This window comes from Pristiophorus japonicus, chromosome 10 (genome assembly GCF_044704955.1).
Source record: "Pristiophorus japonicus isolate sPriJap1 chromosome 10, sPriJap1.hap1, whole genome shotgun sequence".
NCBI classification, from domain to species: domain Eukaryota; kingdom Metazoa; phylum Chordata; class Chondrichthyes; family Pristiophoridae; genus Pristiophorus; species Pristiophorus japonicus.
Genome location: NC_091986.1, coordinates 149,601,327 through 149,673,415, shown reverse-complemented (window position 1 = coordinate 149,673,415; position 72,089 = coordinate 149,601,327).

Below are 72,089 nucleotides of genomic sequence, written 5' to 3'. Positions count from 1 at the left end.
GTGGAGGATGATGGTCAGACTAGCGCAGATCCGGATACGCAATCCGAGATACCAGAGGAAGAAGTGTATGGATTGTACTCGTTCCTAACTAAGAGCAAACCGATAATGATCAATGTGAACTTTAATGCTGCGCCGGTATTGACGGAACTGGACACGGGGGTGAGTCAATCGATAATGAGCCAGAGGGCATTCGACAAGCTGTGGGATACTAAAGCTGTGAGGCCCAGGCTGAGTCCAGTCAATACCAAGTTGCGCACGTACACCAAAGAACTCATAACGGTGATTGGCAGTGCCACAATTAAAGTGTCGTACGACGGTGCAGTTCACGAGTTACCGCAATGGATTGTCCCAGGCAATGGCCCAATGCAGTTCAGCAGGAACTGACTTGAAAAAAATCAGATGCGATTGGAACGACATCAAGGCGTTGTCGTCGGAGAAAGATACATGTGCCCAAGTACTGAGCAAGTTCCCTCGCTGTTCGAACCAAGCAACGGCAACTTCATGGGAGCTAAGGTGCAGGTCCACATGGACTCAGATGCAAGACCCATCCATCATAAAGCTCGGGCAGTGCAGTATATGATGATGGAGAAGGTCGAAATCGAACTGGACAGACTCCAGTGTGAAGGGATCATATCACTGGTTGAATTTAATGAATGGGCCAGCCCCATTGTTCTTCTGCTGAAAAGTGATGGCACAGTCAGAATCTGTGGAGACTATAAGGCTACAATCAACAGGGTTTCAAAACAGGATCAGCACCCGTTACTGAAGGCTGATGACTTGTTTGCAACGCTAGCCGGGGGGAAGTCGTTCACCAAACTGGAAATGACGTCAGCCTATATGACACAGGAGCTGGTCAAGACGTCAAAGAGACTTATGTGCATAAAGGACTGTTTATTTATCACAGGTGCCCTTTTGAAATTCGCTCGGCTGCAGCAATATTTCAGAAGAACATGGAGAGTCAACTGAAGTCCATCCCTAGAACCGTTGTGTTCCAAGATGACATCCTGATCACAGGTCGTGACTCTGAGGAACATTTGAACAACCTAGAAGAGGTTCTACATTGTCTGGACAAAGTGGGACTCAGACCGAAATGCTCGAAGTGCTTCTTCATGGCATCAGAGGTCGAATTCCTGGGGAGAAAAATTGCTGCTGACGGCATCAGGTCCACGGACGGGAAAACCAAGGCCATCAAGAATGCACCCAAGCTGCAGAGTGTGAAGGAGCTGCGTTTGTTCCTGGGTCTACTCAACTACTTCGGTAACTTCCTACCTAAATTGAGCACCTTATTAGAACCACATGCTGCTAAGCAAAGGCGACAACTGGGTGCGTCTTAAGACAGAGCTTTTGAGAAAGCGACTAATCTGCTTTGCTCTAACAAGCTGCTGGTATATTATGACCCATGTAAACGTTTAGTATTGGCCTGTGATGCTTCGTCATATGGCATTGGTTGCGTACTCCAACAAGCTAAAGAGTCGGGTAAACTTCAACTAGTCGCGTATGCTTCAAAAAGTTTGTCTAAAGCGGAAAGAGCCTACAGCATGGTAGAGAAAGAAGCACTAGCCTGTGTAGCCTGGGTTAAAAAGATGCATCAGTACCTGTTTGGTCTTCGGTTTGAACTGGACACAGATCACAAGAGGCTCATATCACTGTTCTCTGAAAACAAAGGTATCAATACGAATGCTTCATCATGCATCCAGAGGTGGGCGCTGACATTATCCGCTTATGATTATGTCATTCGCCATAGACCTGGCACCGAGAATTGTGTCGAAGCTTTGAGCTGTCTGCCGTTGCTCACACCGGAGATGGAAATGCCACAACCGGCGGATCTATTGTTAGTTATAGATGCTTTTGAGAGTAAAGGAACCCCTGTCACGGCTCAACAAGTTAAGACCTGGCCCAGCCAGGTCCCGATTTTATCGGTGGTGAAGAGTTGCATCTTCAACGGTGATTGCTCTGCCATACCCAAGCAAATGTCCGAGGAGACCAAACCTTACATTCGTTGCAAAGATGAACTGTCTATTCAGTTGGATTGCATACTGTGGGGCAATCGTGTTGTTATGCCCAAGAAAGGGAGAGAGAAATTTGTATGTGAGCTACATAGCACACATCTCGGCATTGTAATGATGAAAGCCATCGCCAGGTCTTATGTATGATGGCCGGGAATTGATTCTGAGCTGGAATCATGTGTGCATCAGTGCAACATGTGCATGCAGCTCAGCAAAGCACCAGCAGAATCACCGCTGAATCTGTGGTCGTGACCATCCAAACCATGGTCCAGGATCCACATACACTTTGCAGGTCCCTTCCTGGGGAAGATGTTTTTAGTTGTGGTGGATGCATATTCGAAGTGGATAGAGTGTATAATCATGTCATCCGGCACATCCATAGCTACCATTGAGAATCTCAATGTCATGTTCGCAACACATAGTCTGCCTGACATCGTTGTTAGCGACAACGGATCGTGCTTCAGCAGTCAGGAGTTTCAAGAGTTCATGAAGCTCAATGGTATCAAACATGTAAGGTCAGCACCGTTCAAACCTGCATCCAATGGGCAAGCAGAACGTACTGTCCAAATCATAAAGCAGAGTATGAAGCGAGTAACCCAAGGGTCACTGCAGACCCGCCTGTCATGCATACTGCTTAGTTACAAGACAAGACCACACCTGCTTCATCTCGCCTGCTGAACTAATGATGAAGAGAGGTCTTAAGACCAAGCTATCTCTTGTACACTGTGACTTGAATAATCATGTTGAATATAGAAGACAAAGTCAGCAAGGGTATCACGATCGCACAGCTGTGTCATGCGATATTTCTGTAAATGATCCTGTATATGTTCTGAATTATAGTCAGAGTCCCAAGTGGATCACTGGTACTATCATGGCCAAGGAGGGCAACAGAGTATTTATTGTCAAGCTAAAAAATGGGCAAACATGCAGGAAACATATGGAAAAGACAAAGCTGCAGCACACAGACGAACCGGAACAGTCGGAGGAAGAGACAATCGATGACCAACGAACCTACCCCCAGTCATCAGAAGACTCAGTGGTCATCAGTGAATCGAGACTTTCAACCACTGACATGTTCATTGAAAATGGACTTTAAATCCCTGACATGGCCTTTGCCACTCCCACCAGGTCAGCCACCCAGCCACCAGCCACAACAGACTCTGAACACTCACCCAAGGCTGGAGTTGAACTGAGACGGTCAACCCGGGAGCATAAAACACCAAACCATCTCAATTTGTAAAAGACTGTGTTAATATCTCAGAGGGGGGTATTGTCATGTATGTACTTTTGGGATCACTAGCCACTAGATGACGTCACTGTTGGAGGCCATTGGGCTGCGCGCATGTGTGTGCAGCCCAAGTATAAAAGGCCAGCCATTTTGTATATTAGTCATTTTGGGCCTTAATAAAGCAGAGCCAAGGTCATACCTCTTGGAGTTAAACAGTACTCAGTCTAACAGTTATTGCATACACAACACCTTCAAATATATTATTGTTTATTATTGTCCATCTGAGCATTCCAACATTGTATTAAAACATTAAAAAATTGATGGGGATTATTTAATAAAGAAAATGTAATGTCCAGTCTTTATTAAAAATCAGTGGTGCTTTCCTATGTACCTGGAGTGTGTTGCACTGTCTTGTGTGGAGGACCTTCAGCCTGGGATAGCAGCGGTTTAAATCGGCTGCGTGGATGATTTTTAGAAGGCTACCCTTGTTGTTTTTGATGAGAAGACTCCTGTTAATCTGGTGATATTGCCTGCCGTGTGAATTTAGAAGGCTTCCCTGGACTTCAGGATTATCTTTGAGAATTTTGGGCCACTTGGAACTTCAATGGAAAAGACGAGTGGTGAAGATTTATGTTTAATTTGCCTGCATACAGTTCTCTGAACGAAGGAGGAGCATTAATGGTAAGTTTTCTTTTATCTGATGTATTTTTAAAGTTCCATAAAGTTGATTTAAAATAGGAGCAGGCCAGTGCAGATTTCTTTAACTGCAGGTAAAGCTTTTTCCTACATGTTGCTTGTGTCTGTGCACGGATTTTTAAAAAGTCGTTACTGAGGAAAGTTGGCCTTATGGCAAGAAAGGGGGCTGAAGCTGCTTTTCAACGTACAGCAGTGCCATAATGTATTGCGGCAAATATTTTGCCGCTGGTAGTTAACGCTGATGCCCCAACATTGTGGAATCTTTAAACTAACCTTCAGTGCCAGAAAAATCACTGGCCGTCGAAAAACGGCACCCAGTGCTGGATAAAATTGGGACCAATCTCCCTACACAGAGCTAAGCAATAGCAAGAAGAAGGTAAAGGGTGAGGGCAAAGTGAAGAACGAGAGAAGCAGGGTGAGAGTAAGAGATGAGCATGGAGAGAGAGAGAGAGAGAGACAGAGAGGACCTGGGAGAAGGAATAAGGAAAGAGATGAACGGGGAAGACAGAGAGAGACAAGAGTAGGAACAACAGGAATGTGGAGGAGAGGAGTGTGGGAGAGAAAGAAAAGTTGCACGGAGAAAAATTAAATCAGTGGGAGAAAGTGGGGACAGAGAAAGGAGAGAAACAAGGGAGTGAGAGATGAAGCAGGAAGAGAAATCGGCGAATGAGAGAAGCAAATTAGAGGAGAAAGAGAAGCAAGAGAGAGAGAAATAAGAGAAAAAAATAAAAAAGGAACCATTGCACGCATAGAAGTTTACAGTACAGAGTGAGGCCATTCAGCCAATTTTTCTATGCTTCCTCTTTGCTAGAGCAATCCAAAACGAATCCCACTGCCTTATTTTTTTCCCAAAACTCTGTATTTTCCTCCGCTTAAAATATTTATCCAATTTTCCCTCAAAAGGTGCAATGATCTCTGCTTCAACCACTCACTGTAGCAAAGCATTCCATGCACAATAAGCTGCTGTGTAAATAAATCCTCGCTCTCTGAGACAATTTTAAATTGATGGACCATTGTTACTGACTCAGCAACCAGAGGAAATAGTCTTTCTGGGTTTGTTCTATCAAAAAACCTTTCATAATTTTAAAAACCTCCATTAAATCTCCTATTGGGATTCTTCGCTCCAGTGGAAATAATCCCAGTATCTCAAGTTTTTTTATTAAAACTATAGTTCCCCATCCCTGGCACCATTCTGGTGAATCGACATTATTTCCTCTCTACAGCTTCAATGACCTTTCTATAATGGAGTACCCACAACTGCACACTGTGGCCGAATCAATGATTTATTATTATATATTTACTCTTGTCGTCAATGCCCCTATTTATAAAACCTAAATACCACTGGGGAATGGTGGGAAACATGTTTGATTGAATGAGCTGATAGGAAGGGAGCCATTATTCCTTGAAATTTCCACCCAAAATGCAGTCTGTAGCAATTGGTGATTCTTTTCCCACTCAAACGTACGATTCACACCACCCACTGCCTCCCACCCAACAGGAAAGAAAAAGATAGAGGGCCAGACTTTCCATGAAGGCGCTCAACGCCTGATTGCCCGCTGAGAAGGACCGCTAACGTTCGGCCACGCTGGCGAGAATTTCCATTTTAAAGGTAAAAGTAAGTAGAACTAATCGCCCGGCGAGCATGTGGGTGTTGTACACTCATTCTTGGCGGTTTTCTCGGCGGGTAAGTGCAAAATTAGACAAATGGGCGGTCGTTACCGGAATGGACAGTAAGTAGTAAAATTTAATCCGAGGCTGCGATTGGGCCTATGGAGGGGGGAAAACTTAAAAAAAATGTAATATAAAAAAAATAAACACGTACAAACACTTTTAACCATAATCGGCGTGATAAAATTAAAAAAAAAATAATTAAAGAACATTTTGTTATGTATTTAACTCTTTGTAACCTGTATTAGACTACCACCAGAGGGCCTACCTGCTGGAGTCCCAAGGGATCCCAGCATCCCTTAGGAACACGGTATATAAGCAGGCCACCCACGAGGTACCTGCACTCTGGAGTCTTATTAAAGGAGCTAAGGTCACACTTGCTCATTGTACACAGCACTCAGTTTCATCCTTTATTATGAGCATAGCAATAGGCGATGAGGTAACGAACAACTGCGTAAAAATGCAAAGAACAGTTGGTATCCTGGAGAAGTTCCCCGATGGGGACGATTGGGAGACCTTCGTGGAGAGACTCGACCAATACTTCGTGGCCAATGAGCTGGAAGGGGACGAGAACTCTACCAAACAAAAGGCGAACCTCCTGTCTGTGGGGCAACAACCTATGGCCTCATGAAGAATCTCCTGGCCCCAGCAAAACCAACAGAGAAATGCTATGAAGAACAGTGTAGGCTGGTCCGGGAGCACCTAAATCCTAAGGAAAGCGTTTTGATGGCGAGATATCGGTTCTACACATGTCAACGGTCGGAGGGCCAGGAAGTGCTGAGCTATGTCACCGAACTAAGGCGCTTGGCAGGACATTGTGAGTTTGAGGGATTCCTAGAACAAATGCTTAGAGACTTTTTTGTACTGGGCATTGGCCATGAGACAATTCTTCACAAACTTTTGACTATAGAAACTCCAAATCTAAGTAAAGCCATAACGATAGCCCAGGCATTTATGTCCACCAGTGACAACACCAAACAGATTTTGCAGAGTAAAAGAGTTTCGGCCAGTACTGTGCATAAAGTAACGTTGGTTTCGAGCAGAAATATACATGGCAGAACGTACACGCCGGCTGCTGCTGCCCGATCTCAGATGATCCAGAGACCGCCATCAATCATTAATGCGAGGCAGTTAACATCTTGTTGGTGTTGTGGAGGTGATCCTTGGTCCCATCAATGCTGCTTCAAGCACTATGCGTGCAACGGTTACAGAACAATGGGACACCTCCAGCGAATGTGCAGGTGAGCTGCAAACCCTGCAAACCACCACGTTGCAGAGAAAGATCGATCCACTGTGGATCAGGCTGAATTGGAGACTCATACTGAGGAGGCAGAAATGTACGGGGTACACACATTCACTATGAAATATCCACCAATAATGTTGAAAGTTGAACTGAACAGTATTCCAGTATCCATGGAACTGGACACGGGTGCAAGTCAGTCCATAATGAGTAAAAAGGCCTTCGACAGGCTTTGGGGCAAAAAGGCACACAGGCCCAAGCTCAGCCCCATTCACACCAAACTAAGGACTTACACCAAGGAACTAATCCCTGTAATTGGCAGTGCAGAAGTCAAAGTCTCCTATGACGGAGCAGTACACGAACTCCCGCTGTGGATTGTGCCGGGGTGGCCCCATGTTGTTTGGCAGAAGCTGGCTGGGAAAAATCCGCTGGAACTGGGACGACATCCGAGCGCTTTCGTCCGTCGACGATGTCTCATGTGTCCAGGTTCTGAGCAGGTTTCCATTGTTGTTTGAGCCAGACATTGGAAGCTTCTCGGGGGTGAAAGTGCAGATTCATTTGGTTCCCGGTATGCGACCCATCCACCACAAGACATGGGCAGTACCATACATGATGTGTGAGAAAGTGGAAATTGAGCTGGACAGGCTGCAGTGAGAAGGCATCATCGTGACGGTGGAATTCAATGAGTGGGCCAGTCCGATTGTCCCGGTACTTAAAGAGGACGGCACGGTTAGAATTTGTGGGGACTATAAAGTAACGATTAACCATTTTTCGCTACAGGGCCAGTACCTGCTACCCAAGGCAGACGACCTATTCGTAACCCTGGCTGGTGGGAAGACGTTAACCAAGCTGGACCTGACCTCGGCCTACATAACGCAGGAGCTGGAGGAGTCTTTGAAAGGCCTCACCTGCATCAACACGCACAAAGGTCTTCATCTATAACCGGTGCCCGTTCGGGATTCGGTCAGCCGCGGCAATTTTCCAACGGAACATGGAGAGCCTGCTAATGTCGGTTCCTCGCACCGTGGTTTACCAGGACAACATACTGGTTACAGGTCGGGACGCCATTGAGCACTTGAAGAATCTGGAAGAGGTTCTTAGTTGGCTAGATTGCTTGAGGCTCAGGTTGAAACGCTCAAAGTGTGTTTTCCTGGCGCAGGAGGTCGAGTTCTTGGGAAGAAGAATCGTGGCAAACAGCATCAGACCCACCGACGCCAAGACGGAGACCATCAAGAACGCGCCGAGACCACAGAACGTGACAGAGCTCGTGAGACTCATTAACTATTTCGGTAATTTCCTATCTGGGTTAAGCACCCTGCTTGAACCCCTACATGCGCTACTGTGCAAGGGAGACGACTGGGTATGGGGGAATTCACAAGAGGTTGCCTTTAAGAAAGCCAGAAATCTGTTGAGTTCAAACAAACCGCTTGTCCTATATAACCCTTGTAAATGATAAGTGCTAGCTTGCGATGCGTCGTCATACGGGGTTGGGGTGTGTGTTACAACAGGCTAACGAATCGGGGATCTTGCAACCAGTCGCTTATGCGTCCAGGAGTTTGTCCAAGGCCAAAAGGGCCTACAGCATGATTGAAAAAGAGGCTCTGGCATGCGTTTACAGGGTAAAAGAAATGCACCAGTACTTATTTGGCCTCAAGTTTGAGCATGAAACTGACCACAAGCCGCTCATATCGCTGTTCTCCGAGAGTAAAGGGGTTAACACCAAAGCCTCTGCCCACATCTAAAGATGGGCGCTCACGCTGTCGACATACAACTATGTAATCCGCCATAGACCGGGCGCAGGGAACTGCACAAATGCTCTCAGTCGGCTGCCTTTGCCCACCACCAGGGTGGAAATGGCACAGAGAGCAGACTTGCTCATGGTCATGGAGGTATTCGAGAACGAAAGGTCCCCCGTTATGGCCTGCCAGATCAGGACCTGGACCAGCCAGGATCCTTTACTGTCCCTGGTAAAAAACTGTGTCCTCCATGGGAGCTGGTCCAGTGTCCCAGCGGAGATGCAGGAGGCGATTAAGCCATTCCACAAGCGCAAAGACGAAATGTCCCTGCAGGCGGACTGTCTGTTGTGGGGTAATCGCGTGGTCTTGCCCAAGAAAGGCAGAGATACTTTCATATGTGAACTGCACAGCACCCACCCAGGCATTGTAATGATGAAAGCCATAGCTAGATCCCATGTCTGATGGCCAGGCATCGTCTCAGATTTAGAGTCATGCGTGCGCCAGTGCAACACTTGCTCTCAGCTGAGCAATGCACCCAGAGAGGCACCGCTAAGTTTGTGGTCGTGGCCCTCCAAACCGTGGTCGAGGATCCACGTGGACCATGCGGGCCCATTACTAGGCAAAATGTTTTTGGTTGTCGTGGATGCTTACTCAAAATGGACTGAATGTGCGATAATGTCCGTAAGCACGTCCACGGCCACTATTGAAAGCCTACGAGTCATGTTTGCCATGCACGGCTTGCCTGATGTCCTAGTCAGCGACAATGGGCCGCTCTTCACCAGTGCTGAACTCAAGGAATTCATGACCCACAATGGGATCAAACATGTCACATCTGCCCCGTTCAAGCCCACATCCAACGGCCAGGCAGAACGGGCAGTTCAGACCATCAAGCAAAGCTTGAAACACGTGTCGGAAGGCTCCCTGCAGACCCGACTGTCCCGAGTGCTGCTCAGCTACCGCACCAGACCCCACTCACTCGCCGGGTTCCCCCAGCCGAGCTGCTCATGAAAAGGGCACTAAAAACAAGGCTCTCTCTGGTCCACCCTGATCTCCATGATCACGTGGAGGGCAGCGGCATCAACAATTTGTCACGCGATATTGAGATCAATGATCTTGTGTTTGTGCTCAATTATGGACATGGTCCAAAATGGCTCGCTGTCGCGGTCACAGCCAAAAAGGGGAGTAGGATGCTTCAGGTCAAATTGGTCAATGGACAAACACACAGAAAACATTTGGACCAAATCAAATTGCGGTTCACCAACAGCTACGCACAACCTGAAGAGGACATCACCAACTTTGACCTTCTAACACACACACAAGTGGCAACTGACATCATGGTTGACCACGAAGCCGAACTCACCATTTTCAGCAGCCCAGCAAGGCTGGCTGCCCAACAGCCCAGTGAAGAACTAACCAACTCACCCACACCCACAATTGTACCGAGACGATCGAGAAGGGAGTGAAAAGCCCCAGATCGTCTTACCTTGTAAATAAGTGTACTGTTGACTTCACGGAGGAGTGATGTTATGTATTTAACCCCTTGTAACCTGTATTACACTACCACCAGAGGGCCTACTTGTTGGAGCCCCAAGGAATCTCAGCATCCCTTGGGAGCAAGGTATATAAGCAGGCCACCCACGAGGTACCTGCACTCTGGAGTCTTATTAAAGGAGCGAAGGTCACACTTGCTCATTGTATACAGCACTCAGTTTCATCCTTTATTATGAGAATAGCACATCTAACTCACCTTTCTTTGCAGGGTCCCCCCTTACCGCCCTGTAAAAGCAGCTTTTACAGGGAGGCTCTCTTGGCGATCTGGACATTGGCGGTTGAGGCCAAAGTTACGCCCTGGCGGTTGTTCTCGGCGTTGCACATGGGCGGTTTGGTCCCAGCGGCGACTTCAGGTGTGGGCGATAACATTCAAAAATTTACGTGGAAATTTTCGCTGGCTGAAAAACCAGCTGTAATGCTGAGAAAATCGCCGACAATGAAGCTGAAAGTCTGGCCCAGAGAAGCTAAAGAGGACAGAGAAAGAAAAAGCAGAAAAGGGAAAAAGGAAGTCAGAAGCAGAAGAGGAGCGATAAAGAGAATCATGAACATACAGACTATCAAGACAGGCAAGAGAGTGACCATTTTACTCGATTTACCATGATAGGGGTACATAAGAACATAAGAAATAAGAGCAGGATTAGGCCATTTGGTCCCTCGAGCCTGCTCCGCCATTTAATAAGATCATGACTGATCTGATCATGGGCTCAGCTCCATTTCCCTGTCCGCTCCCCATAACCCTTTATTCCCTTATAGCTCAAAAAGCTGTCTATCTCCGCCTTAAATATATTCAAAGACCCAGCCTCCACTGCTCTCTGGGGCAGAGAATTCCATAGATTTACAACCCTCAGAGAGAAGAAATTCCACCTCATCTCTGTTTTAAATGGGCAACCCCATATTCCCCTTAGTTCTACATTCCCCCATCTACATCTCTGCATCTACCTTGTCGAGTCCCCTCATTATCTTATATGTTTCAATAAAATCACCGCTTATTCTTCTGAAAGCCAATGAGTACAGGCCCAACCTGCTCAACCTTTCTTCCTAAGTTAACCCCTTCATCTCAGGAATCAACCTAGTGAACCTTCTCTGAACTATCTCCAATGCAAGTATATCCCTCCTTAAAGTAAGGAGACCAAAACGGTACGCAGTACTCTAGATGTGGCCTCACCAATACCCTGTGCAATTGTAGCAGGACTTCTCCATCCCCCTTGCAATAAAGGCCAACATTCCATTTGCATTCCTGATTACTTGCTGTACCTGCATACTAACTTTTTGTGTTTCATGCACAGGGACCCCCAGGTCCCTCTGTACTACAGCATTTTGAAATTTTTCTCCATTTAAATAATAATTTGCTTTTTTATTTTTTCTGCCTAAGTGGATAACCTCACACTTTCCCACATTATACTCCATCTGCCAAATTTTTGCCCATTCACTTAACCTGTCTATATTCCTTTGCAGATTTTTTGTGTCCTCCTCACAACTTGCATTCCCACCCATCTTTGTATCATCAGCAAACTTGGCTACATTACACTTGGTCCCTTCATCCAAGGCATTAATATAGATTGTAAATAGTTGAGGACCCAGCATCGATCCCTGTGGCACCCCACTAGTTACTGTTTGCCAACCAGAAAATGACCCATTTATCCCGACTCTCTATTTTCTATTAGTTAGCCAATCATCTATCCATGCTAATATATTACCCCGAACCCCTTGAACTTTTATCTTGTGCAGTAACCTTTTATGTGGCACCTTATCGAATGACTTCTGGAAATCCAAATACACTACATCCACTGGTTCCCCCTTATCCACCCTGCTCGTTACATCCTCAAAGAACTCCAGCAAATTTGTCAAACATGATTTCCCTTTCATGCTGACTCTGCTTGATTGAATTTTGCTTTTCCAAATGTTCTGCTGCTGCTTCCTTAATAATGGACTCCAGCATTTTCCCAACGACAGATGTTAGGCTAACTGGTCTATAGTTTCCTGCTTTCTGTCTGCCTCCTTTTTAAAATAGGGGTGTTACATTTGTGGTTTTCCAATCTGCTGGAACCGCCCCAGAATCCAGGGAATTTTGGTAAATTACAACCAATGCATCCACAATCTCTGCAGCCACTTCCTTTAAGACCCTAAGCTATAAGCCATCAGGTCCAGGGAACTTGTCTGCCGTTAGTCCCATTATTTTACCGAGTACTACTTCATTCGTGATAATGATTGTATAAAGTTCCTCCCTCCCTATAGCCCCTTGATTATCCAATGTTGGTATGTTTTTACCCGGTCTGTGGTAAAAACATCCCAGACTCACAGCAATGTGGTTGATTCTTAATTGCCCTCTGAAATGGCCTAGCAAGCCACTCCATTGTAACAAACTGCTATGAAAAATGATAATAAAACTGGACAGGCCACCCAGCATCAAGCTAGGCACCAGATTCAGACACGAGAAAGGCACACCCAGCCCAGCCGACCCTGGTAAGTCCTCTTCACTAACATCTGGGGACATGTGCCAAAGTTAGGCGAGCTGTTCCAGACAAGTCAAGCAATAGCCTGACAAAGTCATACTCACAGAATTATACCTTACCCGGACTCCTCCATCACCATCCCTGGGTAGGTCTTGTTTCACCAGGACAGAATCACAAGAGGTGGTGACACAGTGGTATACAGTTGGGAGGGAGTGGCCGTGGGAGTCCTCAACATTGACTCCAGATCGCATAAAGTCTCATAGATTCAGATCAACATGGGCAAGGAAACCTCTTGCCGATTACCACCTAATGCACACACTCAGCTGATGAATCAGTACTCCACCATGTTGAACACCACTTGGAAGAAGCACTGAGGGTAGCAAAGACACAGAATATATATTGGGTGGGTGACCTCGGTGTCCATCACCAAGAGTGGCTCAGTAGCACCAATACTGATCGAGCTGGCCGAGTCCTAAAGGTCAAAGCTGCAGCAGGTAATGAAAGAACCAACCCGAAGGAAAAAACTACTTGACCTTGTCCTCACCAATCTACCTGTCACAGATGCACCTGTCCATGACAGTATTGGTAGAAGTGACCGCCGCACAGTCCTTGTGGAGACGGAGTCTCATCTTCACACTGAGAACATCCTCCATGGTGCTGTGTGGCTGTACAACCATGCTAAATGGGATAGATTCAGAACAGATCCAGCAGCTTAAAACTGGGCATCCATGAGGTGCTGTGTGCCATCAGCAGCAGCAGAATCAAAATACACCACAATCTGTAACCCTATGACTCGGCATATCCCTTACTCTACCATTGCCATCAAGCAAGGGGACTGAACCTGGTTCAATAAGGAGTGTGGAAAAGCATGCAAGGAGTAGCACCAGATGTACCTAAAAAAATGAGGTGCCAACCTGGTGAAGCTACAACACAGGACTTCATGCATGCTAAAAAGCAAAAGCAGCATGTTATAGACAAAGCTAAGTGATCCCACAACCAATGGTATAGATCAAAGCTCTGCAGTCCTGCCACATCCAGCCATGAATGGTGGTGGACAATTAAATGACTAACAGGAGGAGGAGGAGGCTCCATGAATAACCCCATCCTCAATGATGGTGGAGCCCAACACATGAGTACAAAAGACAAGGCTGAAGTGTTTTCAACCATCTTCAAGCCAGAAGTGCCAAGTGGATGATTCATCTTGGACTCCTCCTGAGGTTCCCACCATTGCAGAAGCAAGTCTTCAGCAAATTCGATTCAATCCACATGATATCAAGAAACGGCCGAGTGCATTGGATACAGCAAAGCTTATAAGCCCCGACAACATCTGGGCTGTAGTGCTGAAGACTTGTGTTCCAGAACTAGCAGCGCCTCTAGCCAAGCTATTTCAGTAAAGCTTAGAACACTGGCATCTATCCGACAAAGTGTAAAATTGCCCAGGTATGTCCTGTCCGCAAAAAGCCTGAAAATGAAAAAAAAAACATACATTTATATAGTGCCTTTCATGACCTCAGGACATACCAAAATGCTTTGCAGCCAATTAATTACTTTTGAAGTGATGTCACTGTTGCACTGTAGGGAATGCAGCAGTCAATTTGCGATCCGCCAGCTCCCACAAACAGCAGTGTGATAATGACCAGATAATATGTTTTGTTATGTTAATTGAGGGATAAATATTGGCCAGGACACCCTGCTCTTCTTTGAAATACATTCACCTGTGAGAGCAAACAGGGTCTCGGCTTAACGTCCCAATCAAGCTTCTCCTTGGGCTTCTGACACCTGGCCTTGCTCAGAGGATTGGTATTATAGAGGCACTGGGAGTGTGGAATAGGAGAGAATAAACTGCATCAAACCCTCCCCACCACCTTTGATGCCCTAGTTGCTGTTAAAACAATTACTCTCTCTCACCCTGGCTGTTCCCGCTGCTACAGCCCTGATCTTCGATCCCTTAAGTCCAAGGGACGTAGACTTGAATGGATATGGCGGACAACTGGTTTAACTATTCACTGCCAGACCTGGCTGGACCACATAAGCACTAGCGGGTGCTGCTCGCGTCTGCCAAAATCACTCACTATTCCAAATCATTCTGGAATGTAAAGATAAACCCCAGCTTCTATTCTCCAATACTAACCATCTTTTTAAACCCCTCTCCCCAGTCTCCATCCTCACCTCCGACAATAAGTTTTAGGAGCTCATGGACTTGTTTGTCTCTTAAGATTGAGACCATCCATTTGGTCGCCTCTGCCTCTTCCCTTCCTTCCCATTGCCCACTGGGCCAAACTTCCTTTAAGGGAGCCCCCTGCCTTAGCCGTGACCTCATATTTTTCTCCAGTTTCTCTCCGATGTCCCCTCATGTCCTTTCCGAGCTCATCCTGTCCATGAGACCCACTTCCTGCTCCCTTGACCCTATACCCACCAAACTGCTGACCACCCAACTTCCTTTTCTGGCTCCCATGTTAGCTGACATGGTTAACAGTTCGCTCTCCTCAGGTACTGTCCCTCTGTCCTTCAAATCTGCCGTCATTACCCCTTTGGTCTCCTAACTTGAGGAAGGACATTCTTGCTATTGAGGGAGTGCAGCGAAGGTTCACCAGACTGATTCCCAGGATGGTGGGACTGACCTATCAAGAAAGACTGGATCAACTGGGCTTATATTCACTGGAGTTCAGAAGAATGAGAGGGGACCTCATAGAAACGTTTAAAATTCTGACGGGTTTAGACAGGTTCGATGCAGGAAGAATGTTCCGAATGTTGGGGAAGTCCAGAACCAGGGGTCACAGTCTAAGGATAAGGGGTAAGCCATTTAGGACCGAGATGAGGAGAAACTTCTTCACCCAGAGAGTGGTGAACCTGTGGAATTCTCTACCACAGAAAGTAGTTGAGGCCAATTCACTAAATATATTCAAAAAGGAGTTAGGTGAAGTCTTTACTACTCAGGGGATCAAGGGGTATGGCGAGAAAGCAGGAAGGGGGTACTGAAGTGCATGTTCAGCCATGAACTCATTGAATGGCGGTGCAGGCTAGAAGGGCTGAATGGCCTACTCCTGCACCTATTTTCTATGTTTCTATGTTTCTATGTTCCTCAAAAAAACAACCCTCGATCCCTCCGTCCTTGAAAACTACTGCCTCATCTCCAACCTCCCCTTCCTCTCCAAAGTCCTTGAACGTGTTGTCACCTCCCAAATCCATGCCCATCTTTCCCGCAATTCCATGTTCGAATCCTTCCAATCCGGTTTCCGTGCCTGCCACAGTACCGAAACGGCTCTCATCAAAGTCACAAATGACATCCTTTGTGACTGTGACAAAGGCAAACTATCCCTCCTCATCCTTCTTGACTTGTCTGCAGCCTTTGACACGGTTGACCACTCTATCCTCCTCCAACACTTTCCACCATCGTCCAGCTGGGTGGGACTGCACTCGCCTGGATCCATTTTTATCTATCTAATCATAGCCTGAGAATCACCTGCAATGGCTTCTCATCCTGCCCCCACATCGTTACCTCTGGTGTCCTCCAAAGATCTATCCTTGGCCTCCTCCAATTTCCCACCTACATGTTGCCCCTTGGCGACATTACCCGGAAACATAACGTCAGTTTCCACATGTACGCTGATGACACCCAGCTCTACCTCATCACCACTTCTCTCGATCCCTCCACGGTCTCTAAATTGTCAGACTGTCCGACTTCCAGTTGTAGATGAGCAGAAATTTTCTGCAATTGAATATTGGGAAGACCAAAGCCATTGTTTTCGGTCCCTGCCACAAACTCCATTCCCTAGCCACTGACTCCATCCCACTCCCCAACTTCTGTCTGAGGCTGAACCAGACTGTTCACAACCTTGGTGTCATATTTGACCCTGAAATGAGCTTTCGACCACATATCCGCAGCATAACTAAGACTGCCTATTTCTACCTTCGTAACATCACCCGGCTCCACCCTTGCCTCAACTCATCCGCTGCTGAAGCCCTCATCCATGCCTTTGTTACCTCTAGATTTGACTACTCCAACACACTCCTGGCTGGCCTCCCACATTCGACCCTACAGAAACTAGAGGTGATCCAAAATTCGGCTGCCCGAGTCCTAACTCGCACCAATTACTGTTCACCCATCACCCCTGTGCTTGCTGACCTACATTGGCTCCCGGTCAAACAACGCCTCGATTCCAAAATTCCTCATCATTATTTTCAAATCCCTCCATGGCCTCGCCTCTCCCAATCTCTGTAATCTCCTCCAGCCCCACTACACCCCGAGATGTCTGCGCTCCTCTAATTCTGCCCTCCCGAGCATCCCAGATTATAATCGCTCAACTATTGGTGGCCGTGCCTTCTGTTACCTTGGCCCCAAACTCTGGAACACCCTGCTAAACCTCTCCACCTCTCTACCTCTCTTTCCTCCTTCAAGACGCTCCTTAAAACATACCTCTTTGACCAAGCTTTTGGTCACCTGTGCTAATTTCTACTTATGCGGCTCAGTGTCAAATTTTTATCTCATAATACTCCTGTAAAGCACCTTGGGACATTTCACTATGTTAAAGGCGCTATATAAATACAAGTTGTTATTGTTGTTGTTAGGCATATATAGGTGTGTGACATGTATGTACCACAATGTAACACCACTGTATTACTGTATACACTCAACCTAGATGCACACCTTGACCACAAGGGGTGAACTTGTGGGAGACACTCCTTACCTAATCACACAGGTATAAAAAGGGAGATCCCATGCAGGGTCATCACTTGGAGTTCTGTGAATAAAGAGTTAAGGTCACAGAGTGACCTTGTTCCCAGAATGTGCCTCGTGTGGTTTCATGCTGCAGAGTAAGGACTTTACATTGGCGACGAGAAACGGGAATTCATGACCCACAAGAATGGCCACTGGTAGCACAGAGGAACGGTACTGTGTTGGGGAAGACTGGGACGATTTTGTCGAGAGGCTTCAGCAAAGTTTCGTTACGCAAGAATGGTTGGGGGATGCAGCGGCCGACAAGCGAAGGGCTCATCTTTTGACCAGCTGCGGACCAAAGACTTACGCGCTCATGAAAGACTTACTGGCACTCGAAAAGCCGGTGGGCAAAACCTTTGAAGAACTTAGCAAATTGATCAGGGAGCACCTCAAACCGGCGAGTAGCATACATATGGCTCGACACAGATTCTACATCCACCGACGTCAGGAAGGACAGAGCATACCGGACTTCGTAGCGCACCTCCGGCGTTTGGCCAGCCTCTGTAAGTTCACAGACGCCTGCAGGCGGGAGATGCTAAGGGACTTCTTTATCGAGGGCATCGGTCATGCGGGGATTTTCCGCAAGTTAATTGAAACCAAGGATTTGACCTTGGAAGCGGCGGCGTTGCTAGCTCAAACTTTCATGGCGGGGGAGGAAGAGACGAAAATAATATACGCGCACAATTCTGCCTCTAACGCGGCAAGGGATCAGGGAGTCAACATCATTAATGCGACCCAGAGCCCCACAGGCAGGCAGGGGCAGTTCGACACCCCCCAGGCAGCAATAGACCCCAGAGTAGGACTTCAACAGAGACAATGGCAGGCTGAACGGACATTCACGCCATCACAGTGGACAATGCGGCCTGGGATGGGGCCATTGACACCCACTAATAGGGTACTTAAGAGCAGTCCAAGGGACAGTCAGCGCGGAATGGCTAGTCATGTCCCTTTGTTCCCAACAATGGAAGCTTTAACTCATGCTGGAAGTGTGGGGGACAACACCCAGCCAGATCTTGCAGATTTCAGGAACTTGTCTGCAGGAACTGAAATCTCAGTGGCCATTTAGCTCGAATGTGCAGGAAGCCTGCAACCAGACTAATATATGAGGCGGATGGACCAGAAGAGGGTCCTCTGAGGCAGGATGACTTTTGGGGCGAATCGATGGACGCCGAGGTTCAGCGGGTCCATGTGGCGAATATTCACAGTTCATACACCAAAACGCCACCCATGATGATGAAGGTTTTGTTAAATGGTATCCCTGTAAGCATGGAGCTGGACACTGGGGCCAGCCAGTCACTCATGGGCGTTCAGCAATTTGAGAAGCTATGACCATTTAAAGCCAGTAGACCAAAATTAGCACGCGTTGAGACACAATTACGGACTTACACTAAAGAAATCATTCTGGTGCTAGGCAGTGCAATGTTGGCTGTCACTCACAACAGGTTAGTGAATCGGCTGCCGCTCTGGATTGTCCCGGGCAATGGTCCCGCACTGTTGGGGAGGAGCTGGTTAGCCGAGATGAACTGGAAATGGGGGGATGTTCACGCAATGTTATCTGTGGAGCGAAGTTCGTGCTCACAAGTTCTGCAACAATTCGATTCACTATTGTAACCTGGTGTCGGGACTTTCAAAGGCACTAAAGTAGTGATACACATCACCCCGGACGCCAGACCAGTGCACCACAAAGCCAGAGCGGTGCCGTATGTAATGCGGAAAAAAATCGAGAGCGAATTGGACCGGCTGTTGAGTGAGGGCATCATCTCGCCTGTTGAATTCAGCGACTGGGCAAGCCCCATCGTTCCTGTCTTAAAAGCGGATGGCTCTGTCAGGATCTGTGGCGACTACAAGGCCACCATCCATCGGGTGTCCCTACAAGATCAATACCCGCTCCTGAGAGCGGAGGACCTTTTTGCCACGCTGGCAGCGGCAAGCTGTTCACCAAGTTGGACCTCACTTCAGCCTATATGACCCAGGAACTGGCCGATGAATCCAAACTACTGACCACCATCACCACGCGCAAGGGACTGTTCGTTTATAACAGGTGCCCGTTTGGCATTTGATCAGTGGCCACGATTTTTCAACGAAACATGGAAAGCCTGCTTAAATCCATTCCTGGAACGATCGTATTCCAGGACAACATCCTCATGGGTCGAGACATCGAGGAACATCTCCAAAACCTGAAGGAGGTGCTACGCCGACTGGACCGGGTAGGCCTGTGACTCAAGAAGTCTAAATGTGTGTTTTTCGCCCCTGAGGTTGAGTTTCTGGGCAGGAGGGTTGCTGCAGATGGGATTCGACCCACCGAATCCAAAACAGAGGCAATTCGACAAGCACCCAGGCCGTTCATTCCTGGGACTGTTGAACTATTTCGGGAACTTTCTGCCGAACTTGAGCACGTTGTTGGAGCCACTACACGTGCTCCTGCTTAAGGGTTGCGATTGGTTTTGGGGGGACTGTCAAGAACGGGCTTTTAATCGGGTGCGAAACCTACTTTATTCAAACAAGTTATTGACCCTGTATGACCCCTGTAAAAAATTGGTTCTTACATGTGATGCATCGTCCTATGGGGTTGGGTGCGTGTTGCAGCAGGGCAATGCTGAGGGTCAACTACAACCTGTGGCTTATGCCTCCAGGTCGCTCTCTCAAGCAGAACGGGGATATGGGATGGTCGAGAAGGAAGCGCTTGCATGTGTCTATGGTGTAAAAAAAATGCATCAGTACCTCTTTGGTAGGAAGTTTGAGTTAGAGACGGACCACAAGCCATTAACATCCCTGTTGTCAGACAGCAAGGCTATCAATGCCAACGCATCAGCTCGCATACAGCGATGGGCTTCACGCTGGCTGCTTATGACTACTCCATCCGGCACTGGCCCGGCACTGAAAATTGTGCTGACGCGCTCAGCAGGCTTCCACTGGCCATCAGTGAGGGGGCAGCGGAGCAAAGCACTGAGATGGTCATGGCTGTCGATGCCTTTGACAGCACAGACTCCCCCATCACAGCCCGCCAGATCAAAATCTGGGCAAATAGAGATCCCCTCCTATCCCTGATTAAGAAATGTATCCTGACTGGGGATTGGGCGCCCGCACACGGAGCATGCCCTGAGGAGGTCAGACCGTTCCACATACGGATGGATGAGCTCTCCATCCAAGCCAATTGCCTACTATGGGGCAGCCGGGTAGTTATGCCCCAGAAGGGCAGGGAGGCATTCATCTGGGAACTCCACAGCGAGCACCCAGGCATTGTGCTGATGAAGGCCATTGCCCGGTCACACGTTTGGTGGCCTGGAATTGATTCAGACCTGGAACACTGTTCGCAGGTGCACGATGTGTGCCCAGCTGAGTAATGCCCCCAGGGAGTCCCCGCTCAGCCCGTGGCCCTGGCCCACCAGGCCATGGTCACGCATTCATGTTGACTACGTGGGCCCGTTCATGGGTAAGATGTTCCTGATTGTGGTAGATGTGTACTCGAAATGGATCGAGTGCATCATTCTGAACTCATGCACGTCAAAGCCTCCGTGCGATCTTTGCAACCCATGGCTTGCTGGACATCCTGATTATTGATAATGGCCCATGTTTCACAAGCCATGAATTCCGAGAATTTATGTCGGGCAATGGCATCAACCACGTCAGGACTGCGCCGTTCAAGCCGGCCTCCAATGGCCAAGCGGAACGTGCGGTCCAAATCATTAAGCAAGGTATGCTCAGATTCAAGGACCCTCCCTGAAATGCTGCCTATCGCGTCTCCTGCTGGCCTATAGATCCCGACCGCACTCTCTCACGGGGGTCCTGCCCGCAGAGCTACTAATGAAACGGACACTCAAAACTCGGTTGTCCCTCATTCACCCAATCCTGACCGACATAGTTGAGGGCAAGTGCAAGTCACAAAACGAGTACCATGACCGCAATGCGAGGGGGAGATGTATAGAAATAAATGATCCTGTATTCGTCCTCAATCACGCCATGGGGCCCAAATGGCTTGAAGGTACTGTAATTGACAAAGAGGTGAATAGGGTCATCGTGGTAAAACTCAACAATGGTCAGATATGCCGTAAGCATCTGGACCAAGTGAAAAAAAGGTTCAGCATCGACACGGAGGAACCTGAAGAAGACCATGAGATGGAGCTCACAACACCGCCAGTGAACGAGCAACAAGAGCAATCAGAAGAATGCACAGTCCCTGCGGTCAGCCCGGACAGGCCGGAATCACCACAGGTGACAGACACTCACGTCAGTGTCCAACAACCAGAGCCCCAACTGCGGCGCTCCACGAGGGAGCGTAGACCACCTGAAAGACTAAACCTATGATCCCAATAAGACTTTTAGGATGAAGGTGATGTCATGTATGTAACCACAATGTAACACCACTGTATTACTGTATACACTCAACCTAGATGCACACCTTGACCACAAGGGGTGAACTTGTGGGAGACACTCCTTACCTGATCACACAGATATAAAAAGGGAGGTCCCACGCAGGTTCATCACTTGGAGTTCTGTGAATAAAGAGTTAAGGTCACGGAGTGATCTTGTTCCCAGAATGTGCCTCGTGTGGTTTCATGCTGTAGAGTAAGGACTTTACAGTGTGGAATACAAGGGAATAGATTTGGATGTGGAAAGGGCAGACAGCCTGAGACAATCTGAAAGAGTATGTATTGTTCCACCTACAGAAAACATGTGGCAACGTGTAATACATTCTGTTCAGCCAGAAAACAGTGTCAAGGATTCTTGGTTTTCCCTGGATCATGTTACAAAGGAAATGTATAGGATAAAAGTCATAACTGTGCAATTTTGCACTTTGTCATGCTTTATGGTGCAGGATCTGAATTTATACAGGATCACTTGACAGGACCTATAGGAACATTCACTGTCTTGTAGATTTTACCACTTTTATAAATAATGAATATTTAGGAGCCCCATTTGTATGTTCCAGTCAGGAGTGAATTTCTGGAGGTGAACCCCCCACGGACATTCATCACAATAATGTTTTTTGACGTTTAATCGAGGAGCATAAATCAACTGTAAACATAAAATCTAGGATTCATATGAATGACTTGTAGTTTATGTGTTTTAAATACAGGCTTCTTTCTCATTTTTTTATGTGGTGGAAATTGCAAGATTATGACATCAGTTAAATGAGATGCAGTACAAAGCAGGGAATCATTTATCCCTCTATCCCTTACACCCACACAAAGGCAGGGACTTCAATAAGGAGCTAGAAAATTGCTGCAAAGTCACCTCTCTGCCACTGAGCAGAAACTGTTTCATAACAATTTGGGCAGTTCAAAGTAATTATCACAATTGTGCTACTTCCTTCTACAAAATAATGCAATTAAATGATATTGTAGACTGATTAAAGCTCTGTTTAAATACTATCACTTTATTTTGGAGTGGAATCAATTACTTCATTCTGTACACATTATGGGGAAAAATAGTTTGATAAACTTGCTTTTAATAGATCCTGTTTTACAATTTTGTAACAAATAAGGGTTCAGACGCAAATTCACAACCAGGACATTAAGTTTTGCAAAAAGTATGATTGAGCCATTCGAGGCTAACCAAATTCTGCTACTTTGAATTGGAAATGTATAGGATAAAATCAAAAATGCAATAAGGATGAACTGGGTTTATGGTGTAGGACCTGAGGTTACACTGGATCCCAAATTTCATAAGAACATAAGAACATAAGAAATAGGAGCAGGAGTTGGCCACCTGGTCCCTCGAGCCTGCTCCGCCATTTAATAAGATCATGGCTGATCCGATCATGGACTCAGCTCCACTTCCCTGCCCACTCCCCATAACCCTTTATTCCCTTATCGCTCAAAAATGTGTAATGATTTTTTTCCGGAAACTCAGGACCATGGTATTGCTAGCACAGTTATGGACATTTTAGAAGATCTGTATCCTGTGGAATTATTTTATTTAAGTCCTTCAGATGAGATGTTAGAAACATAGGAATAGGAGAAGGCTATTTAGCCACTCAAGCCTGTTCTACCATTCAATGAGATCATGGTTGATCTTTGACCTAACTCCATGTGTTAGAATTTCGTCACGCTAACGTGCATTTTTTTCACGTTAAAACTAAGTTTTTGTCCAAAAAATAAACTGCTTAAAATTCCACAAACCTTAAGGATGGCGTTATCAAAACATCGCCATTTTCAGTAATGGTATCCGTCTAAGTTAGGCCGTTTGGCACTGCCGTACTCGCTTCGCAAAACACCGTTTTGAAAAACCTTGCGATGCAGCTTCAAGAAGGCAAGTAAGTAAGAAGACCTACAAAAAAGGTAAGTTGAATTTAAAAAAAAAAATTTTCAGCAATTCTGTTGTTAATGCTTTTGGGAATGTTTTCTCAATTTTTATTTTTTGATCTTTGAAAAAAATTGGTTTGCAGTAAGATTGGAGAGGACGACGTTTTCTCACACGATTCCTCCAGCAACGCCGTTTTTTAACGACAGGGGTATTTTTTGGCCAAACTTACCCCATTAAAAAAATCGCAAAGTTTTTCTTACTATTTTTTTCACAAAAATGCCGTTATTTGTCAAATAACGACAGTGTGGCGAAATTCTAGCCCTGAATCTCTTAATACCTTTGGTTAACAAAAAGCTATCAATCTCAGATTTAAAATTCACAATTGATCTAGCATCAATTGCCATTTACGGAAGAGAGTTTCAAACTTTTACCACCCTTTGTGTAGAAGTGTTTCCTAATTTCACTCCTGAAAAGTCTGGCTCTAGTTTTCTGGCTATGCCCTCCTTGTCCTAGTCCTAGAATCCCTAACCAGCAGAAATAGTTTCTCTCCCCTATCTGTTCTCCTTAATATCTTGAAAACTTCAATCAAATCATCCCTTAACCTTCTAAATTCCAGGGAATACAATCCTAGTTTGTGTAATTTTGCCTCGTAATTTAACCCTTGGAGTCCAGGTATCATTCTGTTAACCTATGCTGCAATCTCTCCAAGGCCAGTATATCTTTCCTAAGGTGTGGTCTAACTAGAGATTTGTATAGCTAAAGCATGACTTCTACCCCTTTGTATTCTAGTCCTCGAGATTTAGAGGCCAGCATTCCTTTTTGATTACTTTCTGTACCACCCTACTCCCTTCTGCATCCACCCCTGGAAAAAACTCTCTCCTGACTCTCTTACAACTGCACTTATCAATTCCAAACTGTCCAGCCTTTGGCCCTCCATTCACCATGACATTTCTGCAGCCACCGATCTGCTCAACCACACCTTCACCTGTCCCTTTGATGTCCTAGTCCCCATTAAAACCATTACTCTCTCTCACCCTGGCCGTTCCCCCTGGTACGGCCCTCACCTTCACTCCCTCAAGTCGAAGGGGTGCAGACTTGAATAGATGTGGTGGAAAACTGATTTAGCCATTCACCGCCAGGGCTGGCTGGACCACATAAAGCATTATCAGGTCCTACTCATGTCTACCAAAACTGCTCACTATTCAAGGATCATAATAGAATGCAAAGATAACCCCCAGCTACTATTCTCCATGGCTAATCATCTTCTTAATCCCGCTCCCCTGTCTCCACCACACTCACCTCCAACAATGTGCGAGGAGCTCATGGACTCCTTTGTCTCTGTTATGTATTAATGCTTGGGGTCACTAGGCACCAGGGGGCGTCACTGTCAGGGGTCATCGGGCTGTACGTGCGTGTGCGAGGGCCCTGGTATATAAGAGCGAGTGTCATGTGTGCACTTTGAGCGCGAACAAAGTTGAACCAGGTTTGCACCTGAGTGAGTTTACAGTAACAAGTCTTTCGAGTCATTATATACATTACATTGGTGATGAGGTAACTTAAGAAGTTACTTCGTCGCCAAATGTAATGTATATAATGACTCGAAAGACTTGCACAATGGGCGCCATTGGAATTCTGAAGAGATTCGTAGATGGCGAGGATTGGGCGGCTTTTATCGACCGCCTGGATCAGTATTTCGTGGCCAACAAAATGGAGGAAGCTGGTGACACAGTTAGGTGCAGGGCGGTTTTCCTCACCGTTTGTGGTCCAAAAATTTATGGCCTCATAAAGAATCTTCTCTCGCCTGCACGTCCAATAGACAAAGAGTACGGGGATTTGTGCGCTCTGGTGCGTGAACATCTCAAGCCAAAAGAAGGGATCATCATCTCACGCTATCGCTACTACACACATGTTCGTGCTGAGGGCCAGGATATGTCGGGATTCGGCGCCGACCTAAGATGTCTGGCTGAGCCGTGTAAGTTCGGAAACGCGTTGGAAAACATGCTGAGAGATTTCTTTGTGATAGACATCAAGCATGATGTGATCCTTCGGAAATTATTAGCTACAAAAATGTTGGATTTGAGCAAGGCCATTGCAACTGCCCAGGCGTGCATGGCGACTGATGAAAATTTAAGGCAGATATCATCGAAGAGTCGGAGCTCCACGGCAAGTACTGTAAAGAAGATTGTGTTGTCCTATGGCAGAGCTGCTTATGGCAGGGTCTACTCGATTGCTTATGTGAAACCTGTAGCTGCTCATTGTTCTCCAACTGGTACAAATCTGATTTCACCGTGTTGGCGTTGTGGGGGCAATCATCGGCCTCATCAGTGTCGGTTTAAACAGTACATCTGTAAAGGCTGTTCAAAAGTGGGACACCTTCAGAGAATGCATCCACAACCGAGCAGGCGTGCTGCCGCTCATCACATTGCTGATGATGACCAGTCCAGTGCTGGCCCGGATGCACAACCCAAGAAGGAAGTGTATGGTCTGTATTTGTTCTTGGGAAAGAGCCAGCCAATAATCGTTAATGTTAACCTAAATGGCGTGTCTGTAGCAACGGAGCTGGACACGGGTGCGAGTCAGTCGATAATGAGCCAAAGGACATCCGACAAGCTGTGGGACACTGAGGCTGTGAAGCCTAAGTTGAGTCCAGTCAATGTCAAGTTGCGTACTTAGACTAAGGAACGCATACCGGTGATTGGCAATGCAGTAGTCAAAGTGTCATATGATGATGTGGTTCACGACTTACCATTTATGGATTGTCCCAGGAAATGGTCCAACGCTGTTCGGCAGGAATTGGCTCGAGAAAGTCAAGTGGAACTGGAATGATATCAAAGCCTTGGTGGATGACACTTCGTGTGCTCAAGTGCTGAAGAAGTTTCCCTCTTTGTTTGAACCGGGCATTGGCAATTTTACTGGAGCCAAGGTGCAGATTCACATGGATTCTGATGCAAACCTATCTATCATAAAGCTCGGTCTGTTCCATACATGATGAGGGAGAAGGTCGAAACTGAGCTTGACAGACTCCAACGTGAAGGGGTCATATCACCGGTTGAATTTAACGAATGGGCCAGTCCTATCGCTCCTGTGTTAAAGAGCGATGGCACTGTCAGGATCTGTGGAGACTACAAGGTTACGATTTTCGAAACAGGATCAGTATCCGCTACTGAAGGCTGATGACCTGTTTGGCATGCTAGCTGGTGGAAAGTCGTTCACTAAACTGGATCTGATGTCGGCCTATATGACACAGAAGCTTGTTGATACTTTGAAGAAACTCACCTGCATCAACTCCCATAAAGGACTGTTTGTCCACAACAGGTGACCTTTTGGAATCCGTTCGGCTGCAGCTATATTTCAGAGGAACATGGAGAGTCTACTGAAGTCCGTTCCTAGAACCGTCATGTTTCAAGATGACATTCTTTTCACAGGTCGTGACACTGCTGAGCATCTGAACAATCTTGAAGAAGTCCAACATTGTCTGGACAAAGTGGGACTCAGGCTGAAACATTCGAAGTGTGTCTTCATGGCACCTGAAGTTGAATTCCTGGGGAGGAAGATTGCTGCTGATGACATCAGACCTACTGATTCGAAAACCAACGGCATCAAAAATGCACCCAGACCTCAGAATGTGACAGAGCTGCGTTCATTCCTTGGTCTACTCAACTACTTCGGTAATTTCTTACCCAGATTGAGCACTTTATTAGAGCCACTGCACATGCTGCTCAGAAAAGGCGACAACTGTGACTGGGGTATATCTCAAGATAGAGCTTTTGAGAAAGCCAAGAATCTGCTCTGTTTGAACAAGCTGCTTGTTCACTATGATTCATGTAAGCATGTGATGCTTCATCATATGGAGTTCGCTGTGTATTACAACAAGCAAATGAGTCGGGCAAGCTACAACTTGTTGTGTATGCTTTGAAAAGTTTGTCAAAGGCGGAAAGAGCTTACAGCATTGTAGAAAAAGAAGCTTTGGCCTGTGTGTATGGGGTCAAAAAGATGCATCAGTAACTGTTTGGTCTTCGTTTTGAACTCAAAACGGATCACAAGCCACTCATTTCATTGTTTTCGGAAAACAAAGGTATTAATACCAATGCATCGTCCCGTATCCAGAGGTGGGCGTTGACATTGTCTGCATATGATTACGTTATTCATCATAGACCTGGCACTGAGAATTGTACCGATGCACTGAGTCGTCTGCCGTTGCCCACACCTGAGGTGGAGGCGCCTCAACCTGCAGATCTACTGTTGGTAATGGATGCTTTTGAGAGTGAAGGAACTCCTGTCACTGCTCAACAAGTGAGGTGCTGGACCAGCCATGATCCTATTTTATCGGTTGTGAACCATTGTGTCCTCAGTGGTGATTGGTCTGCAATACCTATGGAAATGTGTGATGAGGCCAAACCTACAACCGTCGCAAAGATGAACTATCCATTCAGTCAGATTGTCTACTATGGGGCAATCGTGTTGTTATGCCTAAGAAAGGCAGAGAAAAATTTGTATGTGAACTACATAGCACTCATCGTGGTAACGTCATGATGAAAGCCATTGCCAGGGCTCATGTTTGGTGGCCTGGAATTAACTCTGATCTGGAATCATGTATGCATCAGTGCAATATGTGCATGCAGCTAAGTAAAGACACAAATAACCTTCTGGAAATACTAGATGACCGAGGGTCTAGTGAGAAGGAGGAACTGAAGGATATCCTTATAAAGCGGGAAATTGTGTTAGGGAAATTGAAGCGATTGAAGGCCGATAAATCCCTGGGGCCTGATAGTCTGCATCCCAGAGTACTTAAGGAAGTGGCCATAGAAATGGTGGATGTATTGGTGATCATTTTCCAACAGCCTATCGACTCTGAATCAGTTCCTATGGACTGGAGGGTAGCTAATGTAATACCACTGTTTGAAAAGGAGGGAGAGAGAAAGCGGGTAATTTTAGACTGGTTAGCCTGACATCAGTAGTGGGGAAAATGTTGGAATCAATTATTAAAGATGAAATAGCAGCGCATTTGGAAAGCAGTGACAGGATCGGTCCAAGTCAGCATGGATTTATGAAAGGGAAATCATGCTTGACAAATCTTCTTGAATTTTTTGAGGATGTAACTAATAGAGTGGACAAGGGAGAACCAGTGGATGTGGTATATTTGGACTTTCAAAAAGCTTTTGACAAGGTCCCACAAAAGAGATTAGTGTGCAAAATCAAAGCACATGGTATTGGGGGTAATGTATTGACGTGGATAGAGAACTGGTTGGCAGACAGGAAGCAGAGAGTCGGGATAAACGGATCCTTTTCAGAATGGCAGGCAGTGACGAGTGGAGTGCCGCAGGGCTCAGGGCTGGGACCCCAGCTCTTTACAATATACATTAATGATTTAGACGAAGGAATTGAATGTAATATCTCCAAGTTTGCAGATGACACTAAACTGGGTGGCGGTGTGAGCTGTGAGGAGGACGCTAAAAGGCTGCAGGGTGACTTGGACAGGTTAGGTGAGTGGGCAAATGCATGGCAGATGCAGTATAATGTGGATAAATGTGAGATTATCCACTTTGGAGGCAAAAACACGAAGGCAGAATATTATGTGAATGGCGGCAGATTAGGAAAGGGGGAGGTGCAATGAGACCTGGGTGTCATGGTTCATCAGTCATTGAAAGTTGGCATGCAGGTACAGCAGACGGTGAAGAAGGCAAGTGGTATGTTGGCCTTCATAGCGAGGGGATTTGAATATAGGAGCAGGGAGGTCTTACTGCAGTTGTACAGGGCCTCGGTGAGGCCACACCTGGAATATTGTGTTCAGTGTTGGTCTCCTAATCTGAGGAAGGACGTTCTTGCTATTGAGGGAGTGCAGCGAAGGTTCACCAGACTGATTCCCGCGGGGGATGGCGGGACTGATATATGAGGAGAGACTGGATCAACTGGGCCTTTATACACTGGAGTTTAGAAAGATGAGAGGGGATCTCATAGAAACTTATAAGATTCTGACGGGACTGGACAGGTTAGATGCAGGAAGAATGTTCCCGATGATGGGGAAGTCCAGAACCAGGGGACACAGTCTTAGGATAAGGGGTAGGCCATTTAGGACTGAGATGAGGAGAAACTTCTTCACTCAGAGAGTTGTTAACCTATGGAATTCCCTGCTGCAGAGAGTGGTTGATGCCAGTTCATTGGATATATTCAAGAGGGAGTTAGATATGGCCCTTACGGCAAGAGGGATCAAGGGATATGGAGAGAAAGCAGGAAAGGGGTCCTGAGGGAATGATCAGCCATGATCTTATTGAATGGTGGTGCAGGCGCGAAGTGCCAAATGGCCTACTCTTGCACCTATTTTCTATGTTTCTATGTTTCTATGTTTCTAAAGTACCAGCGGAATCTCCACAGAGACTTTGGTCATGGCCATGCAAACGATGGTCAAGGATACACATCGATTTTGCGGGCCCTTTCCTGGGAAAGATGTTTTTTGTTGTGGTGGATGCATATTCGAAATGGATAGAGTGTATTATTATGTCGTCCAGTACGTCCACAGCTACTATTGAGAGCCTTCGTGTCATGTTTGCTACTCATGGTTTGCCTGACATTGTTGTGAGCGATAACTGACCTTGCTTCACAAGTCTTGAGTTTCAGGAGTTCATGAAACTTAATGGTATCAGACATGTAGGGCCCAAGTTTCCACATGATTTGCGCCTGATTTTTAGGAGCAACTGGTGGAGAACGGACTATCTTAGAAATCGCAATTCTCCACATTTTTTTTTCTGCAGTTCTAGTCAGGTAGAACAGTTCTACTTTGGAACAGAATTATTTCTTCAAAAGGGGGCGTGTCCGGCCACTGACGCCTGATTTGAAAGTTTCCACAGTGAAAACGTACTCCAAACTAACTTAGAATGGAGCAAGTGAAGATTTTTGTAGAACTGAAAAAACCTGTTCTACACATTAAAAAATCAGGCGCAGGTTAAAAATTAGGTGTCCAGAACGAGGTGGGGGGGGGGGGGGAAGGGAAGTCATTAAATTCTATAATAAATCCTTATTTATACTTATACAAATATTATACAAATAAATCCAACCTGAATAAACATTTATAAGCAAAGAAAAGATTAAATAAACCATCTTCCTACCTGTGTGAAAGTGCTTCAGGCAGGTCTTTCGGGACCGAAGGCTGAACGGCCCGTCCCCAGCAACAGATTTGCAGGTAGGTGGCGTTGGGTCGGGTCGGGGAGGTTCGGTTCGGGTCGGGGGGGGGGGCGGAGAGAGGGAGAGGGAGGGAGGTCAGGTCGGATCCAGTCCGGGAGCGCGAGTCGGGTCGGGTCAGGTCGGGGGGGGAGAGAGGGAGAGAGAGTGGGGGGAAAGAGGGAGAGAGAGGGGGAGGAGAGAGGGAGAGAGAGGGGGGCGGTCAGGTCGGATCCAGTCCGGGAGAGGGGGGGGGAGCGCGGGTCGGGTCGGGTCCAGTCGGGGAGGCGGGGAGCAGGAACAGGAGCGCGGGTCGGGTCGGGTCCAGTCGGGGGGGAGGGCGGAGCGGGAACAGGAGCGCGGCGGGGGGAGCGGGTGTCGGGTCTGGTCCGGAGGCAGGGGGGCAGGGAGCGGGTGTCGGGTCTGGTCCGGAGGCAGGAGGGGCGGGGAGCGGGTATCGGGTCTGGTCGGGGGGCAGGGGGGAGAAGCAGGAGCTGGCCGTGGGAGGAGCCTTATTCACGCAGCCCCAGTGAGGCCATTCGGCCAGGGCTAGGGGCTGCGTGCTTCGGGCCCCTCCCACACAGTTTCGGGCGCCTGGAGCTACTGCACTTGCGTGCCCACTGTAGCACGCATGTGCAGAGGTCCCGGCACTGTTTTCAGCGCAGGGACCTGGCTCCGCCCCCCACAGCTCGTGCTGGCTGCGCCTAGGGCCGGAGGACCTACAGGGAGGTGGAGAATACCGAGATTTTTTTTAGGCGCACTTTGTGGCGTGAAAAACGGGCGTCCAGGTCGGGACTGCGCCGTTCTAGGCGCGTGTGGAAACTTGGGCCCGTAAAGTCTGCTCCATTCAAACCTGCATCTATTGGTCAAGTAGAGCGTGTGATTCAAACGATCAAGCAAAGCATGAAACGTGTGACTCAGGGTTCACTGCAGACTCGTTTGTCACGTATATTGCTTAGTTACAGGACAAGACCTCACACGCTTACTGGGATCTCCCTGCTGAACTACTGATGAAGAGAAGTGTCAAGACCAAGCTCTCTCTTGTCCATCCTGATTTGAATTATCATGTTGAAAACAGACATCAAAATCAGCAATGGTATCATGATCGTGCTGCTGTGTCACGTGACATCTCTGTCAACGATCCAGTTTATGTGCTGAATTATGGTCAAGGTCCAAAGTGGATCGCTGGTACTGTTATGGCCAAGGAGGGTAACAGTGTTTATTGTCGTGCTCAAGAATGGGCAAACATGCAGGAAACATGTTGATCAGATAAAACTGCAGCACACGGATAAACCGGAACCGGTTCAGGAAAATGCAGTCAGTGACCAACCAACCAATGTTCATTCATCAAAAGACTCTGCTGTCATTACTGAATCTGGACTTTCAGTCTCTGATAGGGTCATTACAAACTCCCATCAGATCGGTTACACAGTCTCCAGTCATAACTGACTCAGAACGCTCGCCCAGAACTGGAGTTGAACTGAGATGATCAACTCGTGAGCGAAAAGCCCCACCATCTTAATTTGTAAAGAGACTGATGCTAAGATCTTGAAGGGGGATGTTGTTATGTATTGATGCTTGGTGTCACTAGACATTAGTGGGAGCCACTGTCGGAGGTCATTGGGCTATAATCACGTGTGAGCGGGCCCTGGTATATAAGAGCGAGTACCATGTCGTGTACGCACTTTGGGCGAGAATAAAGTTGAACCAGGTTTGCACCTGAGTGAGTTTACAGTAACAAGTCTTTCGAGTCATTACATACATTACAGTCTCAAAGATGTAAGAGAAGGGCAAAATTTGTGGGAACCCCCCCCCCCCCTCAGTGTTTGGACTCATTGGAAAGGACATTTAATTTGAAACTATCTACCAGAAAGTTTGAAGTCCTAAAATGCTCATGGAAGAAACTATGAACTTTAATCGAATTTACAAAGCAGATTAAACCTGTGTGGGCAGGGCTAAGGAACTATCCCTCAAAGAAGCCAGTTTGATTATTGAAACTGCCTGGGGCATTGAGACTAAAGTAAATTGTCTGGAAAATGGATACTTGAAAACCTTTCTCCACAAGAGACATTAACATTGCAACAATTAACTCAGAGATGGCCAGCCATCAACCTGAACCTGGAAAGCCATTTTCAGCCTATGCATAAAAACAAAAGGCCCACTCTAGCCTGCATGCAAAAACCAAGCACAAAGGAACATTGCGATTACCAAGCTAATATTTCCATCAAGAAACAGATTTAGAAGATCAGCCCACCCGAGACATATTAACTTTTAACGAACCTGCCAAAATATGACAAACAATTCTCGGGCCCGTCAAAATTAAACAAAGAATTCTGGACTGATTTGGCGCGAAGATTAGGACAGCTCAAAATGTATAACTGGGCCCTGCTTTAACAAAGGGTATGCTGCTTATGCTGTGCTTTGCTGCTTATGCTACTGCCTCGAAACACACTGCTTGTGCTAGTGCGAGTGCCATACTACTCCTATGCCATCCAGAAGGGAGAGAAACCAATGCAACAGTTGTAAACTAACTTCTCCAGCCTCGATGTCCTGAAATCGAAAAGGAAGGAAGAACATCACCATCGCGGCAGCAACCGACCACAGCCAACGTGGTACCACTAAAACCACCGTGATCGATCCACCTCAAAACAAAACTTCACAAGGAAGAAACCGAAGAATCGAAAGTTTCCAATCTACAATCTAGGCCTGACTACCAACAGGTGAAAACGTTACCTAAAAGGACTTTGAAACCTATTTCTAATGAAAGAAAACGGGTACTTACCCCACAAATCCAAAACGTGCCCTACCGCATCAGCGGTCTCAACCCAACTGAAGATTGCGCAGTAAGAAGTCCTCTCCGACGTTCGGGGTACGGCAAGTAGAACCTACAGAATCCAACAAACCCCAAAACCGCGAACTACCACTAACTGACCAGAAAGGATTGGTAAGCATAGTCCCTGTCTGCCCTGGAGTCTAACTTAGCCAGTATTAGGTATTTGGGAGGTGAGAGGTGTAATTTTCACTGCAACCCTTCTGAATGTGATTAGTGTGATTATAAGTGTGATCCTTAATAAAATCCTTAATAAAATCAAAGTTCTTTTGCACCTAACCAGTGGTCTTTTGCACTTTATCACATCCCCCAAATAAATCCAGAGTCTAGAACTCAAGGGAGTGGGAGCGATTCGAACTACTCAAGTAGATCAGACGTGAACTTGACCCCCGGGACCACCCCAAACAAAGATTGAGGCCATCCGATTAGCTGCCTCTGCCACTTCCCTTCCTTCCCTTAGCCCACCGGGCCAAACTTACTCTGAGGTTCCCCCTACCCTAGCCCTGAACTCGCATCTTTCACCAGTTTCTCTCTGATCTCCCCACTTGACCTCTCCACGCTCATCTTGTCCATGCGACCCACTTCCTGCTCTCTTGACCCTATTTCCACTAAATTGCTAACGATCCAACTTCTGTTTCTGGCTCCCATGTTAGCTGACATTATTAACAGTTCTCTCTCCTCAGGTCCTGTCCCCCTCTCTTTCAAATCTGCCGTAATCACCCCTCTTCTCAAAACACCAACCTTTGACCCTACTGTGCTTGCTAGCTATTGCCCCATCCCCAACCTCCCCTTCCTCTCCAAAGTCATTGAACATGTGTTGCATCCCAAATCTGTGCCCACCTTTCCCGGAATTCCATGTTTGAATCCCTTCAATCTGGATTCCGCACTGCCACAGTACCGATACGGCTCTCATCAAAGTCACAAATGATATCTTTTGTGACTGTGACAAGGGTAAACTATTCTTCCTCATCCCTCTCAACCTGTCTGCAGCCTTTGACACTGTTGACCACTCCATTCTTCTCCTATTTAAAAAAGGAGGCAGACAAAAAGCAGGAAACTATAGACCAGTTAAGCTAACATCTGTGGTTGGGAAAATGTTGGAGTCCATTATTAAAGAAGCAGTAGCAGGACATTTGGAAAAGCAAAATTCGGTCAGGCAGAGTCAGCATGGGTTTATGAAGGGGAAGTCATGTTTGACAAATTTGCTGGAATTCTTTGAGGATGTAACGAACAGGGTGGATAAAGGGGAACCAGTGGATGTGGTGTATTTGGACTTCCAGAAGGCATTTGACAAGATGCCACACAAGATAAATGTTCACGGGGTTGTGGGTAATGTATTAGCATCGATAGATAATTGGCTAACTAACAGAGAACAGAGAGTCGGGATAAATGGTTCATTCTCGGGTTGGTAATCAGTAACTAGTGGGGTGCCGCAGGGATCAGTGCTGGGACCCCAACTATTTACAATCTATATTAATGACTTGGAAGAAGGGACTGAGTGTAACGTAGCCAAGTTTGCTGACGATACAAAGATGGGTGGAAAAGCAATGTGTGAGGAGGACACAAAAAATCTGCAAAAGGACATAGACAGGGTAAGTGAGTGGGCAAAAATTTGGCAGATGGAGTATAATGTCGGAATGTGTGAGGTCATGCACTTTGGCAGAAAAAATCGAGGAGCAAGTTATTATTTAAATGGAGAAAGATTGCAAAGTGCCGCAGTACAGCTGGACCTGGGGGCACTTGTGCATGAAACACAAAGGATAGTATGCAGGTACAGCAAGTGATCAGGAAGGCCAATGGTATCTTGGCCTTTATTGCAAAGGGGATGGAGTATAAAAGCAGGGAAGTTTTGCTGCAGCTATATAAGATATTGGTGAGGCCACACCTGGAATACTGCGTGCAGTTTTGGATTCCATATTTACGAAAGGATATACTTGCTTTGGAGGCAGTTCAGAGAAGGTTCACTAGGCTGATTCTGGGAATGAGAGGGTTGACTTATGAGGAAAGGTCGAGTAGGTTGGGCCTCTACTCATTGGAATTCAGAAGAATGAGAGGTGATCTTATCGAAATGTACAAGATTATGAGGGGCCTTGTCAAGGTGAATGCAGAGAGGATGTTTCCATTGATGGGGGAGACTAGAACTAGAGGGCATGATCTTAGAATAAGGGGCCACCCATTTAAAACAGAGATGAGGAGAAATTTCTTCTCTCAGAGGGTTGTAAATCTGTAGAATTCGCTGCCTCAGAAAGCTGTGGAAGCTGGGACATTGAATGAATTTAAGTCAGAAATAGACAGTTTCTGAAACAATAAGGGGATAAGTGGTTATGGAGAGCGGGCGGGGAAGTGGAGCTGAGTCCATGATCAGATCAGCCATGATCTTATTGAATGGCGGAGCAGGCTCGAGGGGCCGTATGGCCTACTCCTGTTCCTATTTCTTATGATCTTATGTTTATGTTATAACGTCTCTCCACCATCATCCAGCTGGGTGGGATTGCACTCATTTGGTTCCATTCTTATCTATCTAATTGTAGCCAGAAAATCATCTGCAATGGCTTTTCGTCCCTCTCCCATGTCGTTACCTTTGGTGTCCCCCAAGGATCTATTCTTGGCCCACTCTATTTCTCATCTATACGCTGCCCCTTGGTGACATCATCCGAAAACAATGCATCAGTTTCCACATGTACGCTGATGACACCCAGCTCTACCTCACTACCACTTCTCTCAATCCCCTCCACGGTCTCTAAATTGTCAAACTGCTTATCCGATATCCAATACTGGATGAGTAGAAATTTTCTCCAATTAAATATTGGGATGACTGAAGCCATTGTCTTTGGTCCCTGCCACAAATTGCATTCCTTAGCCACAGACTCCATTCCTCTCCCTAGCATCTGTCTGTGGCTGAACCAGACTGTTCGCAACTTAGGTGTCATATTTGACCCAGAAATGAGCTTCCGGTCACATATCCGCGGCATAACTAAAACAGCCTGTTTCCACCTCCGTAACATTACCCGTTTCTGTCCCTGCCTCAGTTCATCTGTTGCGGATACCCTCATCTATGCCTTTGTTACCTCTAGACTTGACTACTCCAACACACTCCTGTCTGGTGACAATTTTAGCAGGGGACGTTCGGGTCAAAAAAGAAAGAGACCTGCAATTTTTTAACTTCAGTAATTGAAGTAAACTGTGAATAAGAACTAAAAAGTTAGTCTTATGTTAGTCTTCTACATTCTACCTTACATAAACTTGAGGTCAGCCAAAACTTGGCAGCCTAAGTCCTAGCTCACACCAAATCCCATTCACCCATCACCCCTGTGCTCATTGACCTACATTGGCTCCTGGTTTAGCCACGCCTCGATTTCAAAATTCTCATCCTTGTTTACAAATCCCTTCATGGCCTCACCCCTCCCTATCTCTGTAATCTCCTTTAGCCTCACAACATCCCGAGATGTCTGCGCTCCTCAAATTCTGCCCTCTTGAGTATCCCTGATTATAACTGCTCAACCATCGGTGGCTGTGCCTTCAGCTACCTGGTCCCTAAACTCTGGAACTCCCTCTCTAAACCTATCCGCCTCTCTACCTGTCTTTCCTCCTTTAAGAGACTCCTTAAAACCTACCTCTTTGACTAAGCTTATGGTCTTATGTGGCTCGGTGTCAAATTTATTTTTTGTCTTATAACACTCCTGTGAAGCACCTTGGGATGTTAAAGTACATTAAAGATGCTATATAAATACAAGTTGTTGTTGTTGTATCTGTTCATGAAATTTTAATGATCAATGTACCTGGACCACCAAGTTTTTTTGGACCTCCTCTGTTTTTAGCTTTTCACCATTTAGAAAGTATCATGTTCTATCGACTTTTAGTTCAAAGTGGATCATGTCATATTTGTGTACATTGACATTCATTTTGAGATCCATTGAAAGCCACAGGTTTGCCCATTCGCTTAATCAATATCTCTTTGTAATATTATGCTTCCATCTACACTGCTTACAATTCCATCTAACTTTGTGTCATTGTCAAATTTGGATATGTGGCTTTCTATCCCATTTTCTAACTTGTTAATAAATACGGTGAATAGTTGAGACCCCCAACACAGATCCCTGCGGGACATCACTAGTCATATTCTGCCAATTAGAGTACCTGCCCATTATCCCTACTCTCTGTCTCCTGCCGCTCAGCCAATTTCCTAACCAGGTCAATAATTTGCCTTCTATTCCATGGGCTTCAACTTTAGTTAACAGTCTATTATGAGGGACGTTATCAAATGCCTTCTGGAAGTCCATATAAATAACATCCATAGACATTCTCCTGTACACAACTTTAGTCACATTTTCAAAAAATTCAATCCGGTTCATCAGGCATAACCAACACTTCACAGATCCATGCTGGCTCTCTCTGATCAGTTGAAAATCTTCTCGGTGTTCAGTCACCCTATCCTTAATCATAGACTCTAGTAATTTCCAAACAACAAATGTTAGGCTAACTGGTCTATCATTCCCTGGTTTCTCTCTCTCACCATTTTTAAATAGTGGAGTGCCATGCGCAAATTTCCAATCTAAAGGAACAGTTCCTGAATCGAGAGAAGGTTGGAAGATTATAGTTAAGGCATCTGCAATGTTTTCACCCACTTCCTTTAAAACTCTGGGTTGGAAACCATCTGACCCTGGGGATTTGTCACTCTTTATTTTGATAAAGAGTCCCACATGGCAGACTGGTCACAAAAGTAAAAGCCCATAGGATCCAGGGCAAAGTGGCAAGTTGGATCCAAAATTGGCACAGAGGCAGGAAGCAAAGAGTAATGGTTGCTGGGTGCTTTTGTGACTGGAAGGATGTTTCCAGTGGGGTTCCGCAGGGCTCAGTACTAGGTCTCTTGCTTTTTGTGATTTACATCAGTGATCAAGATTTGAATATAGGGGGTATGATTAAGAAGTTTGCAGATGATACTAAAATCGGCTGTGTGGTTAATAATGATGAAGAAAGCTGCAGACTGCAGGAAGGTATCAACTGGTCAGGTGGGCAGAACAGTGGCAAATGGAATTTAATCCAGAGAAGTGCGAGGTAATGCATTTGGGGAGGGCTAACAAGGAAAGGGAATACACATTAAATGGTAGGACACTGAGATGTGTAGAGGAACAAAGGGACCTTGGAGTGCATGTCCACAGATCACTGAAAGTAGCAGGCCAGGTAGATAAAGTGGTTAAGAAGGCAGACGGAATGCTCGCCTTTATTAGCTGAGGCATAGAATACAAGAGCAGGGGGGTTATGCTTGAATTGTATAAAACACTGGTTAGGCCAAAGCTGGAATATTGCGTGCAGTTCTGGTCACCGCATTACAGGAAGGACATGATTGCACTGGAGAGAGTACAGAGGAAATTTACGAGGATGTTGCCGGGAGTGGAGAATCTAAGCTATGAGGACAGATTAGATAAGCTGGATTTGTTTTCATTAGAACAGAGGAGGCTGAGGGGAGTCACATTGAGGTGTATAAAATTATGAGGTGCCTTGATATAGTGGATGGAAAGGATCTATTTCCCTTAGCAGAGGGGTCAACTACCAGGGGGCAAAAATTTAAAATAATTGGTAGAAGGTTTAGAGGGTGATTTGAGGGGAAATGTTTTCATGCAGAGGGTTATGGGGGTCTGGAACTCACTGCCTGAAAGGGTGGTAGAGGCAGAAACCCTCACCACATTTTAAAAGTACTTGGATGTGCACCTAAAGTGCCGTAAGCTGCAGGGCTACGGACCTAGAGCTGGAAAGTGGAGTTAGGCTGGATAGCCTCTTGTTGGCCAGCATGGACTCAATGGGCCGAAATGACCTCCTTCCGTGCTGTAAACTTCTACGATTCTATGATTCTTTGATTTAGTGCCATTATTTTCTTCATTAGTTATTTTGCTTACGTTAATTTTGGTGAGTCCCTAAGCCCGATTCAATATTAGTTTCCTTGAGATTTCCAGTTTGCTGACCTTTTCTTCTGCTGTAAATACTGACGTAAAGTTATTATTCAACATGTCCACTCTTATTTTTATTGACAATATCACCGTTATCACTTTTCAAGGGGGCAACATTGCTCCTGACCTTCCTATTTTTCCTAATATAATTGTAAAATATTTTTGTGTTGATTTTAATATTCCTTGCGGGTTTCTTTTCATAGTCCCTTTCTGTAGCCCTTACTCTCTGGTATGTCACCCGTTGCTGTCCTGAGTCTCAATGCGAGGAGCATTCGTAATAAGGTGGATGAATTAATTGCGCAGATAGCTATGAACGAATATGATGTAATTGGGATTACTGAGACATGGCTCCAGGGTAACCAAGGCTGGGAACTCAACATCCAGGGGTATTCAATATTCAGGAAGGATAGACAGAAAGGAAAAGGAGGTGGGGTAGTGTTACTGGTTAAAGAAAGTAACGCAATAGTAAGGAAGGACATTAGCGTGGATGATGTCGCATCTATATGGGTAGAGCTGTGAAACACCAAAGGGCAGAAAACATTAGTGGGAGTTGTGTACAGACCACCAAACAGTAGTAATGAGGTTGGGGATGGCACCAAATAGGAAATTAGGGATACGTGCAATAAAGGTACAGCAGTTATCATGGGTGACTTTAATCTGCATATAGATTGGGCTAACCAAACTGGTAGCAATACTGTGGAGGAGGATTTCCTGGAGTGTATAAGGGATGGTTTTCTAGACCAATATGAGAGGAACCAACCAGAGAGCAGGCCATCCTAGACTGGGTCTTATGTAATGAGAGAAGATTAATTAACAATCTTGTCGTGCGAGGCCCCTTGGGGAAGAGTGACCATAAATGGTAGAATTCTTCATTAAGATGGAGAGTGACACAGCTAATTCAGAGACTAAGGTCCTGAACTTAAAGAAAGGTAACTTCGATGGTATGAGACGTGAATTGGCGAGGATAGACTGGTGAATGATACTTAAAGGATTGACGGTAGATAAGCAATGGCAGACATTTAAAGATTACATGGATGAACTACAACAATTGTACATCCCTGTCTGGCGTAAAAATAAAACGGGGAAGGTGGCTCAACCGTGGCGAACAAGCAAAATTAGGGATGGTGTTAAATCCAAGGAAGAGGCATATAAATTGGCCAGAAAAACAGCATCTGGGAGGACTGGGAGAAATTTAGAATTCAGCAGAAGAGGACTAAGGGTTTAATTAGGAGGGGGGAAATAGATTATGGGAGTAAGCTTGCAGGGAACCTAAAAATGGCAAAAGCTTCTGTAGATATGTGAAGAGAAAAAGATTAGTGAAGCCAAATGTAGGTCCCTTGCAGTCAGAATCAGGTGAATTCATAATGGGGAGCAAGGAAATGGCAGACCAATTGAACAAATACTTTGATTCTGGTTCACTAAGGAAGACATGAATTGATACATCCTTACTATACAGTATAAATGCACACGAGGCCCATGCTTGAGAGAAGGTCAGTCTGTGACCTGTCCTTTATTCCATAGCACTCAAGTGATAAAGGTGGGTGGAGCTTCTCCTTTTATACCTGAAGGTCCAGGTTAGGAGTGTCTCCCAAAAGTTCACCACCTAATGGTCATTGTTCTCACAGTGTACAACTTGTCAGTTTATACATGGGTTACAATGCTGGTTGAATACATGACATCACCTCCCCCCTCAAAGTCTTATCGGGATCACAGGTTGAGTCTCTCTGGTGGTTTACGCTCTCTTGTAGAGCACCTGAGTTGGGGATCCGGTTGTTGGGCGCTGGCCTGAATGTCTGCTGTTTGCAGTGCCTCAGGCCTGTCCGGACTGCCCACAGTGACTGGGCTCTCCTCCCTTTGGTTCTGGTATTCGGTCACCTGTGGTGGAGTGAACTCTATATCGTGTTCTTCCTCTGCTTCTTCTATGGGGTTGCTGAACCTCCTTTTTGTTTGATCCACGTGTTTGCGGCAGATTTGTCCATTGGTAAGTTTAACTACCAGAATCCTATTCCCCTCTTTTGCAATCACGGTGCCTGCGAGCCATTTGGGCCCTGCAGCATAGTTGAGGATAAAGACAGGGTCATTTACATCAATACATCGCGCCCTCGCATTCCTGTCATGGTAGTCACATTATGACTGGCGCCTGCTCTCGACAATTTCTTTCATGGTGGGGTGTATAAGGGATAACCTGGTTTTGAGCGTCCTTTTCATTAGCAGCTCTGCGGGTGGACCCCTATCAGCGAGTGTGGTCGGGATCTGTAGGCCAACAGGAAGCGTGATAAGCGGCATTGTAGGGAACCCCCTTTGATTCTGAGCATCCCCTGTTTGATTATCTGCACTGCTCGTTCTGCCTGGCCGTTTGAGGCCGGCTTGAACGGTGCCGTTCTGACATGGTTAATTCCATTGCCTGCTATGAAGTCCTGGAATTCAGTGCTTGTGAAGCACGGGCCATTGTCGCTGACCAAGATATCCGGTAGACCGTGGGCGGCGAACATTGCCCGTAGGCTTTCTACCGTGGCAGAGGATGTGCTTGAATTTAAAATGTCACACTCGATCCATTTGGAGTAGGCATCTACTACAACCAAAAACATTTTTCCCATGAAAGGACCTGCGTAGTCCACATGGATGCGTGACCATGGCTTGGTGGGCCATGGCCAGGGGCTAAGGGGGGCTTCCCTGGGTGCATTGCCCAGCTGGGCACACGTGTTGCACCTGCGAACACAAAGTTCCAGATCTGCGTCTATCCCTAGCCACCAAACGTGTGACCTGGCAATTGCCTTCATCATGATAATGCCCGGGTGCTCATTGTGGAGTTCTCTGATGAACACCTCTCTGCCCATCTTGGGCATGACTACGCAGTTTTCCCACAGTAGGCAATTGGCCTGAATCGAGAGTTCATCCCTGCGCCTGTGAAATGGTTTAAATTCCTCAGGGCATGCCCTGTACGTGGCTGCCTAGTCCCCATTCAGGACACATTTCTTGACGAGAGACAATAGCGGGCCTCTATTTGTTCAGACTTTAATCTGATGGGCTGTCACAGGTGGCTGTCACTTACAAAAGCTTCAACAGCCATGACCATCTCAGCAGCATGCTCGATAGCCCCCTCAGTGGTGGCTAGTGGGAGCCTGCTGAGTGCATCAGCGTAGTTTTCGGTGCCCGGTCTGTGCCGAATTGTATAGTCATAGGCGGCTAACGTGAGTGCCCACCTCTGTATGCGGCCGATGCGTTTGCATTAATGGTCTTGTTGTCGGCCAAAAGGGACGTTAAGGGTTTGTGATCTGTCTCCAGCTCAAATTTCCTGCCAAACAGGTACTAGTGCATTTTCTTTACTGCATATGCACATGCAAGCGCTTCCTTTTCTACCATCCCGTAGCCCCTTTCTGCCTGGGACAGACTTCTGGAGGCATAAGCTACCGGCTGTAACTGACCCTTGGCATTGACATGCTGCAACACACACCCGACACCATAGGACGACACATCGCACATTAACACAAGTTTCTTACATGGGTCATATAGCGTTAACAGATTGTTGGAACATAACAATTTGCGTGCTCTATTAATAGCCCTTTCCTGGCTGTCCCCCCAGACCCATTCGTGACCTTTGCGTAGGAGCACGTGTAGCGGCTCTAGCAGCGTGCTCAATTTGGGAAGAAAGTTACCAAAATAGTTCAGGCGCTCCAGGAACGAACGCAGCTCCGCCGTGTTACGGGGTCTGGGTGCTCTCTGGATCACTTCTGTCTTGGACGCAGTAGGTCTGATCCCATCTGCTGCTACCCTCATCCCCAGTAATTCTACCTCTGGTGCTAGGAAGATGTACTTCGCCTTTTTCAGTCGCAGCCCTACCCGGTCCAGTCTGCGTAGCACCTCCTCCAGGTTGTGGAGGTGTTCTTCAGTATCGCAACCCGTGATGAAGATGTCGTCTTGAAAAACCACCGTCCCTGGAATCGATTTGAGGAGGCTTTCCATATTTCGTTGGAAGGCCGAGCGAATCCCGAACAGACATCTGTTGTACTCAAAAAAACCCTTGTGTGTCATGATGGTGGTCAGCTTCTTCGACTCACTCGCCAGCTCCTGGGTCATGTAAGCTGAGGTCATGTTCAATTTTAAATAAAGTTTGAACATAAGAACATAAGAACATAAGAATTAGGAACAGGAGTAGGCCATCTAGCCCCTCAAGCCTGCTCCGCCATTCAACAAGTTCATGGCTGATCTGGCCGTGGACTCAGCTCCACTTACCCGCCCGCTCCCCGTAACCCTTAATTCCCTTATTGGTTAAAAATCTATCTATCTGTGATTTGAATACATTCAATGAGCTAGCCTCAACTGCTTCCTTGGGCAGAGAATTCCACAGATTCACAACCCTCTGGGAGAAGAAATTCTTTCTCAACTCGGTTTTAAATTGGCTCCCCCGTATTTTGAGGCTGTGCCCCCTAGTTCTCGTCTCCCTGACCAGTGGAAACAACCTCTCTGCCTCTATCTTGTCTATCCCTTTCATTATTTTAAATGTTTCTATAAGATCACCCCTCATCCTTCTGAACTCCAACGAGTAAAGACCCAGTCTACTCAATCTATCATCATAAGGTAACCCCCTCATCTCCAGAATCAGCCTAGTGAATCATCTCTGTACCCCCTCCAAAGCTAGTATATCCTTCCTTAAGTAAGGTGACCAAAACTGCACGCCACTGGATAGCGTCGCAAAGAGGTCCTCCGCTCTCGGTAGTGGGTACTGGTCTTGGAGTGACACCCGATTGATGGTGGTCTTGTAATCACCACATATCCTGACCGACCCATCCACCTTGAGCACCGGCACAATCGGGCTCGCCCAGTCACTGAATTCGACTGGCGAGATGATACCTTCCCTCAGCAGGCGGTCCAATTCGCCTTCTATCTTTTCCCGCATCACGTACGGCACCGCCCTGGCCTTGTGGTGTACTGGCCTGCCGTCCGGGTTTATGTGAATCACTACTTTGGCCCCCATGAAAGTGCCAATGCCGGGTTGAAATAATGAGTCAAATTTGTCCAGGATCTGTGAGCATGATACTCACTCCACAGAGGAAATTGCGTTGACATCGCCCCATTTCCAGTTCATGACAGCAAGCCAACTCCTCCCCAGTAGTGCGGGACCGTGCCCTGGGACAATCCAGAGTGGCAACCTGTTCTCCGAATCTTTGTGGGTCACGACTACCGTGGCGCTGCCTAGCACCGGAATGATCTCCTTTGTGTAAGTCTGTAGCTGTGCGTCAATCGGCACTAATTTTGGCCTCCTGGACTTGGACGCCCACGACTTTTCGAACTGTTTGATACTCATCAGGGACTGGCTGGCACCCGTGTCTAACTCCATTGATACTGGGATGCCATTGAGGAACACTTTCATCATTATCGGTGGCGTCCTGGTATATGAACTGTATATGTGCTCCACATGAACTCGCTGAACTTCAGCTTCCAGCGATTTCCCCCAGCGTTCATTTCTGCAATTTCTGCAGGTATTTTGCTCAACTCTGCAAACTCCGGCTGAGTGTGTGCCTCCACACCTCCAACATGAGCTGTTGTTGGAAACAAAAGGCCCCTTGCCAGTCGATCGTCTCTGACTGCCTCTGTGACTGTCCTTAAGTGCGCCATTAACTGGTGTTGATGGCACCATTACTGGCCGCATTGTCCCTTGCAATGGCGTGAATCGCCGTTTGGCTAGCCATTGTCTCTTTCGAACTCCCCCTCTGGGCTCGACTACATGTTGGGGCATGCCCAATTGCCCTTGTCTACCTGGAGAACTGCGTGCTGCTTTAACAATGTTGATTCTCTGTCCCAACCATTCCTTAACACAGTACCTCTTGTCTGTTCTGCTAATGGCCATGCTCACGTGGTTTAAATCCCAGTTTCTCGTCGCCATTGATACATCCTTACTATACAGTATAAATGCACACGAGGCCCACGCTTGAGAGAAGGTCAGTCTGTGACCTGTCCTTTATTCCATAGCACTCAAGTGATGAAGGTGGGTGGAGCTTCCCCTTTTATACCTGAAGGTCCAGGTTAGGAGTGTCTCCCAAAGGTTCACTACCTAGTGGTCATTGTTCTCACAGTGTACAACTTGTCAGTTTATACATGTGTTACAATGTTGGTTGAATACATGACATGAATAACCTTCCAGAAAATACTAGGAGACCGAGGGTCTAGCAAGAAGGAGGAACTGAGGGATCTGAGGGAAATCCTTATTAGTCAGGAAATAGTGTTAGGGAAATTGATGGGATTGAAGGCCAATAAATCCCCACAGTCTGATAGTCTGCATTCCAGAGTACTTAAGGAAGTGGCCCTAGAAATACGAGATGCATTTGTGGTCATTTTCCAACAATCCATGGACTCTGGATCAGTTCCTATGGATTGGAGGGTAGCTAATGTAACCCCACTTTTTAAAAAAGGAGGGAGAGAGAAAACTGGGAATTATAGACCAGTTAGCCTGACATCGGTAGTGGGAAAAATGCTGGAATCAATTATTAAAAATATAATAGCAGCGCATTTGGAAAACAGTGACAGGATCGGTCCAAGTCAGCATGGATTTATGAAAGGGAAATCATGCATGACAAATCTTCTAGAATTTTTTGAGGATGTAACTAGTAGTGGATAAGGGAGAACCAGTGGATGTGGTGTATTTGGACCTTCAAAAGGCTCTTGACAAGGTCCCACACAAGAGATTAGTGTGCAAAATTATGGCACATGGGATTGGGGGTAATGTATTGACGTGGATAGAGAACTGGTTGGCAGACAGGAAGCAAAGAGTGGGAATAAACAGGTCCTTTTCAGAATGGCAGGCAGTGACTAGTGGGGTACCGCAAGGTTCAGTGCTGGGACCCCAGCTATTTACAATATATATTAATGATTTAGACGAAGGAATTGAATATAATATCTCCAAGTTTGCAGATGACACTAAGCTGGGTGGCAGTGTGAGCTGTGAGGAGGATGCTAAGAGGCTGCAGGGTGACTTGGACAGGTTAGGTGAGTGGGCAAATGCATGGCAGATGCAGTATAATGTGGATAAGTGTAAGGTTATCTACTTTGGTGGCAAAAACACGAAGGCAGAATATTATCTGAATGGCAGCAGATTAGGAAAAGGGGAGGTGCAACGAGACCTGGGTGTCATGGTTCATCAGTCATTGAAAGTAGGCATGCAGGTACAGCAGGTAGTTAAGAAAGCAAATGGCATATTGGCCTTCATAGCGAGAGGATTTGAGTATAGGAGCAGGGAGGCTTTACTGCAGTTGTACAGGGCCTTGGTGAGACCACACCTTGAGTATTGTGTGCAGTTTTGGTCTCCTAATCTGAAGAAGGACATTCTTGCTATTGAGGGAGTGCAGCGAAGGTTCACCAGACTGATTCCTGGGATGGCAGGACTGACATATGAAGAAAGACTGGATCGACTAGGTTTATATTCACTGGAATTTGGAAGAATGGATCTCATAGAAGCATACAAAATCCTGACGGGTTTAGACAGGTTAGATGCAGGAAGAATGTTCCCGTTGTTGGGGAAGTCCAGAACCAGGGGTCACAGTCTAAGGATAAGGGATAAGCCATTTAGGACCGAGAAGAGGAGAAACTTCTTCACCCAGAGAGTGGTGAACCTGTGGAATTCTCTACAATAGAAAGTTGTTGAGTCCAGTTCGTTGGATAAATTCAAAAGGGAGTTAGATGTGGCCCTCACGGCTAAAGGGATCAGTGGGTATGGGGAGAAGGCAGGAGTGGGGTACTGAAGTTGCATGATCAGCCATGATCATATTGAATGGTGGTGCAGGTTCGAAGGGTCAAATAGCTTGCTGCTGCACCTATTTTCTATGTTTCAATGTTTGTATCTTTCCCATTTGCCAGGATCCTGTCTATTTTTTGCATTTTTGTATGCTTTTTCTTTTTGTTTTATGTTGTCTCTTACCTCTTTATTCGTTCATGGCTGTTTTTTGGCAAGGAGAACTCTTGCCCCTTAGAGGTATAAAGTGGTTCTGTATCACATTAAATTATGTTTTGAGCACCTCCCACTAATCTTCTCTCATTTTACTCATTAACAGATTTGCACAATTTACCGTGGACAGTCTCTGCCTCATCGCACTGAAGTCATCGCTTTAAACCGAAGCTTCATCTGCCTGTTCAGATGGGTGTAGAATATGCCATTACATCATTCAAAGTAAGGCAAGGGAGTTCTCCCAGTGCCCTCACCAATATTTAACCCTCAATCCAACACCACAAAAACAGATTAACTAGTTTGTTGTCTCATTGGTATTTTGTAGGATCATACTGTGTTAAAATTGGCCTGTATGGCAACAGTGACTACACTGCAAAAATAATTCATTGGCAGTAGACTTGGGATGTCCTGATGATGTGAAAGCTGGTATATCAATGCAAGTTCTTTCTTCTTTCTAACTGAACATAGTATAAAAAGAATGATACATTATAGGGGCCGAAATTCAGGGTCCCAATAGGACCTGTTACGGCGGGTTTGCAGCGGTCACGCGGTGGAATCGAGTGGCTGCCGCCTTCCAGTCGACTCGGCCCCGCCACCCATATTCAATAAAAAATACCCAGCTTTTATCCTGACAGCGCTCTAGTTCGGGAACACCTTAAACCCATGGAAAGAATCCTCAGATCCAGATATCGCTTCTGTACACACGTTCGTCCAGAAGGCCAGGACGTAGCGGCATTTGTTGCCGACCTGAGACATCTTGCAGGGCCTTGTAAATTTGGGCCTGTGTTGAAAGACATGCTGCGTGACTTTTTCGTGATCGGGGTCAACCACGAGGCGATCTTAAATAAGCTGCTGGCTGCGGAGACGCGGACCTCAGCAAGTCATCACCATCGCCCAGGCTTGCATGTCCACGCAGAAAAGCACGAAGCAGATATCGCGACAAAACAGGAACTCCACGGCAAGTACTGTATACAAAATTGTATCGACGGCCGGCAGAGCTGCACATGGCAGGGCTTACTCGACTGCATCTACAAGGCCGGGAGCTGCTCAAAGTTCACCAGCGAGGGCCTTCTCGACTGCGTATGCGAGAATGGGGGCCGCTCAAAGCCCACCATCGGGCGCAAATCCGAGCTCAACGTGTTGGCGTTGCGGGGGGCAATTACCGACCCCATCAATGCCGCTTCAGGCAGTATGTATGCAGAGGGTGTGCGAAGATGGGGCATCTTCAGCAGACGTGTCCACAGCAGAGCAAGCGAGCTGCGACACACCACGTGGATGATGATCAATCCAGCGTGGATCTGGCGATGCAACCCAAGGCATTTGAGAGCTCCGAGGAGGAAGTGTATAGCGTACGTGCGTTCCTAACAAAGCGCCAACCGGTAATGATGGAGGTAAAATCACTAACAAAGAGCCAACCGATAATAATGGAGGTAAAATTAAACAGCGTGCCAGTATCCATGGAATTAGACACGGGAGCGAGTCAATTGATAATGAGCAAGAGGACATTCGAAAAGCTGTGGGAGACCAAGGCAGAGAGACCCAAGCTGAGTCCAATAGGTGAAGGAATTGAATGTAATATCTCCAAGTTTGCAGATGACACTAAACTGGGTGGTGGTGTGAGCTGTGAGGAGGACAGGGTGAGAGGCTGCAGGGTGACTTGGACAGGTTAGGAGAGTGGGCAAATGCATGGCAGATGCAGTATAATGTGGATAATTGTGAGGTTATCCACTTTGGGGGCAAAAACACGAAAGTAGAATATTATCTGAATGGCGGCAGATTAGGAAAACGGGAGTTGCAATGAGACCTGGGTGTCATGGTTCATCAGTCACTGAAAGTTGGCATGCAGGTACAGCAGGCAGCGAAGAAGGCAAATGGTATGTTGGCCTTCATAGCTAGGGGATTTGAGTATAGGAGCAGGGAGGACTTACTGCAGATGTACAGGGCCTTGGTGAGGCCTCACCTGGGATATTGTGTTCAGTTTTGGTCTAATCTGAGGAAGGACATCCTTGCTATTGAGGGAGTGCAGCGAAGGATCACCAGACTAATTCGCGGGATGGCTGGACTGACATATGATGAGAAGCTGGATCAACTGGGCCTTTATACACTGGAATTTAGAACGATGAGAGGGGATCTCATAGAAACATACAAGATTCTGATGGGACTGGACAAGTTAGATACGGGAAGAATGTTCCCGATGTTGGGGAAGTCCAGAATCAGGGGACACAGTCTTAGGATAAGGGGTAGCCATTTAGAACTGAGATGAGGAGAAACTTCTTCACTCAGAGAGTTGTTAACCTGTGGAATTCCCGGCCGCAGAGAGTTGTTGAGGCCAGTTCATTGAATATATTCAAGAGGGAGTTAGATATGGCCCTTACCGCTCAGGGGATCAAGGCATATGCAGAGAAAGCAAGAAAGGGGTACTGAGGGAATGATCAGCCATGATCTTATTGAATGGTGGTGCAGGATCGAAGGGCCGAATGGCCTACTCCTGCACCTATTTTCTATGTTTCTATGATAAATGCGAAGTTGCGTACCTACACCAAAGAGCTCATACCAGTGATCGGTAGTGCAGCAGTAAGAGTGTCATACGAGGGAGCGGTTCATGATCTACCGTTATGGATTATCCCAGGCAATGGCCCATTGTTATTCGGCAGGAGTTGGCTCGAGAAAATAAAATGGAAATGGTACAATATCAAAGCTTTGTCATCAGCAGATGATGATTTGTGTGTTCAAGTGCTGAGCAAATTTCCCTCACTGTTTGAACCGGGAATTGGCAGCTTCAAGGGAGCCAAGGTGCAGATTCACCTAGGCCCAGACGCATGGCCCATCCATCACAAAGCCAGGGCGATCCCGCACATGCTGAGAGAAAAGGTCGAGCTCGAATTGGACAGGCTGCAATGCGAGGGGGTCATCTCACCGGTTGAATTTAATGAATGGGCCAGCCCCATTGTTCCGATGTTAAAGATCGACGGCACGGTCAGGATTTGTGGAGACTACAAGGTCACGGTCAACCGAGTTTCGAAACAAGATCAGTACCCACTCCCGAAAGCTGAGGACCTGTTTGCAACGCTAGCCGGGGGAAAATCATTCACCAAATTGGATCTAACATCAGCCTACATGACACAGGAACTGGTTGAATCATCAAAGAAACTTACGTGCATCAACATGCACAAAGGACTGTTTATTTACAACAGGTTCCCTTTTGGCATTCGTTTGGTGGCAGCCATATTTCAGAGAAACATGGAGAACCTATTGAAATCCATCCCCAGGACCGTGGTATTCCAAGACGAGATCCTAGTCACAGGTCGTGGTACTGCCGAGCACCTGTACAATCTGGAAGAGATTCTACTTCATCTGGACAAAGTGGGACTCAGGCTAAAACGTTCAAAATGCGTTTTCATGGCACCAGAAGTCGAATTCCTTGGACGAAAATTGCTGCAGACAGAATCAGGCCTACAGACGCGAAAACAGAGGCCATCAAAAATGCACACAGGTCCCAGAATGTGACGGAGCTGCGTTCGTTCCTGGATCTTCTCAACTACTTCGGTAACTTCATACCCAAATTGAGCACAGTATTAGAGTCTTTGCACAAGCTGCTCAGTTAAAGAGATGACTGGGTGTGGGGTGAATTTCAAGACAGAGCCTTTAAGAAGGCTAGAAATCTGTTGTGTTCCCACAAGCTACTGGTACTGTATGACCCATGCAAGCGTCTAGTTTTGACCTGTGATCATCGTCCTATGGGGTCTGCTGCGTACTCCAGCAAGTCAATGAGTCAGGCAAACTACAACCAGTTGCATACGTGTCTCTAAACCTGTCTAAGGAGGAAAGAGCTTACGGCATAGTGGAGAAAGAGGCTTTAGCATGTATTTATGGGGTAAAAAAAATGCACCAGTACCTGTTTGGGCTTCGCTTTGAGCTGGAAACCGATCACAAGCCGCTTATATCGTTGTTCTCGGAACATAAAGGTATCAATACCAACGCGTCGTCCCGCATCCAGAGGTGGGCACTGACATTATCTGCCTATGATTATGTCATTCGCCATAGACCAGGCACTGACAACTGCGCTGATGCATTAGGTCGGTTACCGTTGCCCACACCAGAGGTGGAAATGCCAATGCCCGCAGAGCTACTCATGGTCATGGATGCCTTTGAGAGTGAAGGGTCGCCTGTCAATGCTCAACAAGTTAAGATCAGGACCAGCCAGGATCCGACCCTATCGGTTGTAAAATGTTGTGTTCTTAACAGGGACTGGTCGACCATCCCCAAGGAAATGGGTGATGAAACCAAACCAAATCGCAAAGATGAGCTTTCCATCCAATCCGACTGTTTACTGTGGGGTAATCGTGTTGCAATGTCCAAGAAAAGCAGGGCGAGATTTGTACGGGAGTTACATAGTTCGCATCCTGGTATTGTCATGATGAAGGCCATCGCCAGGTCCCATGTTTGGTGGCCTGGCATTGACTCGGACTTAGAGTCATGCATGCATCAGTGCAGCACTTGCATGCAGTTAAGCAATGCCCCAAAGGAAGCTCCGCTCAGTCTGTGGTCATGGCCATCCAAACCATGGTCTAGAATCCACATCGACTTTGTGGGCCCCTTCCTCGGTAAAATGTTTTTTGTGGTGGTGGATGCATATGCCAAATGGATAGAATGTGTGATCATGTCATCTAGCACTTCCACTGCCACCATTGAGAACCTGAGAGCCATGTTTGCCACACATGGTCTGCCAGACATCGTTGTCAGCGACAACGGACCGTGTTTCAAGAGCCTGGAGTTTCAAGAGTTCATGAAATGCAATGGCATAAAACATGTGAGGTCAGCCCCGTTCAAACCCACGTCCAATGGCCCAATGGAGCGGGCAGTTCAAACCATCAAGCAGAGCCTGAAACACGTAACTCACGGTTCCTTGCAGACACGCCTGTCACACATACTGCTCAGTTACAGGTCAAGGCCACACACGTTCACCGGGGTCCCGCCTGCGGAACTATTGATGGAGAGGCCTCAAAACCAGGCTCTCTAGTCCATCCTAACCTTAACGATCATGTCGAAACCCGACGTCAATGCCAGCAGTGGTATCACAACCGCACCACAGTGTCACGTGACATATCTGTAAATAACCCAGTGTATGTACTTAACCATGGTTAAGGGCCCAAGTGGCTCCCGGGCAATGTTACGGATAAGGAGGGTAACCGGGTGTAAATGGTTCAGCTCAAGAATGGGCAGATGTGCAGGAAACACATTGATCAAATCAAGCTAAGATACACTGACGAACCGGAACAGTTGGAAGAAGACACTGCGAGCTTAGACGACCAACCAACTCCCGTCCAGCCATCTAAAGAACCCACTGTGGTCAATGCCCAGCCTCAAGTCGTGAGAGACTCGGAAAGTACTGGGATTGTACTGAGACGGTCAACCAGTGAGCAAAGGGCTCCGGACTGTCTGAACTTGTAATATGGACTTGTGCCAAGAACTGGGCGGGGAGGAAATGATGTATATAAGGTCTTCCCACCACCAGGGGGGCACTACCATCGGAGGTCCAAGGGTCATAGGTACACTCGTGCTGGACCCGGTATATAACCTGAACTTCACCTTTGTATCTTCACTTCTGGAAGCCATTAAAGACTGACCAGGTTACACCTAGTCACTGGCTCACAGCACGGAGTTCATTGTATCATTTCATACACCACAGTTACTCCGCTCCAATCAAACCACCCACACTGCTGAAACTCCCGATTCCTGTCGGTCATTACCGCCAGAACCCATTTTTTTAAAAACGCTGAAAATCGATCAACTGGCTGCTGCAAAAATAGTGGCGGTAATAGCGCAAAAAAGACGGTCGTTGCGTCAGGTTTGTGGCGGCCCTGAAAAAGTGGAAAGAAATGAGCCAGGTTAAGCCACTCGAAAGCAGGAACAGAAATGAGTATAAAAATAAATATTGCCATGAGGAAAATGATACAAACAGAGGCCGATAGAGCACAACCATTTACAAGTTAGACACTAATAAAAAAGAAAAATACTGCCGATGCTCTGAAATAAAAACAGAACTTGCTGGAAATACTCAGCAGGTCAGACAGCATCTGTGGAGAGAGAAACAGTTTCAGGTCGATGACCTTTTGTCAGAAATGCATAGTAGACACATTTGCCCCAGTCCCATTGGTGAAACTCTCTTGACTAGAACAAACTAATGTATCTGATGCTAAAAACTGAGAAATTTCTACAAATGTCTTATTTTTTACTTGTCAATAGAGTGTGAATGGAGTGGTGGATAAACCCTACAAAATACTTCAACTGAACATTCTCATTCAATGTGAGTGAATTCTGTAGTAGAACAGGAGGAAAAGGTGGGTTAACATCAAACAAAAGATACAAAAAACTTCAATGGTGACAGCAGAACTGGTGCAGGAGGGAACCATTCATTCTTGGGGCATTGAACAAGTTGTGGAACAAGGGAAGACTATACCAAAGCGACGGCCTTCACTTGAACTGAAGCAGCTCCAGTGTCTTAGCAGAGAGCATGAATAAACTGTGAGGGAGGATTTAAACTGGCAGGAGGGGGAGGCAAGTCTGGGTTTGAGACTGGAAAAGGAGAGCAGATTTACGAAAGCTATTGGAAGAGAGACAGAAGGCTTAGCTAAAATAAAGAGGAACAAGGGAAAGAAAGAAATTATGAGGCAGCAAGAAATAAAAACACTCCTGTAGTCGGGGCAAGGGATATAAAAAATTGAAATGAGAAAACCAGGAAAAAGAATAAGGGTCAATGTTCCAAAAAAATGGAGTCAGGATTGAGTGGTATGTATATGAATGTACAAATCATTCAAAACAAAACAACAGTGGAGAATTGGCTGCATTAATCACTCTTCAGGAATATGATCATAGAAATCAGAGAAATATACGGCACAGTAGGGGGCCATTCAGCCCATCGTGTCTGTGCTGGCCAAAAAAGAGCTATCAAATACTTTTTAAATGTGATGAGGGTATCTGCCTCTACTACCCTTTCAGACAGTGAGTTCCAGAACTACACCACCCTCTGGGTGAAAAATATTCACCTCAACTTCCCTCTAATCCTTCTAACAATTACTTTAAATCTGTGTCCCCTGATTATTGATATTATTGCGAAGGGAAATAGATCCTTCCTATCCATTCTATCTAATGTTATACACCTCAATTAAGTCTCCACTCAGTCTCCTCTATTCCAAAGAAAACAACCCCAGCCTATCCAATCTTTCCTCAAAGCTAAAATTCTCCAGCCCTGGCAACATCCCCATAAATCTCCTCTGTACCCTCGCTAGTGCAATCACATATATCCTGTAATTTGGTGACCAGAATTGTACACAGTACACTCATCATCATCGTCATAGACAGTCCCTCGGAATCAAGGGGGACTTGCTTCCACTCCCAAAGTGAGTTCTTTGATGGCTGAAGAGTCCGATACGAGAGCCATAGACCCTGTTACAGGTGGGACAGACATTCGTCGAGGGAAGGGGTCGGTGGGGCTGGTTTGCCGTGCGCTCTTTCCGCTGCCTGCGCTTGGCCTCTCCACGCTCTTTGCGTCGAGACTCGAAGAGCTCAACACCCTCCCGGATGGACTTTCGCCACCTCAGGCGGTCTGCGGCCAGGATCTCCCAGGTGTCAGTGGTGATGTCGCACTTTACCAGCGAGGCTTTGAGGGTGTCCCTGTAACATTTCCGCTGTCCTCCTTTGGCTCGTTTACCATGAAGGAGCTCCGCATAAAGCATTTGCTGAGGGAGTCTCGTATCTGGCATGCGTACTATGTGGCCTGCCCAGCGAAGCTGATCGAGTGTGGTCAGTGCTTCAATACTGGGGATGTTAGCCTGGTCGAGGACACTGATGTTGGTGCGCCTGTCCTCCCAGGGGATTTGCAGGATCTTGCGGAGACATTGTTGGTGATATATCTCCAGCGACTTGAGGTGCCCTCTATACATCGTCCATGCCTCAGATCCATACAGCAGGGTGGGTATTACTACATCCCTGTAGACCATGAGTTTGGTGGTAGATTTGAGAGCCTGGTCTTCAAACACTCTTTTCCTCAGATGGCCGAAGGCTGTGCTGGTGCACTGGAGGCGATGCTGAATTTCCACATCAATGTCTGCCTTTGTTGATAAGAGGCTCCCGAGATAGAAACATAGATATAGAAAATAGGTGCAGGAGTAGGCAATTCGGCCCTTGGAGCCTGCACCACCATTCAATAAGATTATGGCTGATCATTCCTTCAGTACCCCTTTCTTGCTTTCTCTCCATACCCCTTGATCCCGTTAGCCGTAAGGGCCATATCTAACTCCCTCTTGAATATATCCAATGAACTGGCATCAACAACTCTCTGTGGCAGGGAATTCCACAGGCTAACAACTCTCTGAGTGAAGAAGTTTCTCTCATCTCAGTCCTAAACGGCCTGCACTTATCCTAAGACTGTGTCCCCTGGTTCTGAACTTCCCAACATCGGGAACATTCTTCCCGCATCTAGCCTGTCCAGTCCAGTCAGAATCTTACATGTTTCTATGAGATCCCCTTTCATCCTTCTAAACTCCAGTGTATAAAGGCCCAGTTGATCCAGTCTGTCCTCATATGTCAGTCCAGTCATCCCGCGAATCAGTCTGGTGAACCTTCGCTGCACTCCCTCAATAGCAAGAACGTCCTTCCTCAGATTAGGAGACCAAAACTGAACACAATATTCCAGGTGAGGCCACACCAAGACCCTGTACAACTGCAGCAAGACTTCCCTGCTCCTATACTCAAATCCCCTTGCTATGAAGGCCAACATACCATTTGCCTTCTTCACCGCCTGCTGTACCTGCATGCCAACTTTCAATGACTGATGAACCATGACATCCAGGTCTCGCTGCACCTCCCCTTTTCCTAATCTGCCGCCATTCAGATAATATTCTGCCTTCGTATTTTTTGCCCCCAAAGTGGATAACCTCACATTTATCCACATTATACTGCATCTGCCATGTATTTGCCCACTCGCCTAACCTGTCCAAGTCACCCTGCAACCTCTTAGTGTCCTCCTCACAGCTCACACCACCACCAAGTTTAGTGTCATCTGCAAACTTGGAGATATTACACTCAATTCCATCATCTAAATCATTAATATATATTGTAAAGGGCTGGGGTCCCAGCACTGAGCCCTGCGGCACTCCACTAGTCACAAGCCTGCCATTCTGAAAAGGACCCGTTAATCCCGACTCTCTGCTTCCTGTCTGCCAACCAGTTCTCTATCCACGTCAGTACATTACCCCCAATACCATGTGCTTTGATTTTGCACACCAATCTCCTGTATGGGACCTTGTCAAAAGCCTTTTGAAAGTCCAAATACACCACATCCACTGGTTCTCCCTTGCCCACTCTCCTGGTTACATCCTCAAAAAATTCTAGAAGATTTGTCAAGCATGATTTCCCTTTCATAAATCCATGCTGACTTGGACCAATCCTATCACTGCTCTCCAAATGCGCTGCTATTTCATCCTTAATGATTGATTCCAACATTTTCCCCACCACCGATGTCAGGCTAACCGGTCTATGATTACCCGTTTACTCTCTCCCTCATTTTTTAAAAAGTGGTGTTACATTAGCAAACCTCCAGTCCATAGGAACTGATCCAGAGTTGATAGACTGTTGGAAAATGATCACCAATGCATCCACTATTTCTGGGGGCACTTCCTTAAGTACTCTGGGATGTAGACTATCAGGCCCTGGGGATTTATCGGCCTTCAATCCCGTCAATTTCCCTAACATAATTTCCCGCCTAATAAGGATATCCTTCAGTTCCTCCTTCTCACAAGACCCTCGGTCCCCTAGTACATCTTGAAGGTTATTTGTATCTTCCTTTGGGAAGACAGAACCAAAGTACTTGTTCAATTGGTCTGCCATTTCTTTGTTCCCTCTTATAAATTCACCCGAATCCGACTGCAAGGGACCTATGTTTGTCTTCACTAATCTTTTTCTCTTCACATATCTATAGAAGCTTTTACAGTCAGCTTTTATGTTTCCGGCAAGCTTCCTCTCATACTCTATTTTCCCCCTCTTAATTAAACCTTTTGTCTTCCTCTGCTGAATTCTAAAATTCTCACAGTCCTCTGGTTTGCTGCTCTTTCTACCTAATTTATATGCCTCTTCCTTGGAATTAATACTATCCTTAATTTCCTTTGTTAGCCACAGTTGAGCCACCATCCCCATTTTATTTTTACTCCAGACAGGGATATACAATTGCTGAAGTTCGTCCATATGCTCTTTAAAGGTTTGCCATTGCCTATCCACCGTCAATCCTTTAAGTATCATTTGCCAGTCTAATCTAGCCAATTCACGCCTCATACCATCAAAATTACCTTTCCTTAAGTTCAGGGCCCTAGTTTCTGAATTAACTGTCACTTTCCATCTTAATAAGGAATTCTACCATATTATGGTCACTCTTCCCCAAGGGGCCCCGCACAACAAGATTGCTAATTAGTCCCTTCTCATTACACATCACCCAATCTAGGATGGCCAGCCCTCTAGTTGGTTCCTCGACATATTGGTCTAGAAAACCATCCCTAATACTCTCCAGGAAATCCTCCTCCACCGCATTGCTACCAGTTAGGTTAGCCCAATCACTATGTAGATTAAAGTCGCCCATGATTACTGCTGTACCTTTATTGCACACATCCCTAATTTCTTGTTTGATGCTGTCCCCTACCTCACGACTACTATTTGGTGGTCTGTACACAACTCCTACTCGCGTTTTCTGCCCTTTGGTATTCCGTAGCTCCACCCATACCAATTCCACATCATCCAAGCTAATGTCCTTCCTTACAATTGCATTAATTTCCTCTTTAACCAGTAACGCCACCCCACCTCCTTTTCCTTTCTGTCTATCCTTCCTAAATGCTGAATACCCTTGTATGTTGAGTTCCCAGCCTTGGTCACCCTGGAGCCATGTCTCTGTGATGCCAATCACATCGTATCCGTTAACTGCTATCTGCGCAGTTAATTCATCCACCTTATTCTGAATACTCCTCGCATTGAGGCATAGAGCATTCAGGCTTGTGTTTTTAACACACTTTGACCCTTTAGAATTTTGCTGTAAATTTGCCCTTTTTGTTTTTTGCCTTGGGTTTCTCTGCCCTCCACTTTTACTATTCTCCTTTCTAGCTTTTGCTTCTGTCTCCATTTTATTTCCCTCTGTCTCATAGAAACATAGAAACATAGAAAATAGGTGCAGGAGCAGGCCATTCAGCACTTCTAGCCTGCACCGCCATTCAATGAGTTCATGGCTGAACATGCAACTTCAGTACCCCATTCCTGCTTTCTCGCAATACCCCTTGATCCCCCGAGTAGTAAGGACTTCATATAACTCCCTTTTGAATATATTTAGTGAATTGGCCTCAACTACTTTCTGTGGTAGAGAATTCCACAGGTTCACCACTCTCTGGGTGAAGAAGTTTCTCCTCATCTCGGTCCTAAATGGCTTACCCCTTATCCTTAGACTGTGACCCCTGGTTCTGGACTTCCCCAACATTGGGAACATTCTTCCTGCATCTAACCTGTCTAACCCCGTCAGAATTTTAAACGTTTCTATGAGGTCCCCTCTCATTCTTCTGAACTCCAGTGAATACAAGCCCAGTTGATCCAGTCTTTCTTGATAGGTCAGTCCCACCATCCCGGGAATCAGTCTGGTGAATCTTCACTGCACTCCCTCAATAGCAAGAATGTCCTTCCTCAAGTTAGGAGACCAAAACTGTACACAATACTCCAGGTGTGGCCTCACCAAGGCCCTGTACAACTGTAGTAACACCTCCCTGCCCCTGTACTCAAATCCCCTCGCTATGAAGGCCAACATGCCATTTGCTTTCTTAACCGCCTGCTGTACCTGCATGCCAACCTTCAATGACTGATGTACCATGACACTCAGGTCTCGTTGCACCTTCCCTTTTCCTAATCTGTCACCATTCAGATAATAGTCTGTCTCTCTGTTTTTACCACCCAAGTGGATAACCTCACATTTATCCACATTATACTTCATCTGCCATTCATTTGCCCACTCACCTAACCTATCCAAGTCACTCTGCAGCCTCATAGCATTCTCCTCGCAGCTCACACTGCCACCCAATTTAGTGTCATCCGCAAATTTGGAGATACTACATTTAATCCCCTCGTCTAAATCATTAATGTACAATGTAAACAGCTGGGGCCCCAGCACAGAACCTTGCGGTACCCCACTAGTCACTGCCTGCCATTCTGAAAAATACCCATTTACTCCTACTCTTTGCTTCCTGTCTGACAACCAGTTCTCAATCCACGTCAGCACACTACCCCCAATCCCATGTGCTTTAACTTTGCACATTAATCTCTTGTGTAGGACCTTGTCGAAAGCCTTCTGAAAGTCCAAATATACCACATCAACTGGTTCTCCTTTGTCCACTTTACTGGAAACATCCTCAAAAAATCCAGAAAATTTGTCAAGCATGATTTCCCTTTCACAAATCCATGCTGACTTGGACCTATCATGTCACCATTTTCCAAATGCGCTGCTATGACATCCTTAATAATTGATTCCATCATTTTACCCACTACTGAGGTCAGGCTGACCGGTCTATAATTCCCTGTTTTCTCTCTCCCTCCTTTTTTAAAAAGTGGGGTTACATTGGCTACCCTCCACTCGATAGGCATAGGTTCCCATCCCCCTGCCATATTAGTTTAACTCCTCCCAAACAGCACTAGCAAACATTCCCCCTAGGGCATTGGTTCCGGTCCTGCCCTGGTGCAGACTGTCCGGTTTGTACTGGTCCCACCTCCCCCAGAACCGGTTCCAATGCTCCCAGAATTTGAATCCCTCCTTCTGCATCAATGCTCAAGCCACGTATTCATCTGAGCTATCCTGCGATTCCTACTCTGACTAGCACGTGGCACTGGTAGCAATCCTGAGATTACTACCTTTGAGGTCCTGCTTTTTAATTTAACTCCTAGCTCCCTAAATTCGTCTCGTAGGACCTCATCCCGTTTTTTACCTATATCGTTGGCACCTATATGTACCACGACAGCTGGCTATTCATCCTCCCTTTTCAGAATGTCCTGTACCCGCTCCGAGACATCCTTGACCCTTGCACCAGGAAGGCAACATACCATCCTGGAGTCTCGGTTGTGGCCGCAGAAACGCCTATCTATTCCCCTTACAATTGAATCCCCTATCACTATAGCTCTCCCACTCTTTTTCCTGCCCTCCTGTGCAGCAGAGCCACCCACGGTGCCATGAACTTGGCTGCTGCTGCTCTCCCCTGATGAGTCATCCCCCTCAACAGTACCCAAAGTGGTGCATCTGTTTTGCAGGGGGATGACCACAGGGGACCCCTGCAGTACCTTCCTTGCACTGCTCTTCCTGTTGATCTTCCATTCCCTATCTGACTGTGTACCCTTCTCCTGCGGTAAGACCAACTCACTAAACATGGGAAATGGTCCACGTTGTCCAGGGCCGCACCGTGGATCTTGATGATTGGAGGGCAGTGCTGTGCGGCGGTGACAGACTGGTAGAAGACCTTTGTCTTACGGATGTTAAGAAAGCACAGGAGATACAACAACTGGTCGACAGCCACGATATGCGAGGATTCTTCACTGCAGTCAAGGCCACCTACGTTCAAACTCCCAAGGCCCCACCCCACTCCTTGCCAAGAATGGGGAAACACTCATCAAGGACACCGAGTCTGTCAGGGCCCGATGGAAGGAGCACTTTGAAGATCTCCTCAATCGAGACTCTGCCTTTGACTCGAGTGTTCTCGATTCCATCCTGCAGCATGCCATCAACTCAGTGAAACTCCAACATTGCACGAGGTAGGCAAAGCCATAAAACAGCTTACACTAGCTGTGGCCTAACTAGTGTTTTATGCAGTTCGAGCATAACCTCCCTGGTCTTATATTCTATGCCTCTGCTAATAAAAGAAAGCATTTGTATGCCTTCTTAACCATCTTATCTACCTGTCTTGCAACCTTCAGGGATCTTTGGGCATGCACTCCAAGGTCCCTCTGTTCCTCTACACTTACCACTACGCTATCATTTATTGTGCATTTCCTTGCATTGTTAGCCCTCCCCAAATGTATTACCCCACACTTTTACGAATTGAATTCCATTTGCCACTTTTCTGCCCATCTGACCAGTCTATTAATATCTTCCTGCAGTCTATAGCTTTCTCCCTCACTATCAACCATCTCGACAATTTTTGTACCATCTGCAAACTTCTTAATCATGCGCCCTGTTGTATATGGAGAAAGAGTCAGACTGAACACTGTGAGCTCAAAGTAAAGTGTGACCTTAGTCTTTTATTGCAGGTCTCCAGAGTGCCTCTCCAACCTGTGAAACCTCCTTAAACACCTGTGCTCCCAAGGGAGTATGGGATCCCTTGGGACTCCAGGGGAAGAGCCCTCTGGTGGCTGTACAGAGTAAATACAAGTCCACATATATAACGCCCCCGCCAAAGTCAATAGTGTAACTATTTCCAATGTGAGTCGATCTGGGGCCCTTCTTGCCCTGGTTGATCGTCTCGGTGTGAAAGCTGGTGATGTTGAATCATTTGTTGGGCCCTCGCTGGGCTGCTGTGCAGCTGGCCTTGCTGGGCTGCCGGGTGTCTTGGGCCCTGCAGGGCTGCTGTGGATGATGGATTCTGCTTCGTGGTCAACCGTGGTGCCGGTTGCCACTGGTGTGTATGTTGGGGAATCAAAAAAGGTAGGGTCCAAGGTGGGTTGCTCAGGATAGTCCGTGAATCTGAGTTTGATTTGGTCCAAGTGTTTCTGGTGAATGAGTCCATTTGAAAGTTTGACCTGAAACACCCTGCTCCCCTCTTTGGCCACGACAGTGCCGGGAAGCCACTTGGGACCTTGTCCATAATTTAATATAAATACAGGATCGTTGATTTCAATCTCGCATGACACATTTGCGCTATCATGGTATGCACTTTGTTGAAGCCGCCTGCTCTCTACCTGTTCATGTAGATCAGGGTGCACTAACGAGAGCCTTGTCTTAAGTGCTCTTTTCATGAGCAATTCAGCAGGTGGGATCCCAGTGAGTGAGTGGGGGCTCGTGCGGTAGCTAAGCAGGACTCGGATAGGCGAGTCTGTAGCGAGCCTTCAGTTACCCTCTTCAAGCCTTGCTTGATGGTTTGCACTGCTCTCTCTGCCTGACCATTGGACGCTGGTTTAAACAGGGCAGATGTGACATGTTTCATCCCGTTACGGGTCATGAATTCTTTGAACTCAGCACTGGTAAAACATGACCTGTTGTCGCTCACCAGGACATCGGGTAAACCGTGAGTGGCAAACATGGCCCGCAGGCTTTCATTAGTGGCAGCGGACGTGTCAGCCGACATTATCTCACATTCAATCCACTTGGAGTACGCGTCTACAACCCCAAGGAACATTTTACCCAAGAACGGACCTGCACAGTTGACGTGTACCCTAGAACACGGTTTGGAGAGCCAAGACCATAAACTTAGTGGCACCTCCCTGGGTACATTGCTTAACTGCAAGCATGTAATACATCTGTGAATGCAGGCCTCTAAGTCCGCATCGATACCAGGCCACCACACGTGGGATCTGGCTATCGCTTTCATCATTACGATGTCTGGGTGGGTACTGTGGAGGTCATTGATGAAGGTCTCTCTGTCCTTCTTGGGGACCACTACTCGATTGCCCCACAGAAGGTAGTCTGCCTGTATAGACATTTCATCTTTGTGCCGCTGGAACAGCTTTATCTCTTCCTGCATTTCCACTGGGACACTGAACCAGCTCCCATGAAGCACACAGCTTTTGACTAAAGATAATAAGGGGTCCTGGCGTGTCCAGGTTTGGATCTGCTGGGCAGTGACCGGTGATTGCTCACTCTCAAATGCTTCCATAACCATGGCTAGATCTGCAGGCTGCGCAATTTCCACCCCCGTGGTGGGCAATGGCAGCCTACTGAGAACATCGGCACAGTTTTCTGTGCCTGGCCTGTGGCAGATGATATAGTCGTATGCAGACAATGTGCGTGCCTATCTCTGGATGCAGGCCGATGCCTTGATATTTATCCCTTTACTCTTGGAAAACAGGGATATGTGGCTTTTGTTCAGTTTCCAATTCGAATTTTAGCTCAAACAGGTGCATTTTCTTTACCCCATCGACACACGCTAACGCTTCTTTTTCAATCATGCTGTCGGCTCTCTCAGCTTTAGACAGACTCCTGTATGCATAAGCAACCGATTGCAGTTTCCCAGATTCATTAGCTTGTTGCAATACACATCCGACGCCATATGACGACGCATCACATGCTAGTACCAAACGCTTACATGGATCATACAACACAAGCAATTTGTTTGAGCATAACAATTTTCTCGCCTTTACAAAGGCATTTTCTTGGCTTTTGCCCCAAACCCATTCACCCCCTTTTTGTAGTAAGACATGTAGTGGTTCAAGCAGTGTGCTGAGACCCGGTAAGAAGTTGCCAAAGTAGTTCAAGAGTCCCAGAAACGACCGCAGCTCCGTCACGTTCTGTGGCCTCGGTGTGTTCTCGATTGCCTCCGTCTTCACGTTGGTGGGCCTGATGCTATCCGCCGCAATCCTCCTTCCCAAGAACTCCACTTCAGGCGTCAGGAAAACGCACTTCGCGTGTTTTAACCTGAGCCCCATGCGGCTGAATCGACTAAGCACCTCCTCCAGGTTCTGCAGGTGCTCGACTGTGTTCCGACCTTGGCCAAGATGTCGTCCTGGAAGACCATGGTGTTAGCGTTAGTGTTTTCTTAGAAGAATCACTCAACACTCAGGGTCAGTTCCAATGCTGAAGCAGCTTTTATTACGCTCAGCGGGAAGGAAAAACTCAGGACCGTATCCAGGTTTCTCTTCACAGAACAAAGAGTTACATGTACCTTTATATGTTTCACAACAGTTACAAAACAGTTTACTGCAGCTACACAGCCCATCACGGCTGGACACAAGCCAATCACAATGATTATAGATTACATATAGGTTATTTTAACCCAATAGAATTCCCCTTATGTCTCAGGAACCATGTGTTCGTCTTTTGTCAGCTTGGGCTGATTGATATAGGTTCTCTCACTAGTTCTTTCTTCTTGGAGAAATAATTGGTATATAGCCTTGTTTACAGCAAATGGTTTCCCTCTTATCTTTCTTCCTGAAATAATTGGTTTCATGGCCTTGTTCACAGGAGATGGTTTCCTTCTTATCTCTGTCTTCCCAGGCATTCCTACAGTGGGCCTCACAGGGTTATTGCTCGGTCAGTGAACGTTCAACAGTTCACAGTTTGACTACCTGATTTCCCATAATGCCTGGGCAGCCATTTTATGTGTGTGTCCATTTAAGCTTATGTGAGTTTTAAATATCCAGCAGGTGCCTAATGCCTAAGTCTATATATATTTCTACTCTCTACAACAATTCCCCCCTTTCGGTAAAGGGACTAGTCCTAGTCCCCTTTTAACCGACCGTACTGCCTTTATCTGATATTTGTGCACTGCCCGGTACTCCTTGCCTCAACGTGCTGGCCAGTCACGCGGTTTCAGGAGTCCCGGTTGCTTAGATCAAATTAACAAAGGCTAGCTCCTCCCGTCCCCTTATCAAACAGGCTTGTTTAATATCCAGGGAACGGTGATTGGTCCGTTTCCGCCGTTTGTGGCGCCTGCATACCTGGCAGGCCATCACGCCCCATGTTATTGCTAAGATTAATTGTATTCCGACCAGTGTGTGTGAAATAATTCGAATCCATGGGTGGATATTCACATTTATTCCCCAGTCCCAGACCTTTCTCCACCAACTCTGACTTTGTAAGTCTACCTCGGTATCTTCTTTGATTTTAGTTTGTAGCTGGTGATAGAGTTTTACAGATTGACCCACTCTGAGCCTCAACTCCCGTAATACTTCGGTTAGATGTGGGATAGGGACCTGCTCTGGCTCGTCATAATCCTGCAAATGATCATGGAGCTGATCAGTTACTTCAATAACTTCGGACTTCCGGCGCCTAACCTGGGTGATATGCGATTGCCCGATCGCGACAGGTCGTAGTGGTGTAAAGCAAAAGTTTGGCTGCGGTATAGGGCACTGCAGGTCATTATACTGGTATGAACGCTCAGTAGTAGAGACGCAGTATCTTCCCCTCCCTCCGTAGCCTGCCCTCGCGAAGTGCATGTGTGCGGGCACTATTTCTAGTACACACCCGTTGGTTCGGTTAAACCCGCACTCGTCTAGTTCCCCTCGGCCCACCGGGTGAGGGCATACTGTGATTTCCCCCCTTTGCTTGAAATCTGCTAGGGAAATCCCAGTAAGTATGTTGTTTCGACGAACGGCAGAGGTGGTGGTTAGGTAGTAGCGAATGGAGACATTTTCCCGTATTACTCCGATATTCTCTAGTTGGTATAAGGGGAACGGCCCTGAGTCCGGCGTTGCTATGGGGATCAACAGGACTATCCCTATCCCGGTAGTCCTACCCATCTGGCAATCTGGAATTGCGGGGTATACTCGGGTCAGTCCCTTCAGAGTACAATTATCCAGTGTCCCCCTTTGGTTCGCCAACTGAGCCAAATGTGAACTGTCTATCCAATCGGGTACTTCCCCGCGTTGGATCTGGTCGAGGTTGTGGCGGATCTGTCCCACCATCCACAGACCATAAGCATGACAGAGTTGCCCCTGTCTTTGCTTTATTGTATCTTCTTGTTCTCTATCAATGAGGTGATTGATGGTTTTAGCGTGAGCTTCCAGGACTGAGATGCCATCCAACTGGATTTCGGCACCCTCCTTTCCTAGGTTGGCCTGGTCTTCCTGGTTTTGCTCCACCCTCTCCCATAACCCCTTCATCACCCCTTTAAGCTGTTCTACCCTCTCATTTAGCCCTTGTATGTCTATCGAGTTCACTACGGAGGTTCCTGTATTGAAAACGGTAGCAACATCATTTACTATTTCCCTCTTCACCCTGGGTGCTAACCCCTGTCCCCGGAACTTACTGGCACCCATGGCATCGGCAGCCTGCTGCATTACGACTTTACTTAATACATTGTACATCTTCCTTGACTGTTCGGTACAATATTCCGGCATCTGGATGCCTGAAATATTGATCAGAACAGGCACAATTTCATGTTTAACATTATCATACAATAATTCCCCTTCGTTGTACATTGCAATCCCATTTTCTGGTCCCTTAGTAGTTATGGGACAAGGCAGTTCTTCGGGCAATGTAGTGATTCTTATGGGGCGCGGTGTCGGAGGGGGTGAGAAACATACATACAATTATATTGCAGCCGCCCCCGCCTCCTCGTAATACCCACATAGCCCCATTCCCTTCTTGCGGATGACTGATTGCTGGGATTGTCCCGGAGGCGCGCAAATTATGCCGAAAGTACATTCATCAGGCCCTTTGACATCCCTCCGTTTAATGCATCTGCTCCTTATACCCGTGGAGCACTGTACACATACTCTTATTCTTATTAGGATTCTTATTAAAATAAGTCCTGTCCTTGCTCCAGTCCTTGGCTGCTGGGATGCACATTCCGTCCGTTAAATTAAACAAGACTCCATAGTTCATATAGTTGTTTATTTCCAGCGTGCTCTGCTGTCCGTCGGTGTTGCCCAGGGTACGTGCCTGTCGCAGGGCTATCCATATTACGAGTAGCGCCGTTCGTATTCCCATTCCGGTAAGTATTATCTGTAATTTTAAACAGACGGCCTGGTCGTCACCAGGGGTTAAGTTTTTTTGCTCTACGAGTGTCCCTGTCACCCTGCAAAATCAGAAGCACAAGGTTATAATCGAACCATTTCGAGCTGAATCTGTAGGGCGTGCGCCTGTGTCTTTACCCACTTAAATATTACCCAAACTCCTATTATGACCAAGGCCAAAGCTATTCCTCCAAACATCGCTGTCTGCTTTACCGTTAGGTTGGGTTTGTGGACTACACCTACCCACCGTGGGGTACATTGGCTCTATTGCCAGAGGTGATGGTGCTATGGCTGCGCACTGCACTATCCGTCTAGTCCCGTTATCTCTTCCAGCCTGTTTATCTTAGCTTTTAACTCTTCAATTTGTTTTATTGAATATCTATTTCTTTATTGTATCAGGCAAGTATTATTACATAAGCTAGTTCTGTTTTTATTTTTGTTTCCTCTGTTAGGTGAGTCTTTTTTTTTTCCCTATTAAGAAATCCAAATTAATAATGTTCAGTATAAAACGGCTGTCAATGGAAAGGGTTAACTCCTTTCCAGGTTTGTAAGAAGACCTGATGTCATTACGTGACTTCACGTAATCATCTGAAAAAAAAAGTCTTTGTGCCTTCAAAACTGGCTTCGAAATTAGGAATCCGTTAAACAGCATAAATCATTAGAGTAAACTCCAATGTTTTCTTAACTTCTAATTCAAGTACTTGCCAAAGAATTTTTTTTTTTTTAAATTGTTTTAAAACAAGACCACACATACAATAGCAATTTTGTTTACTGAAATTCAATTCTGTTTTTTTTTTATTTCTCTCTTTCTCCTCATTATCTTCAAAACCCTCCTGCTTGTTTAGACTGTTCGGGACATTTTTGATAAACACTGTCCATTTTGGAAATCTTTTCAAACTGCATTGAAACTTTTTCATAATTTAAAATTCGAATCCATGTAGAGTGTTTTTTTACTTATTCCAATTTTTTTTCTCTTCTAATTAAACCAATATCTTTTTCACAGCAAACATCAACTAGTATTTAGTAAGTTATGTCTTTTTCCATTTAGTCCGTTACATCTTTTTTTTTTTTCCTTTCTTCAAATTAGGTTTTGTATTTTACACGGAGGGTTCGTAACTCCATAAAGTTGTTAATTTAAAATCATTTGTTTACTTTCAAAGTGGCGTCTTTATCTTTTTCTTTTTCTCCATAACTGGAATGAAGTCCATCTTTGAGAGTTTGAGTGCTTTTTCGTTATCTCAAAATGCTCCAGTTTCAAAGTCGTTACTAAAGCTTGCTGTTTTTTTTTTAACATTTTCCAAAAGTTCCTTTTACACCTTCGCAGATAGCTCGCCACTTGCCCAGGAGTTTGACCTGATCAGATTTAATTTAATCTTTCTCTTTTTTTTTTAAATCCACCTCAGTATTTCCTGTGCCTTCTCTGAATATCTCAAAATCCCAATTCAAACGTTGTAATTTCAATCTTTATTTAAAACTTTTCTTTTGGAAGCTCTTTTTTTTTAAAGCATTCTTTATCTCATTCCGAGACTAAATTTATGTCTTTCAACCCAATCAATCATTGCATGTTTTCTTTCGGCAAGTAAGTGAGCATGTCAAATAAATATTTTGCTCAACAAACCTATTCTTTATTTGTTTATTTTCCTAGCTCCGTAACTTATCATCCGAATAAATCCACACCTGCGTTTCTAACTTAAATGTCTTAAAACTTCCCACATACAGGACAACATTACAAAGGGTTTAAAAAAAAGACTTTCACTCTGTTTCTAAAATAAACAGACACTTGCATTCCTCTTCCAACCAGGCTTTCGGAACATGAAAACATAAAAAATTCATTCTGCAGTCAAAAATCACACAGACACTTCTCACTCAACGATCAGACATTTACAACAGTCTCTCTTCTTGTTTTGGCCGGCTCTATTTTTGGATCCATGACCTTTCAGGGAATTCGTAGTTTTATCTAAATAATTCCTCACATAACTAATTCCTGAGGATTCCACCCTGCTTTAATCATTTTTTCAATTAGCTTCTTTTGTTTTTCCGCCAGGTGGCGGGTAAGCGACCCTTCTGGTCCCCACTCGAGTTTACTTGTTTTCATGGCCATTCCTGGGTAGGACTGGTATCGTTAGGAATCTACTCTCAGAGGTCCGCTTTCTTTCTAGCGCGACTTGTAGTAAACTGTCTCTTGGCTACTGTCAGGTCACAAGTTCTGCTGTTACACAAACTTATACAATTCTTAAAAACGCGTTTAAGCAATTCCCGCAGTGCTCTACATATCCTTAACGACTACCTACCACCGCTCAGCCTGTTGGTCCGACCCTGTTCACAGGTTTGGATTCCGTTAGCCGCTGTACACCGCTTGGTTCTATCCCGGGGTATTTCAAATTACACTACTGGGTCCGGAAGATGTCTCTCGGTATCACGATCCCACGGTCTAAGTGTGTTCCCTACGCCTACTTGGTTCCTGGCCGTCACGTGGGACAAAAGTCCTCTTAATTCAGGCTCAGGCTAGGCGTTTGAGATATTAGACCGTCTCCTCATGTCGATCAACCAGCTTCCACCTTCCGCACCCTTTATACTTAAAAATTGTTTTTTTTATACTCACCCGGGTTTTTTCCAAGGGCGTCCAGCGACTCCGGGAAATCCCGTCGACTACGCCATTGTTAGCGTTAGTGTTTTCTTAGAAGAATCACTCAACACTCAGGGTCAGTTCCAATGCTGAAGCAGCTTTTATTACGCTCAGCGGGAAGGAAAAACTCAGGACCGTATCCAGGTTTCTCTTCACAGAACAAAGAGTTACATGTACCTTTATATGTTTCACAACAGTTACAAAACAGTTTACTGCAGCTACACAGCCCATCACGGCTGGACACAAGCCAATCACAATGATTATAGATTACATATAGGTTATTTTAACCCAATAGAATTCCCCTTATGTCTCAGGAACCATGTGTTCGTCTTTTGTCAGCTTGGGCTGATTGATATAGGTTCTCTCACTAGTTCTTTCTTCTTGGAGAAATAATTGGTATATAGCCTTGTTTACAGCAAATGGTTTCCCTCTTATCTTTCTTCCTGAAATAATTGGTTTCATGGCCTTGTTCACAGGAGATGGTTTCCTTCTTATCTCTGTCTTCCCAGGCATTCCTACAGTGGGCCTCACAGGGTTATTGCTCGGTCAGTGAACGTTCAACAGTTCACAGTTTGACTACCTGATTTCCCATAATGCCTGGGCAGCCATTTTATGTGTGTGTCCATTTAAGCTTATGTGAGTTTTAAATATCCAGCAGGTGCCTAATGCCTAAGTCTATATATATTTCTACTCTCTACAACACATGGTGTGTGGGACCAACTTCAGTAAACTTTCCATGTTTCTCTGGAATATCGCCGCCGCTGATCGGATTCCAAATGGGCATCTGTTATAAACAAAAAGACCTTTGTGCATGTTGATGCAGGTGAGGGCCTTTGATGATTCCTCCAGTTCGTGTGTCATGAAGTCAGATCCAGCTTCGTGAACGTCTTTCCGCCCACCAGCGTTGCAAAGAGGTCGTCGGCCTTTGGGAGTGGGTATTGGTCCTGCAGGGAGAAACGATTGATAGTTACTTTGTAATCGCCACAGATTCTGATGGTGCCGTCTCCCTTGAGGACAGGGGCAATAGGACTGGCCCACTCGCTGAACTCAATCGGTGAAATTATGCCTTCTCTTTGCAGCCGGGCTAGCTCGATCTCTACCCTTTCTCTCTTCATGTACGGTACTGCTCTCGCCATGTGATGGATGGGTCGCGCCCCCGGAGTTAGGTGGATCTGCACTTTTGCTCCTTGGAATTTCCTGATGCCTGGTTCAAACAGCGAAGGAAATTTGTTTAAGACCTGGGCACACGAAGTGTCGTCAGCGGGCGATAGTGCTCTGATGTCGTCCCAGTTCCAGCATATCTTCCCCAACCAGCCCCTGTCGTGCAGAGTGGGACTATCGCCCGGTACCACCCAGAGTGGTAGCTTGTGTACCGCTCCATCGTAGGAGACCTTTACGATAGCACTGCTGATTACAGGAATCAGTTCTTCAGTGTAAGTTCTTAGTTTCGTGCGAACTGGAGTTAAGACTGGCCTTGAGGCCTTGTTGAACCTCAACCTTTTGAAAGTCTTTTTGCTCATGATGGACTGGCTCGCACCCGTGTCCAGCTCCATTGACACCGGGAGTCCATTTAGTTTAACATTCAGCATTATTGGGGGACAATTTGTGGTGAATGTGTGCACCCCATGTACCTCTGCCTCCTCGATCCAAGGCTTCGGCTCGTCGTGATCCTCTGTGGATCTGTCATTCTCTACAACATGGTGGTTTGCAGGTTTAACAGGCTTTGTAGCTCGCCTGCACACTCGTTGGAGGTGTCCCATTGTTCCACAGTCCTTGCAAACGTACTCTTTGAATCGACATGAATGGAAATGATGATCACCCCCGCAGCGCCAACAAGGTGTTAATGGCCTTGCATTCATCACCATTGATGGTGGACTCTGAGTCATCTGCGGATGTGCAGCTGCAGGTATGTGTGACCTGCCCTGTACGTTACGATTCGAAAACAACATCACTTTGTTCACAGTACTTGTAGTAGCTGAAAGATTTTCTTCGTATTGTCACTGGTGGCAATGAACACCTGGGCTATCGCTATGGCCTTACTCAAGGTTGGGGCCTCTACAGTCAAAAGTTTGTGAAGTATGGTTTCGTGGCCAATGCCAAGTATGAAAAAGTCTCTGAGCATGTGCTCCAAATGTCCTTCAAATTCACAATGTCCTACAAGGCGTCTTAGCTCGGCGGCATAACTTGCCATTTCCTGGTCTTCAGACCTTTTGTAGGTGTAGAACCGGTACCTCGCCATCAGAACGCTTTCCTTTGGGTTCAAATTCCCTCGGACCAGTATGCACAAATCGTCGTACGATTTCTCTGTGGGTTTCGCTGGAGTGAGCAGATTCTTCATGAGGCCATACGTTGGTGCCCCACAGACGGTGAGGAGGA